The following is a 72,089-nucleotide window of genomic DNA, read 5'->3' as shown; positions in this document are numbered from 1 at the left end:
ACATATCAGAAAAACTCCTACAAGTGCTACATCTCCACCATCTCTCAAACCTGCACATCAAAAGCTCCTTATTAAATTACGTGGTGAATCACTCAATTCTTTGACCTAGATCGCCATTTTACTGACATAATGATTCGGTTTTCTGATAGAAGCGAGTAATTTCTACTGAGTCAGACAAGCACCTGAATTCGTTAAAGAATCACATCAATTTCTTATAGGATTAAATCCGAATACGCTATTCTTGGTTCATATTCGCAATTTTTAAAACCTTAGCTTTAAATGAAGGATGAAGGAGATAGGTGTTAATCATGTTTAGGGTAAGTGGGCTGGTGGTGAGTAAAAATTACAGAGGGAGATCACATGAACACGCAAAATATTAAGACAACATGGTCCCAATGGCACAAATTAGATCTCAAAAAAATGAATGGCTAGTATTGCATGTTAGAACCTTTTAATTGAAAAAAAGTAGGATATCGATAGATCCAAAATTTAAAACTGTATGCTTCATCTTGGTGCTCCAAATGAGAGTAAAGAATAATATTTGCCAACAATTTGGGTCAAAATGTGTTTGCTACTTTCACTCATGAGCTCTTTACATGGCCCTTTGCCCTTCACTCTCGTTTATGTTCCACTTCTCTCAAAAATCACTTTCAACATGATGGGTAGGGGTGACTATGGGTCATCCCAGACCAGTATAGCCCCGTTGGCTCGACCCTATGTAACCCAAGCCTAGGCCCTTACGTTTTGCTCAAGAGTTTGGCCCCGACCTTAAACCAGGCCTGGCCCATGCCAAGAGTCAATGACATGGCTAAGCTTGGCCCGGCCCTCCCCGCCTTGTAGATTGCATCGTCTTTATTTTTTAAAATCTATATGGGATTATGGCTACCGTTTGTAATTAAACCATTTGATATGAAATTTGATAATTTAGGTGTATCGAAAAGTCCGAAAAAAATACCGCTTTTAAAGCGCTTTCCCAATGTGAGTAAATGTAGTAAAGAGACAGTGGGTGAGTGAGAGAGGGGAGTGGTGAGGCCGTACAGTAGCATACGGGCATTAAAGTTCAGGGTATGGTCTTGTATATTTTTTGGGATGGGCGTCATATTTAGTTTTCTTATTCCTTATTGTATAATAAAAATAAACTTTTATAAAGAAGTAGAAGTACCACTCTGCTAAATACTTCCAAACAGCCAGCGGTTTATCCCCCAAGTTTTATTGTTTCCTTCCTGGTTTTTGTCCATTTTCTTATGCTGAAAATTACCAAGTTACTCCAACCTTTCATTTATATAACAAAAATTATCTTGGTTATGCAACTCCTATTCTTGTGAAATTGACAGGATAACACTATTATTTCTTTGTCTTTAAGTTTTTGCCCTTCTCATTTATTGGAATAGCTAGAATTCCCATTTGTTTTGTACCAAAATGACTGTATTATATTTCGGGATTGTTTGTAAAGAAAGACAATTTATTTTTATTACAAAGAGGTCACAATTATTCTCATTCATTAGATGTCGAATTGAATGGCTTGGGATAAGTCACCAATTATGAGAGTTTTTTTTTTTTGGAACTTTGTGTTTATTGGACGACCCTCTTACAATGATACATTTTGAAATTTAGAGGACAAAAATGATTAATACCTTTTTGTACAAAAAGTAGCTGGTCTCTTTGTACACAATCCTTTATATTTCTTATTATTTCCCATGAATTTGTTAATGAAAATGACCTGAGGTTATTGTTGGAATGAAGAAATTACAATCATTCTTAGCCATCAAATGGAAATTCGGCAATTAGAGATATGCCGCTAAGTAACAACGGTTAGTGTCCAACAAAAATTTTGATAAATTTTGCGTTAAGAAATGACGCACATCTAATTATCCCCTGATATACTTGATGGCTAAAGGTGATTGATTCCTATTTGTGGCAGAAGTGAAAGGTCATATGACAAAAAAATGCCTCTTGTTTTCTTATTTTGGGCAATGACCTCAATGCTATTTCTTATGTTGCAGTCACCATGACCACGGTGCCCCATCTCTAACACTTTCAACCAAATGGCCAGAGTGCCCTTCTATTTTGATCGCCTTAATATTTGAAACTTTATATAAGACGACAACATTATACCATAGAAGTAAGATGCACCTCAAACACCTACCAAACCATATTGTCTTACCACCGTAAAATCATCCAAATCATCTGGACATCCAGTTGCTTTGTGCCGGGTTCGAGTTAGTTGATAGGGCCTGTCAATTAGGACCTTGTGGGCTCGAAATGATTTAGTGTTGAGTATGGGGCCTAACTTGACCTAAAAATTATTAAATATAATTTCAAATATTATATTACCTCTAATTTTATATTTTTACAGGTTTGGCCTAGCTTGACTCGATTTTTTTTGATAGGGCTGAGCTTGTGCCCCAAATGTTATGAATTCAACACATGCCAGACCTTCCATACTCTCATTTGGCCCAGCTCAGGCTCAGGCCAGAACTAGCATGACCGGAGCCTAGCCCATTGGAGAAAAGCAAAAAATTTGTCAAAAAAAAGAAAAAGAAAGTATGTAGGGACATGTGGAGGGTATTTTGGTCATTCCGGGGTGTTAATGAGGAAAATGAAAAGAGTGGGTCACATGAGTCATGGGCCACTTGCCCTAGGATCGCAAGGGAGGTGCTATTTTGGCGCCGGGATATTTGTAGGGCAGCAAGTGGAAGGGGTAAGCGTTCAATATTTATTCATGTTGAAGGGGTGTTTATGCAATATAAAATAAATAAATATTGAAATAAAAATGGATTATCTCATCTTATTATTCTCTTTATCATACAATGTAAACAAGTACTGCCTCATCCCCACGGAGATGGGGTTTTGGAGTTTTGTGTTTGTTGAAGGGAACGATGTTACTCCATTGACAACGACGAGAGAGAAAGGTCCCATTCCCTCTTCCATGCAGAGAGAGATAAATGGTGCTTGATTGCTTGTTATGTCCCATTGCCGCTTTTATGTAGAGAGAGAGAGAGAGGTGATGCTTAATTGCATGTTGCCTCTTTAGAGAGAGAGAGAGAGAGAGAGGAGACAGCAAGAGAGAGGTGATGCTTACATGTTACCTCTTTAGAGAGAGAGAGAGAGAGAGGAGAGAGAAAGAGACGAGAGAGGAGAAAGAGAGAGAGATGATGCTTAGTTGCATGTTTCTTTTTTTTAGAGAGAGAGAGAGGAGAAAGAGAGAGAGAGAGATGATGCTTAGTTGCATGTTTCTTTTTTTTAGAGAGAGAGAGAGGAGAGAGAAAGAGAAAGGTGATGCTTAACTGCATGTTGCCTCCTTTGTGTTCTTTCAATGCGTGTTTTGGCTGGAAAAGTTTGGTCACTTGAAATTGAATGTGCTGTGCACCCTCGTGTGGGTCGATAGGTGTACTTAGAGGTGGAGACTTAGAGAGAGACAGATTCACATTGTACTCTTCAAAGAGTTGGGAATTCAGAGTTAGAGAGAGAGAGACAGATCCACATTTTATTGTTCCTATTCACATTTTACTGTTCGTCCTGTGGTGGTAATTTAGATTATCCCATGGTGACTTTTGTTAATAAGGCGAGGCATGGGGAATGCTAGAAGGTGTTAAATTACTTTCAAGAATGAAGGGCCATAAAATTGTCGAGGAAAATTGAAGGAAAACTTGTGCCTCCCTGGAGATTATAAACAATCTTAGACAAGATTAAAGTTTTGTTATCATCTTTTTTAGCTTATATTTGTCATTGTTTCGAGATAAATCAATATGATGGCAGATTCATTTGCCAAAAAGGATGTTAACCAACTTTCTAGGTGGCTATTTCCTTTAGTTATAAAGCCTCTTTTTTCTTTGTATTATTCGATGTACTTTTTATTTTAAATGAAGGTTCATGGTTAAAGTTTCAAAAAAAAGAAAAGAAAAAAGGCATTGTTCAAAGAGAGAGAGAAAACGCTATACAATAGTGTTCAAAACAGTATTCGATTGCATGAACAGGCCTTGGGACCAGCCCATGGGTTGTGTCCGACTAACTTGGAATCGGCTCTAACTGGGAAGGTCCCGATTGAGCTAAAAAGGGTTTACAAAAATCTCAAAAAATCCTAAAGAAATATGAAAAGTATAATGAAATAAAATACATCTATAATGAGATTTAAAAAGTAGCGAAAAGTGGATTTTGAAAAATCAATTTGTGCCCAAAGATATTTTATAAATAATAGAAAAAAGATGAGAATATGTAAAAATAATATTTATGACCAAAATACTTCTCAATCTTTTTCAAATAATAGGAAACATTAAAAAACTATTACAAACAAATTTCTTATTCTTTTAAATTTTTTATAATTTTTTTGAAACTTTTTCTAAGTTAAGATCATCAAACCGGCTGAGCACCTACAATCTCATTAAAGATGTGATTTTTAGTAGAGCAGAATGACATACCAAGATTCATGTAATTAACTTCAAATAGTTAAAAAAAAATTATGATAATGACGTTGATAATGACGATCAAGCTTGTTGACCACCTTAACGGGCTAAAAATAGATATGGGCAATGACCGATTCCAGTAACTTAGGCCAGTTCCGGTTCAACCCAACCAGGTTGTAAAACACTATTTCAAAATAATACATTCAAGGTAGAGAGACAATCCCACTGCCTCTTCCATGTAGAGAGAGAAAAGTGATGCTTGATTGCTTGGTTTGTCCCATTGCATCTTTCATGGAGAGAGAGAGAACTTAATTGCATGTTCCCTGGTTTATGTTTTCTCTATGCGTTTGGGAGAAAGCTTGGTCAATTGAATATGCTGTGCACCCTCGAGTGTGTGGATGTCCTTGAGGTGGATGGTTAGAGAGAGATGTATATTCAAGGTACTATTCAAAAAGAGATATATAGCATACTGTTCGAAACAGTGCATCCATGGTAGAGAGAGAGGGAGACCAACCAATAAAGATTTGGTTTGAGCGAGGTGACCGGGAAACACGTGACTGTCTGTGTCAGCACATTCATGAGTGAGAGTGAGAGTGAGAGTGAGAGTGAGAGAGAGAGAGAGATTTAATATTGGAGAGTCCTGAGTGAGTGAGAGAGAGAGAGAGAGAGAGAGAAATGCAGCGGTGAAATAAATCTGAAAAGAGAAAGATGCATGAGAACGCACCACGGGGACAGGGCGGGCAACGGGTCGGGTTAGGCTGGAACTGGACCTAGACTTGAATAGTATTTGGGTTTAAAATTTGGATCCATATCCGGACCCATCGGTCCTGGATATAGTTGGATCTATTGTCACCTTATAGCTATAAGCTTACTTTTTTGTTTTTTTTTTTGTCTTTTGTTTTGTTTTTTTTTTTTACCACCATATACCATATGACTTTGCGTTTTTTTTTTTTTTTTTTGCTAATAATATTGTAAATGTTGTGACAATATAAACACCTAGCGTATGTCTAAAGACACATGATTGTAATCATATGCCCTACGATTATGGGTACGGGACAGGTACAGCTGGATCCGGACCTGGACCGAGATACGAATAGTATTTAGGTCCAAAATTTGGACCTATACCCGACCTGTGGTCGAGTCTAATTGTTGGCCTAGATCTAATTGGGTCCATTGCCACCCCAATAAGGGGAGAGCGATAGGGTAAGAGCCCCTTTGCATTAACATTATCATCATCATCATAGCTTTTTTTTTTTAATTATTTGGGATCGACTACACAAATTTCAGTTCGTCATTCTATTCTATTAAAAGTCATTTCGTATCTTTTCTCACTACTTCCAACATTGTTGTTTTGGGCTTACCATCCTCTAGATAATACGAGGAAATGGATAAAATAAAATTAATTTACTATGAAAGAGGAATACCCATCCTATTCATGAAGACCCATACCCAGCTTATAGATGACCCAAGTCCCATGTCTAAATTGGATAATTAATTATATAAATTAGTGCAATTCCTTTAGCTATCTTAGTTACAATTATTTTCAAAAAAATCGATTTATCCCTACTTTATCCCGAAAAGTTTTGACGCCAATGATAACTCCAATAATGTCCTAATAAAATCAATTTATCGCGATAATTTAAAGTTTCTTGTTATTATCACGAAAAAAAGAAAATCCTCGATAACATGATGTAAATAATAAAAAAACAAAACTATCTATTTATATGATATACAAAAGGGAAAAGTTTATATAGAGTTGAGGCTCTAAACAGTCAAATTTGAGTGTACCTAAAAAATTTTACTAGAAGAGGTTGTTTTGATACCCAAATATCTTCAAATTGATCATCTCCACATCAAGATGCATGGACATGAGAAAAAAATGGATTTCAAGTTTTGGAAATAGTGTATTTTGTAATGCATTTTTAGACCATCAATTTTCAAGATTTTCAAGTTTTTATAGATCTATCGACACGATATTTGAAGCTTTAAATTTTATAAATGAATATGAAATATATTTTAAGGTTATCACATATTTCCAATATTGAACCACATTTCTCGACCCTATTTGAAGGTAGGTTCTAATTTGATTGTTTAGAGCATAGGCACTATAAAAGTTTATATAGAGTCGAGGCTCTAACCAATCAAATTTGAGCCTACCTCAAAAATTTCATTAGAAGAGGTTGTTTTGATGCTCAAATATCCTCAAATTGATCATCTCGACATCAAGATGCATAGACATGAAAAAAAATGGGTTTCAAGTTTTGGAAATAGGGTATTTTGTAATGCATTTTTGGACGGTCGATTTTAAAGATTTTCAACTTTTCATAGATCTATTGATCTACAATATTTTTGAAGCTTTAAACTTTATATATAACGATGAAAAAATATTTTAAGGCTATCACAAAGATTTCCAATATTGTGTCAGAAGTTCCTAAACTAGTGTAGATCAAGTAGATATAAAGTACTTCAAAATCTTGAAAATAGAATGTTCAGATAATATTTACAAAAAAAACCCCGGCCTATGTGCTTGTTGTGGATGCGATGAGGTTAAGGTTCACTGGGGAGGAGCTAGGGGTCGGGTTGTGGGTCTGTAGAGGACAGTGGTTAGCAGGGATTCTGGTTTGTTGGTAGTGTATGGTCATTGAGGGTTAGGATGATGTTACGATATTGGTTGGTTTTGTTTGAAAAAGATGATTATTTTTAGGACTTTAAATCTTTTTTGTTTTTCGTTTCATATTCATACATCTTGAGGTCAAGATGATTAATTTAGGGTTTTTCAGCATCGCAACAACCTTTTTCGGTGTGATTTTTAGGTGTATCTTAGCTCTACAGTATAAAGTCGACATATTATATAAATATTTTTGGAGTAATAATCCTATGAAATCCTCCCACACCCATGTGTGTAGGATTCAAAGGATCACCTTTAAATTTGGCACATATCTCTAGAAAAGTTATCACATGGGTGTGGGACTTGACTGTTGTAGAGATCTGTGCCAAATTTAATGGTGATCTTTTGGGGTCCTACGCACATGGGTGTGGGAGGGTCTCATAAGTGAATCTACACGAAATAAATTAACCAAAATACTCCTGAAAGGCTTCGGGGTTGGTCATTTTATTCTTTGCGAATCATTTTTTTTATATTTTTATTAGGTGCGCCTTGATGAGAAGAACACAAACTTAAAATTTCAAATAATTTGGATTTGTAGAAAAATAAATAAAATTCAAGCATTACCGGACATCCGTGATCGTCAGATCGGCCCAAATTCAATATGAGCCGTTGGGCCCATATGTTCATATGAGATCCCATCTTTTCCCTATATATATATATATATATATATATATATATATATATATATATATATATATATATATATATATATATATATATATTAATATTATTTTTAATTTTTTTCTATAAACTATTTTGACACCAAATTTTGGATATCCATTCCTCTATTAAACTCGCACTAGCAAAAAATATAAAAAAAATATTTTCAATAAAATAAAATGACGAAAATGTCCTAGAAAGTTTCAAGGGGTATTTTAATAATTATATTTTATCGAAGAATTATTTTAAATATTTTTATAGGTGCGCCCCAATGAGAAGATAACACATACCAAATTTTATATTCATACAATTTGTATAAAAAAATTAAAAATAAAATATTTGGAGGTGTCGGATCTAAGATCAAACGGTGAGTGGCTCTCTTGATCAAAATTGGACGGCCGGATGGTAGGAGGAGGATAGAACTTCTATGATATAGGAGAAGCATAGAAACCTTTCTCATATAATAATACCAACAACTTTGTCAAATTATTATTGTTTTTATTATTTTGACCTATGATCAAAATCTGAGCTTTGGACTTAAAAACCAATTGTGGACGACATATTTAAGAAACAAGCGAAAGCAATAAGCCTTTTTAACTTGGCTAAAAGATAGATTTAAATAAAATTCAACATGTTGGTGAATAATTGGTAAAGTATATGAGAAATCTTATGCAGGTAGCATGATGCAATGCCATATACAAAACTATTGAGATCAAGAAATCCAAGTGTCGGGTTTGATCACATTGATAGAGTATATGTAAAATCTCATGCAAGTAGCATGAAGCAATGCCATATATAAGGCTATTGAGGCCAAAAAATCTAAATGTGGTGTATGACCATATTGGTAAGGTATATGATAAATCCCATGTAGGTAGGCATGAGACAATGCCATATATAAAACCATTGAGGCCAAGAAATCCAAGTGTGGTGTTTTACCATATTGGCAGGGTATATGTGAAATCCCATGGAAATAGCATGAGGCCATGCCATATACAAGGTTATTGATGCCAGGAAATCTAAGTGTGATGTATGATGACATTGGTAAAGTATATGAGAAATCTCATGCAGGTAGCACGAGGCAATGCCATATATAAAACCATTGAGGCCAAGAAATCCAAGTGTGGTGTTTGACCACATTGGCAGGATGTATGTGAAATCACATGCAAGTAGCATGAGGCAATACCATATACAAAGTTATTAAGGTCATAAAATCTAAGTGTGGCTTATGACCATTTTGGTAAGGTATATGAGAAATCCCATGCAGGTAGCATGAGGCAATGTCATATATAAAACCATTGAGGCTAAGAAATTCAAGTGTGGTGTTTGACCACATTGGAAAGGTATACATAAAATCCCATGTGGAAAGCATGAGGCAATGTCATGTACAAGGTTGTTGAAGCCAATAAATCTGAGTGTGGTGTATGACCACATTAGTAGGGTACATATGAAATCATATGCAAGTGGCATGAGGCAATGCCATATATAAGGCTTTAAAGGCCAGGAAATCTAAAAGTGGTGTATGACTAAGCTGACTGAGCATATGAAAATCCCATGTGGAAAACATGAGACAATGTCATGTACAAGATGTTAAAGGGCTTTCAAGCCAAGTGGAGGTTGTTAGAATTGTGGCCTATCATCTCCATTTTCTCTCGAAAATTAATTGTTTCAATAATGATACAAAAGCCACTTTGAAGTATATGTGAAATCCTATGTGGTTAACATGAGGCAATGCAATATACATTGATCCAGTTTTTAGCTTTAATAGGATATAACACTTGAGGGAAAAACCCAATGTCACTGGAGGAAAAATCCAGTGGTGTGTTTGGATTCTTGTAAATTGTGGGAATGCTTGGATGACATTATGAGTCATTAGTGAGCTAATGATATGTTTAGCTCATTATATAGGATTAACAGTGGTGACAACTTGTTAATCTTAATTAGCTGCACTTAAAGGAATTAAGGTAGGAGTTACATTTGGATCTCAACTCCTATAGACCATGAATGTGAGAGTTACTAAATAAATGTATTCTCTATAAAAAGAGGTTAACTCCTCTAAAAAAAAGAGAAAGATAGAAAAGAGGTGAATGCGATTCAGAGGGCTCTCAAGGTTGTTTGTCACCTGATGATTTGGTATATATGATTTGGTATGGAACATAAGGTCCCTCGTATGATTTAAGGACAGATTCGAGTAAGTTGTTTATCGATTTCAATTTTATTTATTTATTATTATTTTTATTGGGACAAACAACAATTAGATGCCACCCAGTGTCTGTTTTATTGAAGGTATTAATAGGGTAGGTCAATAGGAATAAAAACCAGAATGTGATAACTAAAGTGTGGGGTTGCTCCACCATGACTCAACCCCTTTCTGAACCCATCACTTAAAATATTTAACTCATACTAGGTTCCAAACCTTGAACTAAATACTTGAACCTAGGAAATCACTCACTGAACCTAACCCCAAATCCAAATTCTAAAAACCAGCAAAAGCATAGAAATGTACTTTAGCCGTTACCCTTTTTAAAAGCCCATTAAAAGCTAGTGGAAAACACTGCTTGCGAATTTGGAGATAGGACTCACCCTAAATACTAGGAAATCATCTTTAGGATAGTTATTAGTTTACCGAAGAGTTATTCACGTATGGACCTTAAATAAGTTAGGAATATAGAAGTTGCTCCCTTTATACCCAACCGTTTTGTTTTTTTGTTTTTTTTTTAAATTTAAGTTGAAGTCTGAGGATGCCATCTTTGGATCAAATTTTTTTTTTTTTTTTTTTCAAAACTTAAGTTGCTGTCCAAAGATGGTATTCTCGGACAGATTTTTTTTTTCCTTTCAAAACTTAAGTTGCAGTTCGAGAATGCCATCTTTGGATCGCAACTTAGGTTTTGTAAAAAAAAAAAAAAAAAATGGCGGCCCAAAAATAGCATCCTCGGATTGAAGGGTAATTTTGTCAAAAACAAGTCGAAAACAAGTCGCGTTGACCAACATTGATTGTAATTTTCAAGTATAAAAGAAGCAACTCATAGTTTTTTAACTTATTTAAGATCCGTATGTAAATAACTCCCAATTTTATTCGTAAGTGATCTCTTGCAATAAAATATATATCATCTTTTATATTTTTATTTTTTGAAAATTTTTAAGTGCCTTTAATTGTACACACAACTCGGGGGTACATGCCGAGTAATTTAGCCTGAGTCCCGGTACATTGCGAATCGTGTCGGACCAAAACAAAAATTGGAAATTGATAGTTGGGCTCTCTTTCCTGGCCCTCCAAATTGGTGCTGCAAGTTATCATTTTTAAGTACATGCATGGTACTCCATGCACCAATGGCCAAAAGGACACCATCCTAGGCGTGGCAATGGACCTGGGATCGGGCAACCAGACCCCGACCCAGGACTGGGTATGGGCCTAAAAATTGGACCTGGCAGATTGGTATTTGGACACAAATACTATTGGGGTATGTGTTTATGTAGATCCAGCCCGGACTCAACCAAAATAGTATTAATATTTAAATAATATTTACTCTATAATATTTTAATATAATATTTAAATAAATATAACTATATATTTTTAGTTTTAATAGGATATTTAAATATATGTACTTTTTATTTTGGATCGGATCCAATCGGGCTTGGATTCCATAAAAGTTTTTGGGCTGGACCTGGACTTGACCTGACCCGTTGACACCCTACACCATCCAAGGCCAAGCATGGTATGATGTCCGTTATACACACACATATGTATGATGTCCGTTATACACATCCTATGTGTGTGTGTGCATCCACCATTTATTTTCAATGCCAAACCCTGGAGATGAATTGCAGTTTCCATGAGGAAGGTTTACCTAGAACTACTTATCTCCACCGTCTATCTTGCAATTGGTGGTGGTTGTTCTCCCAGTTCATGGTACACCATGATCTAACATAATCATAGACCTTCCTAACTTTGAAATTGAGAACATAAAGTGACTGAGATAGAAAATAGAAAGGTAACTTTGTGGAGAATTTGTTTTTGGTTTTTTGTTCTTAGAAAAGGATTATAGACTCCCTCGGGAACAAAATAATGTTCAGGGAATCTTGGAGCCCTTTCCGGTCATCTTTATTCATCGGGAAATTAATCAAAATAACAATATAGTAGGAACTATTTAACATGTTATCCATATTATTTTATTTAATTTAAAAATACCCATAATAAGACAGGTGGTCATGAGTTCAAATAGTTGCGAATGCGTAAAATGTTAAGAGTAGGGCCTAGTGGTCCTATAGGACACTGGCTTCAAAGGCCCGATTGAAACCCATAGTTAGCAGCTCCCCTGCACCTCTCTCTGTTGTTTTGTTGTCGAATGACAACAAAGGAGTTGATGGTGGGGAAGAACAAACAATATTTAGCTTTGGAGGATTCTCCCTGTAAATAATGATTATTATCAGTAATAAAAGAAAGAAGCAAAGCATCCATCTTGGCTAGAACTGATGGCTTACTACTCTGAGATTGGATTTGAAAATGTGAATCTTATGTGGTACTGTAAGTGACTAATTTGGTTCAGATTTTCTCTATCGTTTGCTGTTTTTAACATGAAAGTATGCCTAAGGAGCAAACTTTGAGAAGATAGTAACAGTTAAAAGCTTTCCGAATCAATTTGGATGTACAATAACTTCATCTCCATCGGAGAAAAATATATGGTACTTTTACTATAGGAGCTAAATTCTAAATGGGGTTCATGTGTTGTAGCTTTTATTTCATGTCCATATCCCCATACCTATATTCCAATCCGAGACTATTCTCAACATCTGCCTTCGGACTGGCTTAAATTGATTATAGAGCTCTTTAATGGAGTTCGTCTTGAGTTTGAACAAGCTAAATAATACTATCTTGGTCCCTTGTTCTTTTATGCTCTAAATCTGTTGCCCAAGAGCCTGGGGCCTATAATGAAATTAGTCGATCGCTGGATTCTCTGTTCTCCATAATATATTGGGTGTGAAAGGAAGCAGTTAGGCTTAGGCATGGAAGCTTTGGGAACAGAGGTATCAATTATAATGAGCTCCAGATCCCAGCTGGAGTTAAGAGTCGTGCCTTATGTGCAAAGATTTTCTTTAATTTATCAAAATCTGGATAATTGGTCACCTATTTGTTGAAATATGCCTGGCCATACTTTCATTTCTCATGTTTTGGGTCTTTTTTGCTTATGGTGTATCGAATTTCAGTGCCACCAAATCTGTTAGTTCTTAAAGAACCTATTCTACATAATAGTAAAGATGTAGCCAGTTAGGGTTTTGGATCCGTGGAAGTAAAGGTTCGGCCTGAACCACGTAAATATTCTCTCTCCCTTCTATATTTCCACAAATTCTAACATGGTATCAGAGCAAGGTTAAAAAGTAAGCGGTCATGCAGAGCAAGGTTAAAAAGTAAGCGGTCATGCAGAGCAAGGGAAGAGGAAACAACCGCAACAACTGTGGAGCAATTGAAGCAGACTGCGATGCTGTGGCTCGTTGGTTTCAAAGAGGCCTGTTGCTTTCACCGGCTCCTCTTCTTTCGTAGGTCAAGTACTTTGGTGGCCAAGACTGGCAAGTGTGTCGCTTTGAACGGATTGATTTTCTTAGGAAGCATATGGCTTGTTCTTTCGCTTGTAACACAAATACTATTGTGGATCTTGCCTTATCAATGGCAACATGATGATTTTGAAGCAGGAAAAGATATTTACAAATATTACTCTTTTCATTAGTCGTGGGTCATGACGATGCGGCCACAGGAGTAGCTTTGGATTTCCCCTGGTTTTTTCAATTTGGAGGACACAATTTCTCTTGAAATAGGTCTCTCAAAAGGATTTGAGAAGGAAACTATTATTGGATCGTGAGGCACCGATTTTGTCGTGAGGCATCGAATAGTCAGCGCGTCGCTAGCGTGAGATGTGAGGGTTTGAATAAGAGGATCGAAACTATGTAGAGAGAGACCTAAGATGATCGAATTATCGAAACTATGAAGAGAGAGATTCATTCTTTATGTCATGACTCATGAGCTTATCCGTTTTCGTTTGTGGTGGTTTTTAGAGAGACAAAGAGAGAGAGAGAGAGAGAGAGAGAGATTGATTCGGGAGTTTATACTTAAAAGAAAAAAAAAAAAAAATTTTGAAAAACTAGAGAAGAAAAAAAAAAAAAAGTAAAAATAAAAATGGGTGGTATTTTTTAAAGATGTGGGCTATTGTCTAGAAGCCCAATTTCATTGGTATTTTTTTTATATGATTGTACTCAAAAGAGAAAAAGAAAAAAACAAAGTGTATTTTGCAAGTGGGGTATTTCTTCGCAGCCACACCCAACTTGAGGGAGAGCGTATAGGAGAGTTGGAGATGAGATGAAGATGGAGATGAGATGAGTAGAGATGAAGTTAGCATCTCTAATATAACCGCTAAAGAAAATCCAGATTCTGGCTTAGTCCAACTACTATGCAAAGGGATGTTATGGTCATATTGATTTCAGAGTTCTAGTCTCCAGATGAAGAGATGAAGATGATCGAATTTCTCGATCGAAGTCGATGATCAAGAGTTCCGGCTCCAGATGAAGAGATAAAGATGATCGAATTTCTCGATTTTTGTTGATGATCAAGTTTTTCGTTTCTTGATCTTGTTTGAAGATGGAGTTTTTCGTTACTCCATCCTGTGTGATAACCGTCGAGTTTTTCGTTACTCGATCTCGGATGTTACGAAAAGAGAAAAAGAAAAATCATTTTCTTTTAGAGAGAAAAAGCCTCTAGAAAAAAGAGAAGCTTCTAAAGAGAGAGAAGCCTCTAAAGAGAGAGATCTTCAGATAAGAAAGTAGAGAGCCCAATAAATGTTGTTTCTTGGAAGACCCTAGAGACAAAAAGTCTCTAGAAAAAAGTAGAGAGCTCAAGAAAGGTTGTTTATAGGAAGACCCTGGTAACATGTGATTTTTTTTGGTAACTTAGTATTGTTCAAACTCGAGGTGCTTTGTATCAAATCATCTTGAATTTGAGTAGGAGTATTGAGATATAGATATCTTGGGTTCATATTGATATACATCATTACAGATGAATATGTATATATCTCTTGATAAAGTTAGATATTTAGAAGATAGAGACCAAGTTACTTCATCAAGTTATCATATTATAATTATCTATTCTAATTGTGTGATTTTCCTCTATATATAAACGTATTTTTTGATATAAAGATTCATCCAATATAATGAAGATATAACCGGTTTGGAAGTAAGGGTTCGGCTTGAACCATGTAAATATTTTATTTTCCTTCTATGTTCCCACAAATTCTAACATAAATTCTAACATTTGGGAGATTAAAAGTACCTAACGGAATGGTGCCCAAGTGTGTTGGGTTTGATCTAAATGGTTCAGTAAAGTTCACTTATTTGTTATCACCTAATATATGTTAAACTTCTCAGCAAGGATACTCTTATGGTGTTGTTGAGTCTATGCAGTCAGCCTGCATATTCTAGAAATACGGGTTTGGCATTAAATATATATTTTAAATATAATTTGATCTTTTTTTTTTTAAAGGATGATGAATATGATTTTTTTATTTTTGAAAATTACAAATAACAATTATATTAAAAAAACATTTAGACCGTTAGATATAATTGTTTTTAGATGAACGGACCAACTTTTTACATCCATATTTAAGATTAATATTTTATACATTTGGACCGCATATTGTAGAAATGCTGTCCCGCCCGCATGAAACAAATTTCCTCTATGGCTGCTAGACGACACACGAGGTATACAAACAACGTGACACATGCTGGTGACATGTGTTTCCGTATTACAGAGGGATATGTAACTCCAGGAGTCTCATTTCGAGAGAACCAAACGGACCCTTAATATCAGTCGAATCTCTATAGAGAGAGAAAATTGATTTAAAAAACAAATTTGACGGTCTTTACACCAAATAACGAGAATAATGCATGTATGGCCCTGGCCACACATGCCACATGCAAAGAAATTTTTCATATTCAACCTGTCACCCAACAGATGTTAGAGAGATAAGCACTAAAATACTATAAAAAGAAGTAATGTTGGAGAGATAAACACTAAAATACTAAAAAAGAAGTATTTTATAGCAGTTGGAACCTCGAAATCTTCAGGGAGAGAGAGAAAGACAGGGAGAGAGAGAGATTTCTAAGGATATATAAGTCAGCTAATATCATTCTCTCAGGAGAGAGAAGAAGAAGATGATAATAATCTTTTTAAAGAAAATAATCTTTTTTTTTAAGAAAATGATCTTTTTTAAAAAAAAAAAAAATTTCTTAAAAGAAAATAAAGAAAACATTATGTTATAAAACTTTATTTTTACTACTTAAGTAGATTCATATAAAATCTGTCGGTTAAAACTAACCAATAAGCCACTCTAATGGATCTGATAGGAAATTGCAGTAGTATTCTATTTAATGTTTAAATTATTGGGTGACCACCAAAACTTGCCAAAACCGGAACTGCTTTATACCTTATGATCGTATAATGTAGAAATGTAGTCCAGCTTGCATGAAACAATTTTCTTTTAAAAAATTGCAAAGTATTATCATAAGGACCTAGTTTCTATGCGGCCAAGCCCACATATGTAGAAATGCGGGCTTATTAATAAATCTATTTTTGAGATGGATTTTTGGACTTAATTTTTAAATACATGTAATCTCTAACATGAAGATCATGAATATGAAAAATAAGTAAATTTTAAAAACTAAAAATAATAATTTTATTAAGAAAACATTTGGACCGTTAATTTATATTGTTTTTAGATGGAACACCTACTTGCATCCATATTTAAGATGAATGCTTTACACTTTTTGGACCGCATATGTAGTCATGCAGTCCAGCTCGCATGATACAATTTTTCTTATCGTAAGGACCCGGTTTCTATACGGCCAAGCTTGCATATGTAGAAATGTGGACTTATTAATAAATCTATTTTTGAGATGGATTTTTGGACTTAATTTTTAAAGACAATTTAATCTCTAACACAGAGACCATGAATATGAAAAATAAGTAAATTTTAAAAACTAAAAATAATAATTCTAGTAAGAAAATATTTTGGAAGACATGACAACAAAATCATTAACAATATGATTAAAATAACACTAAAAGAATATATATAGTCATTTTCTAAAAATAATAATAATAATTGGGAGTCAGTAATTCGCTAGGGCAATCATTTCATTCAACCGTTGTATAGTAATATGATGCAACAATCTTAGAAAACCATCTTATGGTCATTTGTTTGATCCAAATTTTGAAAAATGCACTATTTTCATTCTAATGAACAATAAAAAAAAAAAGAAAAAATTGAAAACACAACTTAAAAAGTATTTTTTTAGCCCAATTAACATAGGCCGTTCATTTTGGTGAGATACTTAAATCTAGGCTTTAGAAGGAATTTTTTATTTCTAATTTTTTTGGATGGCTTTATTATCATTAGATGAACAATGTTAAGAAAGAAAAAAGTAAATTTTGAGTTTATAACCGCTAAGATCTTGAAATTCACAAAATGAATGGTCTACATTTGTTTTTGGAGGTGACTCATTTTGACCATATCTAGAGCCAAAATCGAATTTTTTGTTTTTTTTTTTGGATTGATTATTGAGATGAAGAGAGTATATGTGTAAAATTTAAAATTATATAAATACCACAAACATGATTTTTTACAAGTGTCGTTGCATTATACTATAATACAACCGTACCGTTTGAATCCTTGCTCAATTCAATAATTTTACAAAATAAAAAACCACGAGCGAACGACTTTTGGAATCTCTTTAGAGAGAGAAAGTTGGTTGATTGGTGGAAAGTGGAATCTTTTTAGAGAGAGAAAGATGAGTTTTAAAAACAAAATTGGCGTAGTGTTACTTACACCAAATGCGGACAACTTTACCCAAATCAAACAAGTCAGCCATTGAATTTAGTAGAGAGAGACACAAAAATACTATTAAATGAAGAGTTTTATAGTAGTATACTGACCTCTTCCAAGCTAGCCGCCTGGGAGGCTTGCCATCTTCAATGGAACACAGTTTTTCCTTTTAAATACAAGATATCATTAGTTGACCAGAAGATATCTGAATTTAAGAGAGAGAGAGACAGAGGGAGGTTTCTGAGGATATGTAATTTAGCTATCATATTTTCAGGAGAGAGAAGAAGAAGAAGAAAAATGAAGCAGAAGTTGGTATTTGCAGTGAATGGGGAGAAGAAAGAGCTCTCAAATGTAGACCCTTGTACGACTTTGTTAGATTTTCTGAGGACCCAAACACCATACAGAGCACCCAAACTGGGGTGTGGAGAAGGTACATCTTTTGCTTTAATTTTAATCACTCATGGCTTCTCTCTATCTCTCAACTTTGGCTTATGAATTTTAGTTTGGGAAATTAATGAATTGTCTGATGTTTTTATTCTGGAGAATTCAAGTAGTTGTTGTCTCTCTCTCTCCCCATTAACTTTTGCTTATGGATTTTAGTTGGGGAACTCAAAGAATTGTGAATGATGATTTTTAGTCTGGAGAATTGAAGTAGTTGACTTTCGATCATCGAACTACTATTCTCGTAGTTGATTTTGGATCATCGAACCACTCTCGTAGCTTTTGAGTTATATCCTCTAATCTTTTGCTTGAGTTTTTTTTTTTTTTATGGGATTTATGATGCCTTTCATCGAAGCAAGGTTATAAAAAACGGATTGACTTGGATCGTCCACCCCAAACCCGTGCCGTATCAAAACAATTCAGATCGAAGAATTGGGCAGATCGAAAAATTTTGCTCAAAAAAAATTTAAAAATCTGTAAAAATAGTTTTATTTTTTTTTTGTTTCTAAAAAAAATTGGGAGTGATGCATTATGTACTTTTATTATTTTTTAAAAATACGTGAATACTTAGATGTTTTTTTGTCTGAATTTCTATTAATCATTTATCCATATCATTGAAAAAAAACAACTTATAATAATTAATGATATAAATACAAAATCCAAAATGGAGTATACATCAACTAAAATATAATTTAATACCAAAATGAAAGGCATTGTTGTTCTTCCTCTTCAACATGTTGATGCATCTCATTGAATTCTCTTGACAATTTATTGAGCTTGGTGCCGACCTAACTATACCCATGTCCCCCACGGTTGGGGAACTGCTGCTCTCCTTGTTCGAAGTTCCCAAGGCTTGTCCATCCCTTGTGATGGCCCCCACTCTCTTGCTCACCTCCATACTCTTGATTGCGCCTTCCCTCTTGCTGCTGGATCTCGGACTGCATATATTCTGGTTGGGATACGGTTGCTTTAGAATAATAATATCTCTCATTTCCTCCCATACCCACTTCCCGCTTTCCTTCAACAGGTATAGCACCGTCTACATCTTCAATAACTTGCTCAATTGTCGGTGGGGAGCCCACTTCTGCTCCCCCTCCTCCTCCTTGCTCATGAACATCTTCTTCACATTCCTCACCGATTACCTTGAAGAATGCTGGAGCTCTGCATCCACCAACCACTGATTGGCTATATTTGTGATAAATATCGCATCTAATTCGATCGAGTTGTAATCATCAATGTTCCTATCTAGATATCGTTATCAGAGCTTCGAATTGTAATGAACGAAAACAAGCTTATAAAGCCTCTTGGAAGTCGGCCAATTTCGTCTAGGAGTGTGTATCCACTAGAAGGTACTCCAATTCTGCTCATAACTAGTAGCGAAACATGTTTGGGATAACACTTTAATTACCGTCATTTTTAAGTGAGGTGTGTCTCCATCATGACATTCCCACCATTCAGCTAAAATGAGATGTAAAGTACGTTGTAAGAAAGAGGTGAAATATTCCATAAGGAAAATTATATAAAAGAAGACATAATGACATACTAGATTACTCGGATCCATCATACTTTGAGAAGTCGTGACAAGTCTTGTTGCAAATGAGCATTCCACTTCCATACACATAGACATCTACGAAAGATATTATTCCTTAGTACTTTAATTATGTGTCAAGTGCATAAGTCAATGGAATTTTACTAGGCTACAACAACTGTTAAATGCTACTTCACTCAGTGCCGCTAATTGATGTCAACGGTTCCTCTCGAACATCTCAATAATATATTTCACCCCTTCCAAATCCTTATTAGGAACGATAGGTACCGAGTAGAAATAATTGGGGTTGAAGTAGAAACCTATACAATACAAAGATGAAGAAACCATTTAAATTGACATTGATAAAATATTTTAACTAATTTTTTTAAGCATATAAATAGACATTTTATCTGCATAGTAGATCTAGTGGCCTAGTTGATTTATCCACCTTATGTCTATAATATCTATCAATGTAGAAGAAAAACTGCACTACTCCTCAATAGATCTCTTCGCCTCCCTATCCGTTCATAGAGGATCCCCATGGTGGATTTCTTGTCACCATCAATCATTCTTAAATAGTGTGACTAAGTGAGTGCTTGTGAAATCGATGTGGGTACACCTAAACCAGAATCTTGTATTGGAGATCATGTCCTCAACATTTCTTCCCTCACGGAGCACTTTACAAGTTTTTCCTTTGTCCACTCCTCATTAACGAACATCTTCTTTAATGCAACTTTCAAATGTACAATAGAGTTCATAGCCAAGTGGTTTGTCGTGAAGCAGGTAATAGCGGGTCTAATTAACTCCTTGTCAGTATTTAGTCTCATCAAATAAAATGATCATGGAGTGGTTACAGATAAGTTATATGATCAGCCTTGCCGATGTGAGTGTCTTTCACATTTTTGAGCCCGTCAATCTTTTCCAATATGAGATCAATACAATGGGCAACACATGGAATCCAAATCAAATGTTCCTTTTTTTCTATCAACTTTGACCCTGTTGAAACACAAGTCCTGACATTTTCTATAACAACTTGGACCACATGCTTCTCTCCGACCTCCTTGACTATCTAATCCAATAATTATGCAATGGATTTTGCAATCCAATAATCATGCAATGGATTTTGCTTCCTTTTTCACTGCAGTGACCACTCTATTGGACAAGAAAATCATACCACGTAGACAATAAACAGAAAAGTTTAGGTAGCCTTTCTGATTGTCTTTGTCCCACTAACTGTCATTCATGATGGTGACACCCATTCTCGGCTAACTCTCTTTAAGTTCCCCAATCCATTTCTAAGTATCGTCTGCCTGTACATCCAAAATTGCCCCACTAAGCTCGTATGTTTAGGTGGCTTTACCCTAAACCTTGCTTTCTGAATTTCAGCTATCATAGAGGCATAATATGGGCTGTTGGCTACATTGAAGGCGATCATTTGATCATGCCACCATTTCCCTATGTGTCTTGCCATTAAATTTTTTGTACCTTTGATCATGCCTTTGAAGGTCATCTGTTGCGATTTAGGCTTTAAGGCGAATGGATCAATACAACCCTCAACCATTAGCCACACCGATCTACTAGATGCTCCTCTCATACTAGACAAGCTAGGAGTACTCTCCTCTACTTTTGAAGTGTGGGATGAAGTTGCCTAGACTACCCCTCTATAGCAGTTGAATTGGCATCAGGTGCCCGTCTGCTGGGCCCTCCATACATACTTGGGGCGAGCCTGCCATACATATTCAGGGTGGGCCCAATATACATGCTCAGGCTGAGGCCTCCATACATGCTTGGGCCGAGCCATTCATACATGCTTACGTCAAGCCCTCCATACATGTTTGGGTTGGGCCCTCCATACATGCCTATTCCGTAACCACTATGAGTAGCCATCCCGCTCTCCTGCCAGTGTACTTTCAAGTTGGCTCTTATTGCAAGCTTTGTGTCATGGTAGAATTACTAGTCTAGATCCACCCCACTTGATGACAAATATAGGCTGACGATCTCCTCATCAATCTTCTCTTTTGCTATCTTCTTAGCTTTATAAACTTTAAGGAGAGCCGTCATCTGTTTCCTAACATTAGCATGTACAATATTGCACATAGTGACCTTTCCCCTAATCTCTACCAAACACTACTTGAACCGCTTTATTCCATGAGTTGTGACTGTTTGAAAATAATTATAAACGATTATATCTTTCGTGTTTGGATCAACTCTGACCCTATGATGCCATGAAAGGTCACCCTTAGATTTGGATAAATTAATAACTATTGAGTATACAAATGGTCATAAAATCATACTCAATTTTCGACAATAATATTGATGTGCCCCCTTATAATAAAGCTTGCAACTAATAGGAATTTTAGAAAAAACACGCTACTAATGTAAGGAAATATATTGTCTACAATATACAAATATGCTTATTGTCTCTCCTAAAATGGAGTACACGCTTGCACATTAATGCATCTAAGCAAATGAAGTTCATTAAAAAAAAATGATCTAATATACTTTATGAAATTAAAAAAATTCATCACAACAAAAGTGCATAAAAAATCTTATAGAAAAAAGATAATAAAAAATACTACCGTGTTTTCCAATTTAAAGAAAAAAGAATAACTTGCATAAAAAATAAATATCCTTTAGAACAATAAAAAAAATTTCAAAATAAGTCAACACACATATTACATAAAAGCTTCAATTATCTTTCAAACACACCAAATTACAGTAAAAATGGTTCGATATCGAAGATTAAATCGATATATTGAAGCGTTGTCAATACTTTCATTATGTTGTAAAAATATATGAGTACTAAGATGTTGTTTTCATGTTAGGATGTCAGTTAATCATTCAATCACTAAAAAAAAAAGAGAGTTTACAATCATGAAGTGTGTGAACACAAAGCTCAAAATGGAGCATATAACAACCAAAATATATTTGAAGATGTTACAACCTTTGCTTTATACCCATTGGAAGAAATAGGCGAACATTTGAAGATGTTCTTATAATTTCCAAAGTAATTAATAAAGTGGATTTCATAATTAAATTCATAATTAAATAACAAAAGATTAGTAATAGAGAGCTAATTTATAATTGAATCCATCTTATTTGTAATAGAGAGCTAATTTATAGAACTATCATGCACATAAAAAAAAAAAAGGAAAAAAAACAAAAATTGTATCAAGGATTGAGAACAGATTATGGACAAGGGAATTCTTTTGCTTTTTTAATCAGAACAATGGCCAAATATTATCTAGTAATCCAAATGTCTTATTTGCATTATTCTAGAATTTTTTATTTTCATCTGAATCACCCATCAAAGAGATATTCTATTAGAAAAATAGGAGAAAAATTGAACTAAAGTTAAATAGAAAAAAATATAGAAAGATCAAATATAAACAGACCATCGCATTCATCATGAAACAAAAAAAAAGAAAAAGAACATGCTGAATTATTTAAAAGAAATGAAAATAACAGGCAAAAACTACACATGCATTCAAGTCTAAATGTTATAAAAAATAATAATTAAAAAAAAGATTAAAATAGAACAATATTAAAAAAAAATGTAACATTAAAAGAAAAAGAATAAAATTTAAAAACCAACATTTTCCCCCTGAAATTTATAAAGTTGAGATAAAATTGAAGATAATTAAAAAATAGAAAAAAAAATACTTTTTCCCACACCATGTGCATCAAGAGCTCATATTCATTGAATGACCTAATTTTATTAAGCAAAATAATTATTTTTTTAAAAAAAATTGATTTCTCAAAAGTCCCTAAAATCGAGAACCATTTTGAGCAAAAATCGATCAACAATCTTCTGATAATCGCACCAATCAATACACATACATTGTAAAGGCTTCAATTATCTTTCAAACGCACCAAATTGCAGCAAAAATGATATAGTTTTAAAGATCAAATTGAAAAAATGGTGGCTTTTTTAGAAACCCTATAAAATTTCATCACATGCAAGCAAGAAAAAATTCATAGAAAAAAATTATTAAATTATAAATAAATTTACGTAATTTATTTGAGAGATGAAACCTTAGTGATAAAAAATCACATCTCAATTTGGTCAAAAACAAGCTATAAATGGATCGAGATGTGCAATTTTGGATTAGAGTCATGTTGCTAGCAGCAACGTTTAGAGAAAAAATCGACCCACAACATTCTAATAGTCGAACAAATTAATATACATGCATTGTAAGAAATTTGATTCTCTTTCAAACACACCAAATTGCAGCAAAAATGATATGATATTGAAGACCAAATCGAAAAGATGAAACCGTGAAAAATGGCACGAAAAATTGATTGAAATTTTTTGTGATGAATGTTTGATTCGCAAAGACATAGTTTTATAGCCATATTACAATGATTTTGATCCTAACAAAACCAAAATATGATAGAAAAAAGCATTAAAAAGGCTAAAAAATGGGAAAACTCGTGACCTATTGCATATTATTGGAAGTGCGTTTCGAATCGGTTATTCTACTGTAGCAAACCACTAATTCACTACAGTAGAATGGCAAACTTGGGGGCATGGGTTGATTTTCGATATATATTGAAAGATCTTGTTCGTCTAGTGCCAAATCCGATCTAGATCGAATGATTCTGATTCAGATGGCTGAATTTTCAAACCTTGCATCAAAGTAATTTCAAAGTTGCAGACATGAAATTGCATCCCTAGTGTGAGGGTACATCCAAGTGGACCACACGTCATGTTTGACTTACGTTACTACATGAAGGGAGGTGGGGAGAGTTTTCATCTCTTCATGAGGAGTTTATCCTCCCATGAATAGTATGCACCATTCACCATAAGGGTGCCCTTTCATGTGGAGATTACTCCCACATGAGTGAGAGGGGTATTTTCTCTCATTATAAAAAAGGGAGGGGTGGAGGTCTCTACATACAATATAATACATAGGAGAAAGTGTGAGAGTTATACTCTTGAGAGATACAGAAAGAGTAAGAAAGAGAGAGAGACAGAGTACAATCCTTCTCCCATTTGAGGGGTGGAGGTCTCTACATACAGCATAACACACACGAGAAAGTGTGAGAGCTAAACTCTTGAGAGATAGAGAAAGAGTGAGAAAGAGAGAGAGATAGTACAATCCCTTTCCCATTTGAGATCTAAGAAGAGACCCGACCCTGAGAGCTACAGAGTTGTTAAAAGAATCGAGCTTGGACTGCTCCTATCGTATTTGTGAGAGTGTTCGTGAGCTTTCACCTCGCTCTGGATTTGCGGTGTGGATTTGATTTCGGCAGCTCTAGTAGTTGTCAAACGTGCATACGTGAGTTGATCATTCGTCTCTACATTCGTTCACCAAAATTGTTGTGTAAGCACTCAGGTATGATACTCGATTCCCAATTGATTATTTTGCTTCCGCTTTGGCCGTTGAATAGAATTTTCGCAATATTTGTATCAGAGCCATCGTGCAATAGGGTTCCCATTATCGTTCCCGCCTTACTTGTGAAGGCTTGGCTATGGTAGGTCTATGATGTTGCAAAATGCACATGATGGATATATTAAGACCATAGACATGTGCACTATATAACTTTATATACCGACCACATAGTCGTGTTGGCCTTATGCATGGGCTATGCAAGTTAAGGCATCTTAGACCATGAGCATCATGGCTACTAATCTTGATAGGCCTCATATGCTAAGTCGTGCATGGTGGGCCCTACTCATTTTTTTGGCATTTTAAGGCCTTAAAAAAGGGCTTTTTTTTTTGTGGGAGTACTTCTAGGAAGGTGCACCACTTGCAAATTGTGAGGTATATGATATGCTAGATCCAAGAAAGAAACTTAGTATTTATTACAAGCAAGAGTTCAATGTGCCCAGGCGAAATTTTCATATCAAGAAGCTTTTTTTTTTAAGTAGCAAGACAAGAAAGAAACTTGGTATTAATAAGGCATTTAAGGGTCAAAGTTTTTTTTTTTTTTTTCAAGTAGCTAGACAATTAACAAAGGTAAAAATAATAATCTAAGTGCAATCATGGATCAAACAAACCATGGAACATCCATATTAATTGGTGCAATTTTGTTGTTTTGACTTAGAATGACTTCTAAAAATGTGAGCGCGGATCTCACTAAAGGTGAAAATTTGGGTGGGAGCAATTTTTCTATATGGCATAGAAAAATGCAATACCTTCTAAATGAGCAAGGTACACTTGAATACCTAACTATTATTAAGAAAAAACCTTAACAAAGTGCTGTTGAAAAACTTCTCCGTGAGTATGAGGCATGGGACAATGCTAACTGTAGCACTCGTTTTACTTTGTTAAGTGCTTTGGTTGATGACCTCATTCGTGAATTTGATGGATTGACTATGGCGAAGGCCATGTGGGATGCGCTTCAGCAGAAGTATATTGACACTTCCAATACTCGGTTACGAGCCTTATCTATAGCTTTTGAGACATACAAAATGCCTGCAAATGTGTCAATGCCTTATCTAGTGCTTTGCTTAGGTCTCTTCCAGAATCTTGGGAAAACATAAAGTCATTGATGTTGCATAATGAAGTTGTAACAACTTTTTCCCAACTTTCTCATCACCTTGAGATATAGGTTGAGTTCTGCACATATTCTGGAGCTGGAACCGCTCTAGTTGCCCAATCAAGCCAGCCTTAAGGTCGTGAACCTCGAGGTAAGTTTAAAAATTGAGCACCTGAAAGGAATGAGCAACCTAAGCAAGAGGCTAAGGAAAGAAAAAGGCTAAGCATAGATGCAAGAGATGCACAAGGGACAAATCTGAAATAACTTGCTATACTTGTGAGAAGAATGGTCACTATACACGCGAATGTCCTGAACCTAAAAAGGTACAAACTGATTTCCCTAGCTATATAAATGTTTGCAGTCATGTGCTTGTTGCTTATTCACAATTTATTAGGTTGATTGTGGATTCAGGAGCGACAAGGCATATAGCAAGGAATCGAGAAAGCATTGAGCTCCAAACTTTGCTGGTTAGAAGTTAGAAGATCTTCATGGGGAATTGCGCATCAGATTGATGTGCTAGGGGTTGGAACTTACCAACTCTGATTCCAAAGTGGCTGGACCCTTCTTCTCCATGACGTCCTCTATGCTCTCGAAATGAAAAAGTTTACTTTTAGTTTTATGTCTAGTTAGAGACGGTTGCTTTATCAGTTTCATGCTTACTTATGTTGCCTTTATATTTCCAGATGGTTTTCACTGTTATGGCCAGATTAGAAATGACCTGTTTATTTTGGATAATAATGATATTAATTTTTCAGTTCCTTCTACCTATATGACATCATCATCATTTTCCACCTCTTGTATTACACAACTCTATAATATGGCATGCTAAGCTTGCTCATATAGGAAAAGATGTGATGATCCGATTAGCCAAAGAATGATTGTTGTCTTTTATCCAAAATAGACATACCTATCTGTGAACCATGTATAATTGAAAAATCAACTAGAAAGCCATTTCCTAAAGTAAAAAGAGCAATTGGTCGTTTAGATATAATACATTCTGATATTCGTGGTCCATTTAATGAGATGGCTCGTAACGGTTCTCATTATTTTATCACATTTATCGATGATTATTCTCGCTATGGGTATGTATACCTAATCTCGCATAACTCGCAAGCATTAGATTGCTTTTGTCGTTTTATGCTAGAGGTTGAAAATCAGTTGGGCATAAGAATTAAGGTTCTTCGCACTGATCGAAGGCGATAATACTTATCTGATCAAAATTTAAGAATTTTTGTGAGAATGACAAGAGACGATGTCCTACACTCCGCAACAAAATAGTGTTGCAGAAAGAAGGAATCGTACTCTGTTGGATATGGTGAGGTCAATGATGGCTCATGTCAACCTCTCAATATCATTTTAGGGATATGCACTATTTACTGTAATGTATATCCTAAACAGAGTGCCATCAAAATTCGTTCTCAAAACCCTTTATGAGTTATGGACAGGTAAAAAATGAGATCTTTCTCATTTACGTCCTCGAGTCAGCTACACACATTCACATCCTTTCTCAATTGATAGGGAAACTAGACAGATGGTCTATCGAGTGCATTTTTGTCAGATATTCTGATATTCTGGGCACTCGAAGGGATATGTGTTTTGTCAAGAACGTGTTGGTAATAGGATTAAGGAAATAGAATCTCACAATGTTGAATTTATAAAGATGAAATTCTCTAATATGAAGCAGTCTCGTATATCTGAAGAGCTCTATGAAGAGCTTGAATCTCAAACAAGCAGTAGATAGTTCCTTCATTTGAGCGTAATAATAAGAGTTTTCCCATGATTGTCAATGATAGTGAGAGTGAGCTACTGGCTGAGAATAAGCATATGACCCATATTGAGTCACCGACCATGCTAGAGACATCTATTGAGAATGAAGCATAGGTCGAACTTGAAAGAGTCAGCATTGGAAAGTTCCTCATAGACACTGAAGTAGAGCGTCTCACATGCATTTTATTTGATTTTGATGAGCCTAGCTTATTCCAAGAGGCCTTGAATTCTCCTGTTATGGACCAATGGATGTCTGCTATGAAAGACGAGCTTAGTTCTATGGAGCAGAATCAAGTCTAGGAACTTGTGGATCTGCCACCTAATAGAAGATCAATTAGAAACAAATGGGTCTTGAAAATCAAGAGGAAGGTAGATGGAACTATAGAAACGTATAAAGCCCGCTTAGTGGCTAAAGGGTTCACCCAAATTGAGGGAGTGGACTACGATGACATAGTCTCATCGGTTGTGGGAATGACCTTGATTCGCCTAATCCTAGCAATCGTCACACATGGACCTAGAACTCTTCCAAATGGATATGAAGACTGTTTTTCTAAATGCTGACTTAATGGAAGAGATCTATATGGAGCAACCTAAAAGTTTTGCAGCCTCTGGCCTTGAGCGCAAAGTGTGCAAGCTCAAGAAATCCATTTATGGTCTCAAACAGTCATCAAGACAGTGGTATATCAAATTCCATAGCGCTATAATGACTTATGGTTTTGAAATTCTTAAAGAAAGTCATTGTGTATACATTAAAAAGTATAAGAAAAGCATCCAGATACTATCTTTGTATGTTGACGATATTTTATTACTTGAGAATGATCTAGAGCAACTTGTTGCCATGAAAGAGTCGTTGTCCTCCAAATTTGAGATGAAGGGCAAGGGGTGAGGCGAGTTACGTACTCGGTATTAAGATACATCAAAATCTCTCTCAAAGGTTTCTTACCATGTCACAAGATACATATATGCAACAGATTCTTGAGCGATTCCGTATGCAAGACTCGAAACCCATATATACTCCAGTTTAGAAAGGGCATACTAAAAGTCTTGACATGTGTCCGCAGACAGAAGCTAAATAGTTTGATGTACGCGATGCTCTGCACGTATCCAGATATTACCTATGCAGTGGGTCTCGTGGGCCGATACCAAAGTAATCTAGGACAAAGTCATTAAAAAGCAGTGAAAAGGATTTTTCGATGCCTTCGGGGAACCTCAAGTCAAATGTTATGTTTCCAAGGAACCGATTTGCTGTTACGGGGATATAGTTATGTTGATTACACAGCAGACTTAGATGGGCGCAAATCTACTTCAGGTTATATTTCTGTTAGGAGGTGGTGCAGTCTCTTATTGTAGCACGAAGCAGTCGTGTCGCTCTGTCCACTATGGAGTCTGAATACATTGCTTGTAGTGGAGCAGTACAAGAAGCCGTATAGTCGAGAAGATTCATAAGGAACTTCGGTGTTGTCGCAATTAGAAATGAGCATGTCACTGTATTTTGTGATAATGCAGCGGCACTTGCTTTTACAAAAGACCCAAAGTACCATAGAAAGTCAAAACTTATTGATGTTAGATATTATTATATTCGAGATATTATTGCACATGGACATGTGGTGTTAACTCATATTCCTACAACTAAAATGATGGTGGATCCATTGATTAAGGCAATTGTCAGAGCCGCACATCAAACTCATGTAAGAACTATGGGCCTCAAGACCCTATGAGTTTATTCCACAATAGGATCTTGGTACCCTGTTATAATTGAATATGGATGTTATTTTATGGATGTTTTGTGCAATTTAATACACACAGGCCCACAATAGTGTGAGATTATCATTTGATTAGTTGGCAGGCCAAAGCTCACTACTCACACGAGTTACCCTTAATATCTGGGATATTGGAGGATGAGATGTACACATGGTATATTTATCGCCTCAACCAAGGTTCGAGATGAGATTCTATCAGGGAATTGACATGATCAATTCAAATTGACGTCCCAAAGATTATGTAGCCTGTAAGTAGCCAAGGATGAACATCAACGATGTTCGAGTTAACACATGGATGTGACTGTGGGGCGTTAGGTGGCAACCGGTTGCATGGCTACGAAAAGACTATAACCTGCATGGTGTGGATTATGACGCTCATTTGATGTGATCCACCATGACGTGTGATTCATACCACACGTGTTATACTAGTGACCAAAATACCTACTCGTGTCGAAAAAGATGATGATGTTCTTTTTTGCCACTTTGCGAGGCTAATAAGTAGGTGACCCATGATGCCCTCATAGACCTTAGACTGCATTAGAAAACTTTACTTCGATCATGCACTTTGGCATGTATTCCTTAAGGTCAAGTATGAGACTCATCTGGGATATTGCTGAGACAATAGTCGGGGTCAAAGTAGAATAATATATGTTGTAAGGGAAGACCATTTGATATCACACTCTGTTTTGGTACCACAAGAAAATACTACACATTACGCGTGCATTAAAAATAATTGTGTATGGATGGGCTAAGTAATCTTTTGAGCTGGGCTCATTTGGGATTAGCTGAGAACTTAGTCCAGTGTGGTCAAATTGGGTCTAGGGTAGTTGGAGCATTTTTTGTTTTGCAGGTATTAGAGAGATGAGGTTGGAAACTTGGTATGGTTCTCTAACAGAGTGTTTGCTCAAGTAGGTCGCATACCGTATTTTTCTTTTGTATGAAATAATACTCGTGATGAGATAACGAACGACAACTCTTATTTGGGTATGTAGCCCCTTCCATATACGATATGAGTAAGAGATGTAAACATGAGGTGCAGCTCTAGTATGAGGGTACACCCAAGTGGACCACACCCCTTCATGTTTGACTTACGTTACTACATAAAGGGAGGTGGGGAGAGTTTTTATCTTTTTATGAAGGGGTTACCCTCCCATGAATAGTAGGCACCATGCATCATAAGGGTGCCCATTCATGAAGAGGCTACTCCCACATGATTGAGAGGGCTCCTTTCTCGCATTATAAAAGGGGGAGGGGTGTACAACACAACACACACGAGAAAGTGTGAGAGCTAAACTCTTGAGAGATAGAGAAAGAGTGAGAAAGAGAGAGAAAGTACAATCTCTTTCCTATTTGAGATCTAAAGAGAGACCCGATCCTGAGAGATATAGAGTTGTGAAAAGAGTCGAGTTTGGACTGCTCCTATCGCATTTGTGAGAGTGTTCGTGAGCTTCCACAACGCTCGAGATTTGCAGTGTGGAATTGATTTCAGCAGCTCTAGTAGTTGTCAAACGTGCCTATGTGAGTTCATCATGCCTCTCCACATCCATTCACCAAAATTTTTGTGTGAGCACTCAGGTATAATACTTGGTTCCCAGTTGATTATTTTACTTCCACTTTTGGCCGTTGGACTGTATTTTCCCAACAAAAGTAATTAGTTTAGGAGATGTATCGGTTTTTTCATTATTCTCTCTCTGGTACACGGTGTTTGTTTCTAATGGAGAATATTTTTGAGAGATTTAATTTGGTTTGTGGGCTCTGTTTTCTGTATTATGTAGTTAGTTTGGAGCACATGGAAAATTTTAAGAATTTATAACATGCTAAAAAAGTAAAGCATTTATTGTTGGATTCATCTCTCTCTTACTCTTCTCTTCAAACTGAACTTCTTTGGACCGTTTCAAGCCTTAAACAGAGAAACGTGTTTTGGAGAAGTCGGGCATTGATAGGTGAATTAAGCTTTCTCTCTCTAGCATCTCACTCTATCTCTTGTTACAGGTGGTTGTGGAGCTTGTCTTGTGCTCATTTCAAAGTATAACCCAGAAACGAGAGATTTAGAAGAACATTCCGTGAGCTCTTGCCTCACTCTTTTGTGCAGCCTGCACAATTGTTCAGTCACAACAAGTGAAGGTCTCGGGAACCAGAGAGATGGCTTCCATTCAATTCACCAGAGAATTGCAGGTTTCCATGCCTCCCAGTGTGGCTTTTGCACCCCTGGAATGTGTATCTCTCTCTACTCTTCTCTCTCTGAAGCTGACAAAAGCTCTAGGCCTGAACCCCCACCTGGGTTTTCTAAGCTCACAGTTTCTGAAGCTGAGAGAGCCGTAGCGGGAAACTTATGCAGGTGCACGGGTTACAGGCCCATTATTGATGCTTGTAAAAGCTTTTGCGCAGATGTAGACATGGAGGATCTTGGCCTGAATTCCTTTTGCAAAAAGGGGGAAACTCTAGACATAAGCAAATTACCTCCTTATGCTCCAAAGAGTGTGTGCACCTTCCCTGAATCTCTCAAGAATGAATCAGAACCAATTGATGAATTTAAAGAGAGAAAATTGAATCTAGTGTATAAGAGTGAATTGGGAGAACCAGAAGATGGGTGTTGGATCACACCAACCAACCTTGAAGAACTCATGGAGATACTGAGATCAGAAGAGAATGGAAATAGAGTGAAGCTTGTGGCCGGAAATACCAGCACCGGTTATTATAAAAACCAAGGGAATTATCAGAAATACATTGATATAAGACATATACCTGAGCTCTCGATGATTAAGAGAGAGAAAGAGGGGATAGATATAGGTGCAGGTGTTACCCTCTCAAAGGTTATAGAAGTTTTGGATGAAGAGATCTCATCAAGGAATGAACCGCACTTGGTATTCAAGAAAGTTGTGAATCACCTGAACATGGTGGCTTCGAAATTTGTTCGAAATATGGCGAGTTTAGGAGGTAATTTGGTTATGGCGCAGAGGAACGAATTCCCATCTGATATAGCCACCATTCTACTTGGTGCCTGTTCGTCAGTCATAATTCGGACCCCAACAGGAACTCTCTCTCTAAGCTTGGAGGAATTCCTTGGGCAACCACCATGTGACCCTCAGACTTTGCTAGTAAGTGTTCGAATACCGAGCTGGAGTGGAGTCCCTCTCTCTAAGACTGAAGGTGGAAATGAATTGTACTCTCTCTCTCTGAATAATGGAACTGGTGAGGTAGAGGGAGAATCTGAACTGCTGTTTGAGACTTACAGAGCTGCTCCTTATCCTCTTGGTGGTGCACTGGCCTATGTCAACGCTGCTTTTATGGCTGAGGTCTTGGCTAATGAATCAACAGGAGAACTAGTTTTGGGTCATCTTAGTTTAGCCTTTGGAGCTTATGGGACTAAACATGCTATCAGAGCAAGGAAGGTAGAAGAGTATTTGAAAGGAAAATCAATTACTCACTCTGTATTATTGGAGGCCATCCAAATTCTTAAAATGACCGTGGTTCCTAGAGAAGGAACCTCAAAGCCTGATTACAGGTCCAGTTTGGTTGTCGGGTTTCTTTTTGACTTTTTCTCCCCACTCATTACTAGTTCAGGAAAACTCAACAAAAGCACCATCAATGACCTTGTTTCTGCTGCTTCTAATCCTGAATCTAATATTGACAAGATCTCTAATGCTTGCAATGGCGAAAGTAGAAAATCAACTTCGGGCATAAGTTCAAAGCAAGTCGTGGAGATACATAACGACTATCATCCTGTCGGTTATCCTACTAAGAAAGTTTCAGCTGAGCTTCAGGCTTCAGGTAATTCTTTGTTGTTAGATAACAAGGAGAGAGAGAGAGAGAGAGAGAGGCCATCATGCTTATTTCACCAATAAAGCCCATACCGGTATTCAGATACCATTAAAGCTAAACCTAAAAGTTGAGGTGTTTTTCATGTTTTTCAAAACTAGACATAACCGGTTATTTCAAGATTCTTGAATCTTAAAAAAGTCTATATGTTAGAAAAAAGGTGTTCGATCTCTTGCCTCAGTGGTATGGTGTCGGAACCACAGATTATGATTTGAGGTTCGAACCCCACCTTACCCACACCAAGAAAAAAGAGAAATTTGGTGGGAAACATGCTCTACTTGTCTAGAAAGTACCCATGAATTCTTTTTTTTTCTTTAAAAAAACATTTTCATGAGAGGGAGATCTCAATTGATTGAATACTTAGAAACACCAGAGAGAGAATGAAAATGAAAGTGCATTGGTCCAATTATGCTTACATAAGACTGAGAGAATCCTTTAGAGTTAACGTAGTGTGATGGTTGAGAGATTTTCTCCTAAATATTTCGACCAAAATAGCCGAATTATGGCCAAGAAAAGCCTATTACGGAAATGCGAATGCTTTGTGCTCAGCTTAAAGCATTGATTTTGTACCATGTAAATGTGTGCAGGTGAAGCTGTGTACACTGATGATATCCCTTCCCCAAAGGACTGCCTTTATGGGGCATTTGTGTATAGCAGAAAACCGTTTGCCCACATAAAACATATTGAAGTTGAATCTGCTTTAGCTTCTCCAGGAGTGGTTTCCTTTGTTTCAGCCAAGGATATACCAAACGGAGGACAAAATGTAGGACTTAAAGCAATTTTTGGAGAGGAACCTATGTTTGCTGATGATCTTACCGAATTTGCTGGCCAACCCCTCGGAGTCATGGTAATCCCTTTTTCTTTCATCCTATTTATTTATAGGTGAAACATACTGTACTGTTCTCATAATCTATTGCTTTCGAAACAATACAACAAAATACTGATAAGTAATGGGGAGAGATTGGGATCCACTACAAATAGGATGTGATCCAACTATTAGTTCCAACTGTCTATCATTGTCCATTATTTCGTTTAATGGTGAGGACCCCAACTTGGACGTTATATGGCTCCCCATGGTTCATTGGGTTATAGTATAATTCCCCCGCTTTATGAATAGTACAAACATTCTGATGGAATGGTATGATGGGCATTTGTTTTCATCTTCTACATATTGGTTTTTTACCATTTTAGTTCACTTACCTTTTGTTTAGGTAGCAGAGACTCGGAGGCTGGCAAAAGCAGCTGCTGATCAAGTGAAGGTGTCCTATGATACACAAGGTCTAGAGCCACCTATTTTATCAGTAGAAGAGGCTATTAAAAGATCTAGCTTTTTTGAGATACCTCTCCCACCACCTTTTATTCCACAACAAGTTGGTGATTTTTCGAAAGGGATGGCTGAAGCAGATCACAAGATTCTTTCTTTCAAGGTACCTCTTTTGATCATTTGAAGCATGCATTTTCTATGTACAGACAAACGAAAAATATAATGATTCAATAGACTATGGAAGATGATGGTCAGCTGGGGTCATCACTGTCACATGAAAAATTGCATGTTGATGGATATGGAGTGGTACCCCCGGATGAGTCCCATTTTCTCCAGATAACTGTCCATCAGATGATCATACAGTGATGATGCCTTTGGGGACGGCCTTCCATTCTCCACAAGATCTCATGTATGTATGTATGTATGTGGGGGGAGAAAGAGAGAGAGATTTGCGCTTGTTTACTGACATTTTCTGGTAATATACAGGTCGAAACTGGATCACAATACCATTTCTATATGGAAACACAGACAGCAATGGCCGTCCCTGATGAAGATAATTGCTTAACTGTTTACACGTCATGTCAAATGGCCGAGAGTACCCAGGTCACGATCGCCAAATGCCTTGGGATTCCAGAGCATAATGTGCGTATCATTACAAGAAGAGTAGGAGGAGGGTTTGGCGGAAAGGCCACAAGGGCAATTCCAGTGAGTACAAATCATGGAACTCGAACTGCAAATAAATTGGTGGTGTCCTATTCATGTAAAAAAAACTACCTATAATTTGGTAAACTTTTTCACTGGGATTTAGTACTTTTACTAGAAAGCCTTCGTTAAGATATAACGCTCAAATTATTGAAGTGGCTACATTCTACATGATGACTAAATGCGTCTCTTATGTGGCAGCCTTTCTATTCTTTTTCTTTTGGGTTTTCTCATGGCATTAGAATTCTAAACTCTTGATCCTTTTCCATTGTTTCTTTTCAACACTAGTAATCAATTTATTTCACAAATCTCACATAATTCCAAAAAAATTCCTAAATTCCATAAATCATTTTGAAACTGGACATGCTCCATAAAATCATTGAAAAAAAACTCGTACCCTTGTAAAAATGATTTTCTCTCAACTATAAGTTTTTCCTGTCTCTGATCAATTTTGGCTGTTCATGCCATTGGATTGTTTCTTACATCTGAATTGTTTTGTGGGTTACCCTTATCAAGGAGATTTACAGAAAAAAAAAAATTCCTAAATTTATTTAATGAATAAAATTATTTTATCATTCAGGTTGCAGTGGCATGCGCAGTATCAGCATTCAAATTACGTCGCCCAGTTCGCATGTATCTCGATCGACAAACAGATATGATAATGATTGGGGGCCGGCACCCAATGAAGATGTTCTACACTGTAGGATTCAAAGCGGATGGGAAAATCACAGCCGTGCATGTGGACTGTTTCCTCGATGCTGGATATTCAGTTGATTTAAGCCCCATCATCCCTTACACCATGACCTCAGCACTGAAAAAATACAATTATGGGGCCCTTTCTTTCAACTTTAAGGCTTGCAAAACCAATTTCCCTAGCAAATCAGCCATGAGAGCACCTGGAGATGTACAGGGTGCCTTCTTAGCTGAAACCATCATTGAACATGTGGCATCTACTCTCTCTATGGATGCTAACTCCATTCGAGAAAAGAATCTCCACAACTTTGAAAGTCTCAAGTTGTTCTATGGCACTTACGCAGGTGACAAACTTGGTTACACTTTGCCTCTGACTTTGGAGAAGGTGATTATATTGTCGAATTTTAACCAAAGAACCAAAGAAATTCGTGAGTTTAATTGCACAAATAGATGGCGAAAGAGGGGTATGTCAATTTTGCCCATTATTTATGCAGTCTCTGTGAGGCCAACTCCAGGTAAAGTGAGCATATTAAATGATGGCTCAATAGTTGTTGAGGTTGGAGGGATTGAATTAGGACAGGGGCTCTGGACCAAAGTGAAGCAAATGACCGCGTTTGCCCTTGGTCGGCTATGGAAGGATGGGAATGATGAGCTATATGAGAAGGTAAGGGTTGTCCAAGCCGATACAATAAGTATGGTCCAAGGAGGGATGACAGCAGGGAGCACCACATCTGAATCGAGCTGTGAAGCAGTTAGAGTTGCTTGTGATGTTTTGGGTGAAAGGCTTTCACCAATAAAAAAGACTTTGTTAGAGAAAGCACAAGAAGTTTCATGGGATGCTCTCGTTAAACAGGTGAGAAAAGAAAATGTTTGAGATATGTTCATAAATGGTTCAATGAACTGGGTTTCATGAAATGTCCTAATGAAAAATGAGAAATGAAATACTAAGTACATGTATCAGGGTAAAGAAGAACAAAAGAATTAGAAAAAAAAAACTAAAATGGACCAAAGAAATGCAGGAGAAATATGGCGTGTTTGGTTTCACATCATGGAATTTTGTTTTCTATTTGTCCGATTCAGTTCTCTGTTATGGATTCCTTTATTTCCTTATTTAATCATGCATCCTAGTAGAACATATTGTGATATCAAAATCAACCTGGTCATTTATTTATTAGTTCTTTTATTTTGTAGGCATATTTCCAATCAGTGAACATGTCTGCTAGCGCCTACTGGGTTCCTGATTCAAGCTCAAATGAATATCTAAATTATGGTGCTGCTGCAAGTGAGGTATATGTCTGTTCTAATTTTCCCTATGTGTGTTAGGACTTTCTGAATTTAGACACAATTAATAACTGATATGAAGCGTATATATTGCAGGTGGAAATAAATCTTCTTACAGGAGCTTCGACGATTTTACGAACTGATATGGTCTATGACTGTGGAAGGAGCTTGAACCCTGCTATGGATCTCGGACAGGTTGGTCAAACTACATAAGCTAATAGGATTTTGCTACAGTAAAGCCCTGATGCGGAAAGCTGGGGCCATTGACTGCATTCAAGTCCAAGAAAACTTAAGTGATTGACCTTCAAAGTCTCAAAATTATGTTCTCATTGATTTGCTCTCTCTCTCTCTCTCTCTCTCTCTCTCTCTTTCATGTGTGTGGAAGCACCTGCAGATGTCTTACCTATGTTGTCTTCGGAAGTTACTACCTGTTTCTAAAGATGGGTTCCATGGCTTTTTCTTCCTTTCTTGTTTCTTTTTAAAAACATAGATTGAAGGAGCTTTTGTCCAAGGAATTGGATTCTTTGTACTCGAAGAGCACGTTGTGGACTCTGATGGAATGGTGACATCTAATGGGACATGGACCTATAAGATCCCCAATCTTGATACCATACCCAAGCAATTCAATGTAGAGATGCTAAGCACTGGTCTTCATCAAGACAGAGTTCTCTCCTCCAAAGGTTAGGATCTCAAAATGATATATTTTTTTTGTATGGTTTTGTATTTCTTTTGTGATATTTTATGTTCCTTTTTTTTAGCCAGTTACTTTTCATAAAAGAGGAAAGGAATAGCTCTGTGCACCATGTACATTTGACTGTAAATTAGTACTCTCAACTGAAAGAGTAAAGATTACATCGGGCCATATAGTTGAGGTGTATTATCTTATGGATATTTTTCTCCAAGTGGGCCTATTATTTCCAAGAAATTTTCATGAACCACTTGCAAAATTACAAGAACTCAAAAATTACAAGAACTCAATAATGAGTCCATTTAGGGTGTTTCATATTTGAAATGTTAAGTGTGCATTTAATTTATTTTTATTTTTTTTCCTTTTCTTTTTCTTTTTCTTTTTCGTTTTTTAATTTTTTCTTCTGCAATGTTCTTTAATTGCAATCTCACATAGGATAAATCTCTAACTGGGTTCTGATAATAGTACTTATACAAATTGGTTTTGCAGCATCTGGAGAACCACCATTACTATTGGCTGGGACAGTTCACTGTGCTATTAGGGAGGCCATTAAAGAGGCCAGAAAAGATCTTCATTCATATAAAAGTAGCTCAAATGAAACTATTGGGGAAGAATGTTCAGCCACCTTTAGAATGGACACTCCTGCAACTATCGATGTGGTGAAGAGGCTATGTGGACTGGATAATGTTGAAAGATATTTACAAAGTTTGGTTCATCACCACTGAGATGCTCTCTCTCTCTCTGATATTGAATGTTTGACGATGTCTATATATGTGTGTGACACTAGCTTGTTCATTATGTCTTATCATGAATTAGAATAAAATTCGCATTTAATATTATAGAGATGTTTATGTAATTGTATATAATGAGATCACTACCTTTTGAACACTTAGGTTACTAACTCCCAAGGCCATCTAAGATAAATCTAGACTCTAAGGTGTCATATTTAGGCTAAGTTGTTTTTTTTTTTTTTTGAACTTTGAGCACAATAGGTTAATTTTGTTTGGACTTTGAGCGCATCAATGGTACAATTATCAAATTTACTCCTGAGTCATGAGTTCCGTAATTTTAGCACGAGGTTTTACCCCTTTACTTGTTCTTTTTCCAGTTTGGCCCCAATTTATTATTCAAACACCAAACCCGTTTTTTTCTTTCATCTCTTTATTTATTTCACTTTCATAGGCCATTCCAATGTGTAAACGGTTATAAACATAGGCTTTGACTTAGTTTATTTTTAATATTTAAAAGATCTGATCTATGTAATATCGGACCGCTTTTTAAATATTAAAACTTATCATTTTTCAAACATAAAAACACTTTAAGTATAGTGCTGTCCGACAAGCTTTCAATTATAAAGGCATTTTCAGTATAATGCAGTCAGATGTTTTTAAATATCACACCATCCCACAAACGTAACAAAAAATAAATAAATAAATATGAATATTTGAGTCATCGAACGAATGGGAGGCAAACTTATGGGATAAATAAAAAGAGAGAAAATCACATTGATATCCTTTATTTTCAACGATATTACAGTATCACCCAAAAAGTGTCGTTTGTATAAGATTGAGGCTCTAAATGATCAAAATAAGGCGTGACTTCAAATAGTATCAAAATATGTTGTTCCAATAATGTAAATCTTGGTGACATCCTCAAAATCCATTTTTATTTTTAATTATAAAAATTTGAAGCTTCAAAATTAACGTAGGTCGAACAGATGTATGAATACTTGGAAGTCTTGAAAATTGATGGTCTAAAAAGTAAAAAATGAATTACAAGATGCATTACTTCTAAGATTTGAAATCCATTTTTTCTCATGCTCATCCATCTTGAGATCGAGATGATCAATTTGAGGAATTTTGGGTATCGAAACAACCTCTTCTAATGAATTTTTGAGATGTGGCTTAATTTGGTCAATTAGGGCCTCACCTTTATAAAAACTTTTTCCTTATATCACTTGCTATACTCAAATTTCCGTGTATTACAAGTATACACATTCTTAGGAGCCCAAAATATTTTATAAAATTGGCCCATTTTTAGATTTTTTGGTGGTTTTGAAATTTTCCAAACTATAGATCTTCAAGATCTAAAAAAAAAGGATCCTTGAAGATCCGAAATTGCGAATTTTCGGATCTTGAAGGGTAGATTTTTTTTCCGTTACAAAAATATTTAGATTTTTCAATATCCAATTTTAATACAAATAATCATCCAGCTGAAAATGCACTTTTTGGATTTTCAAAATAGTAAATTTTAATTTCAAATAATTATAAAAATTCCAAATTTTTTATTTTGAAATAAAAAATTGCAATATTCAGATTTTGCAATTGTTGAATTTCCAAAACCTGAAAATTCCATTTTGAGAAATTTACGTAAGCATTAGGTTTTCTACCGTTATAACGGAATGGTCCGAAAATAAACCGTTATTACTTAGAAAGACGGATCTCCAAATTTTTTTATTTTTTTAACAAGCTTGTCTCAGTCGGATTTTTCAAACATCTAACGATTTTTATTTTTATTTTCAAACATGGCCGTGTAAGAATTGAACCGTCTTCAATTATGTTTTACACCATTGCTGCATGTAGTTCACATTATGTGTTATATCACCACCACCATCTCTCTACTTCCTATTTTCTCTCTCTTAACTGCGGTTTGTGCTGAACTGAGGGAAGAGATGGACAGGCGTATTCGGCATGGTTGCGAAAAGGAGAGCTATGTTCGGTCTCTCTTCAAAGGTTTACTCCTCCATTCCACTCTCAATCCTTCCCTCTGCGTATAACACTCTCATAAAGGCCCACCAATAGTGTGGCAGAAGCGTGGATTTATTCAAGGGTGCGGTTTGTATAGAGCCGAGGCTCAAACAATCAAAAATAAAACGCACCATCAAATTGTGTCGAAAAATGTGGTTTTAATACTGAAAATATTTGTGATGGCTTTAAAATATATTGGAAGACAGTCGGATTGATTAAACATTTGACTGCATTGTTAAGTTAAAAAAATTGAACAGAATGCGATCCAATGTTAGAACTATCAAACCGATTGGTTTAATAGAAAAATAGAACCGAAGGTAGTATGATGTTCAAACCATCAAGTGGTGTTTTCAAACCAAAAAAGTAAAGACGATCCAATTGTTACTCAGCCATGTTTGAAAGAAAAAAAAGAAGGGATTCGATGTTTGAAAAATCGGACCGCAGTAAAACTTGACAAAAAAAAATTCCGACATCCATTCGTCCAAAACAATAGCAGCCTATTTCAGGCCATTTCGTTATAACGGTAAAACCCCAGTCTATCCGTAAATTTTCCTTGTATTTTTTAGATGACACTAAGATGCAAATTGTGGATTCTTTGCAAATTTTGGATTTTGAAAATTCCAAAATTACAATATTCAAATATTGTGTACTTTTTTGATTTTACAAATCTAAAACTTACAATTTTGGAATTTTAAAAACCATAATTTCGGATTTTGGAACTCCAAAATTTTAATTTTCAAACAACTTTTAGATGTTTTGAACATCCAAAAAGTTTAAAGCAGACTTTGAAAATCCAGTAATTTAAAAATTTGCACAGTATTATTATAATAAGGAAGAAGTTTATATAAAGCCGAACCCACTTTAAAAAATTAACTAGAAGAGATTGTTTTGATGCCAAAATATCTTCAAATTAATAATCTCGACATCAAGATAAATAGAGATGAGAAAAAAAATAGAAATAATGCATCTTGTAATGCATTTTTTGACCAAGATTTTCAAATTTTTATAGATGTGCTTGATCTACATTATTTTTTAAGCTTTAAATTTTATAATTAAAAATAAAAAATATATTTTAAGCCCATAATAAAGATGTCCAGCACTGAAACTATATTTTTTAATATTATTTGAAGGTACGCTTTACTTTGATTGTTAAGAGCCTCGGCTCTTTAAAAACCGCACCCTTATAATAATACGTAGGAAACTGATACCGATGTAATAACAGAAAAAATTAATAATAATATTAAAATAAGGCTAAAAAAATAAATATAAGTTACTTTCTTAAAAAAATAATTGGAAGTCAGCAGTTCATTAATTTACGGATTAAAAAAACACAAGCAAACAACTTTTGACTTATTGGAATCTCTTTATAGAGTGAAATATGATTTTAAAAACAAATTTGGTGTGGTCTTTACACCAAAGGACGACAGTAATGGTTATGTACATGCAATAGATTTATGATAATCAAATCAACAATAGACGTCAACCAATGAATTTAGAGAGCGAAGTTAGAGAGAGAAACACTAAAATACTAAGAAATGAAGTATTTTATAGCAGTAGTGTTATTACTACTACCATGCTGGTGACCGGTGGCCTTGCCATCTTCAATGGAACTGAGTTTTTTATTCTTTTAAATGCAAGATATCCTTAGTTGAACTGAGGAGTTCTGAAACGAGTGATGTACATAAGGATCCTAAAATTTTGGATAAAATACAAAAACCTCTAAAATTTTGGATAAAACACAAAAACCTCCGTTTACATGCAGAAAATTTCATACTTAAATTCTTTTGTGCGGCTTCAATTTGATTAGGGGTCAAATTCCGAATCAGGACTTTACTTCATCCAAAATATTTAATGAATTTAGAAAGGAATTGTGAGCGTGGTTTGTATAAGGTTGCAACCTTAAACAATCAAATTAAGGCACACCTCCAAATTTTATGATAAATATAATTTTAATGTCAAAAAATTTTAAGATGGCTTGAGAATCTATTTTTATCTCTAAATATATAAAGTCTTAAACTCCAAAAATGTTCAAATTAAGCAGATCTACCAACACTTGAAAATGAACGATCTAGATAATTTGTTGCAAGATACATTTTTAAGATTCAAAATCTTTTTTTCTTCTCATATTCATACATCTCGATGTCGAGATAATCAATTAGAGGGTTTTCTAACATCAAACGACCTTCTATGATGGATTTTTGAGGTGCATCTTAATTCTACATTTTAAGGTTGCAACTTTATATTAAATTTTTTCTTTCAGGAAAAAATGATGGAATTTTATTGATCCATTTATTAGCAAGTGCGTTCAGGGATTTAAATTTGTGAGCTCTGGGCTTTCCTCGATCATATTCTACAAATTTGTCTGTGAAATGAAGCCTGGCTAACCTAAAATTTTCGAACTTATCTAAACAATTGAGATTGAAGGATGAATTTTGGTGCTGAAGTTGGCATGCCTCTTCAAATGTATTCTCTTACAAGACTCTACCTTAAATATGGATTTTAGATCTAAAATCTTAAAAGTTGATATTCTCAACGACCACAATGATGAATCCGATAAGAAATGGAATTTCAACTCGAAAACTAGACTACATTGATTGTGGGGAATAAGATTATTTACTCTTAATAAAAGGATGTTACAATCGACTTTAGTTTACACAATCCGATAGCTTGGAATTTGTCACAAAGTTCGAAATATTTTGATTTGAACTCTAAACCTAGTCAATGACAATATCCCCAGCTACCCGATTCCAAATCTAACAACCAATGATGATTGTGAACTTCTTATGTGGATGGTGATCTTTCATATACTTTTCCATTTAAATTTTAATGTTCAACTATCCATTACTACTAATTGTAGTTATTTGGATGGCACATTTGCACTATTTTTTGAATCACAAATCCAAGGATCCAAAGAAGGGATACATCTAGGGTGCCTAAACACGTGTTTCATGTCCAAAATTCATCTCTAACATAGATTTTTAGAATGAGTCTGCATTTCAATAGATCCTCATCCAAAAAAATTTAGAAGGGAAAAATCAAAGAAAGTTTATCCCTTGGAAACACGTGAGGAGCGATTGGAAAACTATTATAATACCAAAACTACTTTAAAATTATATTCATATTTTTTAATATATTTTAAAAATATTGTCAAACCAATTCGACTACCAATGAGACCAATTTTAATTAGACTAGATGTCACATCTACTCGGTGACCAATCCAATCCTAATAACAATGTTTTGGACTTATGTTTGGTCAGTGGCATACCTCCAGCTACCCCATTTCGAATCTAATGTATGATAGTGATTATGACTTCTTTATACCAAAATCAAATCATATTATTATAACAAAAAAATTATAATATTTAGGATCATCTAGTATATTATGTTGAAGCATTCTCCATCACGTAAGTGATGTACAATGGAAATGGGACCTTTATCCAGTTGAGTGAACCCGGCCACGGAGGCCAGGCGCTTGAGATCCTAGGATAGTAAACAAAATAACACACTAGAATTTCACTAAAAATTTGACCAAGAAATAAAAGAATAAAAGGTCTAATTTCTAATCCATTTGCTCATATATGTAGAAAGGAAAAAGTTTATATAAGGTTGCATCCTTAAAATGTAGAATTAAAGATGCACTTCAAAAATCCATCAAAAAATGTTGTTTTAATGTTGAAAAATCCTCTATTTGATCACCTCAACATCAAGATGTATGAATATTAAAACTCGCGCAAGTCAAACCAGGTCAGGGGCAGATTGAACGACCTCATAATTGTCCAACTCCCCTATTATTCAGTACATGTTGAATTTCTCTACTACAAGTATCTAGTTCGACTCGGACTCGTCCGAGCCAAATAAAATACGTTTTTGTGAGTCCCACCCCAAGTAATGACTTTTTAAACAGTAAATTGGAAAGACATCTTGAGGGAAAACCAAAACTAAAACATGTGTGCACGTCCCTCATTACCAAATATGTCATTTGTCGAGACAGGTGTGTTAGGCCCAAAAATTCAAAAGAGTTTTATAGACAAAGAGACTAGAAAACACATTTGGAAAGAAGAAAGAAGGATCCAGAATCCTAATTCTTTTGAAAAATTGGGACCCCAAAATCCTAATGAAAATGTCGGTTCTGTAATGCCTCTTTTGTCGTGGCCCCATCTTTATCTACACATATGTCGCACTCACAAAGCTCATTTTTCTTTGATAGTAACATCTCTCTCTCATCTTTTGGTCCCTCATTTTTCTTTGATAGTAACATTTCTCTCTCATCTTTTGGTTGGACAAGTGGTTTAAAAAATGGATCGGTATCTCGGAACGGGTACCTCAAAAATCCATCCAGATCGTTGAATCAACGATTCGGATCGAAAATAGGCTGAATCGGTTGGATTAAACTTTAAAAAAAATCTAAAAAATTATCAAAATTCATTATAAATGTTGTTTTTTAATAATCCAATAAAAAATAGGGTACTCCATTATTAACTTTCGTTTTTTCATCAATATGCGAATATTGAGATGTTCTTTCCATGTATGAACTTAGGTTAACTATTAAATTTACATCACACAAAAGAAAAATAATAGAATTATTATGGATGAAGTATATAATTATACTGAACTATAATTAAGAATGGATTAAATCGATGAAAAAATGGCTATCAAAATCTCGAATTGACGAAAAACCCTACTCCGCTAAAAAAAACCCAAATTATTACAACCTAACTATAGTATTACATACGGAAATTGAAATTGTTGGTTTATATTTTATAGTTTATTTTATTATACAAATAATAACAAATCCAAAATATCTTATAATATTATTTAATTTAAAATATATTATTAACAACTGAAAGAAAAAATAGTATATCACATAATTTATAATGTAAATAAATTAAAAAATAAAAAATTATAGATTTGGTTATCAATGTAGAAATAAATTATGAAGTGGTATGAGTTAATGTTATTTTTCTCTCTTAAAATATGTTCTAAACTAATATTTTTTAGTATTCAATAAACTAGAATTAGTATTACTTTTGTTCTTTAATATCCTATGAGCTACTACTAATTTTTAATCTCAGTTAACTACTTAATTAATTATTAATTATATAATGAAATAATCTCGTGATATAGTAGCCTAATAGAATTTTTATATTTTATTTGGGTAGGTAAATTTAGATTTTTTTTGGTTGAAGATAGGGGTGATGAGCACCCAATTACTATTATTAATAATTTTTTTATTTTTTATCATATAATGCAATTACCACCACCGAGTTGACTCGTTGTTTTTTAAATACCTAATTATAACTATTAAGTATAATATAGTATTATAATATTAAATCAAAATAATTTAAAAATATTAGTAAAAAACTTCCATATACTTTAAAAATAATTTAGTGTATATAAAAATAAATTAACATAATTATATTTAGGTTATTCACATAAACAAAAAACAATTTCATATAATTATATTAATTTTTGTAAATTATTATATAACATTTTATTTTTATAATTATATGTAATTAAATACTATATGTACTTTATATTTGTATATCATAATGAATAAATAAATATATATATATATATATATATAATTAATATTAAAAAAATTAAATCGTAAAAATAAAAAAAAAAAATTATAGACTATTTCATTTTGTCATAACTTCTATTTTTTTTATCAATTTAACATTTTTGTCAAAATAACTTTTATTTTTTTTGCTAAAGTAACTTTTATTTTTTGACAAAAATTATTTTTTGTTAAAATAATTTTTATTTGTTTGTCAATATAACTTTTTATTTTTTGTCATAATTTTTATTTTTTTTAAAGATAATTTTTTTTTATATATATAACTTCTTTTTTTTTGTCAATTTAAATTTTTTTTAAAAGAGCTACCCATCATACCACTGCAACATATTTGTCTATTTTCATATAACATATATATATTTATATTGCTTTAGCTTGTCAAGACCGCCTAGCTAAGCCTATGGAAAAGCCTTGTAGTTATAAATTGTTCATGGATAGTGTGTTACATTGCGTGCATGTGGAAGGCAAGCGCTCCATGGATGTTGCTGCCTGTATGTGCGCACGTGTATGTACGTGCACGTCCATGTGTCTATGCTGCCCATGTTAATGACATCACGAACCCAGTCCATGATGTGAAATCGTTCGACTCATCCGATTTGTTTCTAGACACGGACGTGTGCGGTTTTACACTAGAATTCACTCGTCCAATTTGTTTCTAGATACGGGCGTGTGCGGTTTTACACTCGTCCGATTTGTTTCTAAACACGGGCTTACACTATAATTCACTCGTCCGATTTGTTTTAGACACGGGCATGTGCGGTTTTACACTAAAATCGACACGGGTTCGGCGACACGGGTGATTCGGCGATTTTTAATCACTGGGTAGGACTCATCATTCATATTTTTTAACTTTAATGTGATTGATTAGTAAAGATGTGGACAAAATTACGTAGATACTAACACCGATTTGTTTTAAAAATATAGGGAATTTACACGAGGTCCATAGTTTGATGTTTATATTTATAACATCGGAGATGTCGTTTTTTAGAAGCACCACAAATCTCTTGATATGCTTTCCCTTTTTACCACAATTATTTGATATATAGGATTTATGCATCATGTTCTTCAATTATTCTCTTCATGGCGAAGTTTTACGTTAGTTGTTTATCTAATGCAACACACATCTTTTATCAGGCTTGAGACCAAGTTAAATGAAAGTTTAAGGTCATCACCATATATAAAGAGAGAAAGAAAGAATTTAATATTTGTTTTTTAAATACTAATATGGTGAAAGTAAAAGAAACCCAAAAGTTTATATCTAAGGTAAGTGTTTAGTGTGCTCCCATGAGTACGCTAGACAATGTATCACATATATCTGCAAGAAGCATATACTATCTGCTTTTTCAGTTACAACATAATGATGATAGTAACGATGTATAATTTCTCTTAAAATACAAAACCTATAAAATATGGGGATTATGGATTGGGTCCCCTCCCTTTGTTCATGAATATGTTCGTGGTGATCTTTTTTCAGATATTTTTCATTCATTGATATAGTTCAAGGGGTAATCCAGATTTTGATGTGGATTTTTTACATAATTTCGAGTTTAGATCTAGATCCGAATATTCAAGATCCAATTTGATACATACTACCCGGATCTTGATCTCAATCTAAATGGATCCCGACCCAATCCGACCCATTCTCACCCCGAAGAAACATATCCACTTCTTATTCATTTCTCTCCCTCTCTTTCCTCTTCCTCGGCTTCCAAATTTTTAAAAATGGATAATGCGAAACAAGAGGGTGATGAGGCTCGTGTAAGGGGCCCACCTCACGCTACCAAACAAGGCACACCTCAAAATTTTGCTAGATGTAGTTTTGGTGTCACAAACCTAACAACATATTGAAACTTCATTTTCAAACCTAATTATAGAATTTAAAATTTCAAGAACGGTGCAAATCAAGTTTCTATAAACACTTGAAAGTCTTGAAAATGTATGGTCTGCACAACTTGTTATAAGATGTATAGTTTTTAGGACTCGAAATTCTTTTTTGTTCTTGATATCCATACATCTTGAGGTTGAGATATTCAATTGGACGGTTTTCAAATTTCAGAGCACTCTTTTCTATTGGATTTTTAAAATGCATCTTATTTTTATAATATACGGTTGTAACCTTAAAAAGTTAAAAGTTTATAAAGAGACTATTTATTTTGGTATAAAAAAGTCACAATCATTCTTGCTCTTCAGATTTCAAATCAGGTGGTTGTAAGAGTGCCATTGATTCAAAAAAAAAAATTGAACTTTATGACGCATCCTAAATTATCGAATTGGACATCTAAAAGTTATGAATAATTGTCACCTCCTTGAAACATAGACATACAGTTTGCTCATATAAAATCCTTTAAATAAATAAGTTTTAGAAATGGACACGGTTTTTTATGAGTTCATGTAGAAATGAGTCACCTCTTAAAAATATATTTTTGAGACGGATTTCTTACTTAATTTTTAAGGACATGTAATCTCTAATATAGAGATCACGAAAAAAAAAAAAATTAAAAATAATATTTCTATTAAAAAAATATTTGGACCATTTTGAATTATTTATAGATGGACCACTTATTTGCATCCATCTTCAAGATGGATGCTTTGTACCTCGGGGACGGCAAATGTAGAGGTGTGGTCCCTGCCGCATTAAACGAATGTCCTTTAAAAGTACTTTTTTTATTTGTTTTTTTTTGGAAGTTTCAATTGATCCTTTTTTCTGGGGTCCATATCAAAGGACTGAGGCATAAATATAATGGAAAGAGAAACGCAAAGGCCACTTCAATCCAGATAGAGACTTTGCGTATCCTTCCTTCCTTCCATAGAAAGAGAACTTCATAATTCACGCTGAGATCACAACTGATTAATATTAGAGAGAGAGAGAGGGAGCAAATATTCAGAAGAGAGAGAGAGAGAGAGAGAGAGAGAGAGTTTGTGACGTGATTCATGAGGGAGAGCTAGACTCTGTAGAGAGAGAGAGAGGGACCGTTATTTCATTTGAAAGAGAGAGAGAGAGAGAGTTTGTTGATGGAAAGCTAGAGAGAGAGAGACTGTTATTTCATTTGAAAGAGAGAGAGAGAGAGAGAGTTTGTTAATGGAAAGCTAGACTTTGTGAAGTGATTCATGAGGGAGAGCTAGAGTTTTTGTAGAGAGAGAAAGAGAGAGGGGCTGTTATTTCATTTGAGAGAGAGAACGAGAGAGGGAGTGTTATTTCAATTAAGAAAGCTTCATAATCTCCCATGGTTTGTCAGAGAGAAAAAGGAAGGCACATGACCCCATTCCCATGGTTTTTCTTAGAGAGAGAAAAGGAGGCCCATGACATGACCTCATTCGCAGGGCAGGGCAAGGTTTTTCTTATTCTTAGAGAGAGAAAAAGAGGAGAGAGAGAGAAAGAGAAAGAGGGGGAGGGGGACACGACGAGCAAACTCGCATTTCACCAAGAGGCAAGACTCGGCCTTCCACGTGGCGCATTACTCGACCAATTGTCAACGCTCCTACATCTAATCTTGCATTTTCCTCGTCCACGTCATCAGCCGAGCTGCCACGCCGCAGATTATTCCTGGAATATCCCATTTTAAAGGAAGGCATAACCCTTTGGAATATTCTCTCACAAATCATTTATTCCAATTTTATCGTAAAAGTAAAAGGGCGGCAAAGGAGGGCAATATTTAAAAGGAAAAAGTTTATATAGAGCCGAGGCTCTAAATAATCAAATTAGAGCCCACTTAAAAAATTTCTTTAGAACAACTTCTTTTGATGCGAAAATATTTTTAAATTGATCATGACATCAAGATGCATAGACATTAGAAACAAATAAATTTCAAATTTAAAAAATAGTGCATCTTGTAATGGATTTTTGGACCATCAATTTTTAAAATTTTTAAATTTTTATAGATCTGCTTGATCTACACTATTTTTGAAGCTTTAAATTTTATAATAAAATAGAAAAATATATTTGAAGGTTATCATAAATATTTCAAATATTAAAACCATATTTCTCAATACTATTTGAAAGTGCGCCTTATTTTGATTGGTTAGAGCCTCGGCTCTATACAACCACACCCATACTAAAAGTAATTTATTTTTCTTTTATTTAATCGAGACTGATAATTTTAAGGGACGTTACCCCTTTAAAAAGCAGTTGAAATCGGATGGCTCTGTCCTGAAAGTCTCGAGGGAGAGAGAGTTGCCGTTTCGAACTCTCATGGATATTGAGGTATGCTTGTTGAATTTTGTATTTTGCGAATTAATTTGAGCGTTTTTGCGATTGGAAGGTGCCTTAATTTGGAGAAAAAAGGGTTGTTTGTTGATTTTCCTGGTGATTGATGGTGAATAATGGCTGACTTCGTGTAATAAATTTGAAGATGAGTGGTGGGTTCAGTTCAAAGTCTCTGATTTCTTCAGTTTTTCTTGTTTGTGATGAGAATTCAGATGATTATCCTGGATTGTTGTTGGGTTTTTTGGATTTCTGAGAAGAAATGGCTTTTTCCATTTGTTTGATTCTTTTTGCTTGAAAATTTGCGAAAATAACGGTTTTTAAATCGTTTTCTGAAATTTGTGTGAAGGATTTCTTCTCCCTTTTTTTTTTATAGAAATTTCCTATCTGCTGGAATATATTTGTCCTTTTAATTTTCCATCTTTTGGAATCCTCTCTGGATTATTTGGGTTGAGAAAGGATGCTATTAAAATGTTTGGTTTTTTTTTATTGTGATTTTTTTTTTCTGAATTACTTTTTTTCTTTTTTTGGAGCCTATGTGTAAAGTAAATACTCATTTATCATGAATTTAGTGCTCATTTATCAGGAACTTAGTTGCCCAAACTTGTGGTTGAAGACTGTTTCTGTTAAAAAATGGTCTCTTGCTTTTTTATTTTCGCTTTGTATTTTGTGCTGGAAAACGCATTTCCATTTAGCCCTTTTCCTGGATTTTTTTTTTTTTTTTTACAGTGAATTTTTTAGAAGAAAGTTTGTTTTTCTTCAGTTGGGTATGTAGAGAAAACTGACTTCACTTTGTTCTGCTGGATTCTCTGGCAAAAACAGTTTTCTTTTTTTTTTTCATTTTTTAGAATCTTTAAAAAATTTCTTTCATCCTCAAGGTCTCCATCTCTGTTTCTGTTTTTTATTGCTATTATATTTTGGGTAAGTTTTTTTTCTTCCAATTTTCTTAGTTTTAAATTCTTTTTATGAAGAATTTCAGTCTATAAATTTGGGTATTTTTTAAAAATTTCCTATCTATGAGAGATTAGGGTTTGGTACACTTAGATGGAGGAAGGAGACCACATTGAGGAACCCGGGTACAATAGGGGCATTTTGGTCATTTCAGAAATTTCTGTCTACTTGAACAGAGCCCGGCCATGGACTCTTACCAGCTTCGTTAAGAAATGGCAGGGGTATTTTGGTTATTTCCAGAAAGTCATGGATGCCTTTTTTTAAGGGGCACTTTAGTCCTTTTTAGCCAATTTGGCTCACACTTGTCATTTTGAAGATTGCCAAGGGTACATTGGTCATATAGAATCCACATTCATTGGCCATGTGCTGTGAGACCAAAGTCGGTGTATTTTGGTCATTTGAGGAAGAAGCGGATTGAGGAACGCTAGGGGAAATTATTTTTACCATTTGTTGAAGTTAAAATATTAGTTTTTACTGTTCTTGATTGATTTAAGTGTGAGCATTATATGAAAAACTACAATAATTGCCTATACAAAAACTTTCCTTACCAATTACCACATCATTTGCTTTTCTGAATTTGTGTGAGTCTGCAATGGGCCTGGCGGCCCGGCCCAAAACTTAGGGTTTGCTTTTCTTCTTTTTTTTCCTATAGCACGGACCGGCAGTGATAGGACTAAGGCCATACTTGCACCACCAGGACCTCTATGGCCCTGTGCCCAGCCGGGGCCGGACTTGGGGCATAGCCCTATAGGGATTGGGGCCAATACTGTCCCTGCCCAGGCCTGGGCCATTGCCAGCCCTAGGAGGAAAGTAGTCTAAATGTACAAGTTGTTAACTCCACAAAAGAATCAAACCAAGAATTGAATACTAAATTAATTATAAATGGTTCACTGATCACATGGAGATTGCGTCTTCACAACACAAGTTAACCTTTCAACAAGATAGCTCCTTAAGAATTAAGGATCCTATACCATAGGACTATTTATTTTTTAGTACAATGAAGTCACAATTATTCCTAATCATCAAGATGTGAAATCTGGCGGTTTGAGGGGTGCTACAAAGTTAAAAAATAATTTTGGGAATTTGAACCCCCATCAATGATACACTTCTAACTACCCAATTTCACACTAAAGATAAAAGAGTAATTGTGACCTCTTGCCAAAAAGTAAATAGTTTTATTATTCCTAATTTTTGGAATTTGCCATTCCGACTAGGTCACCTTTTTTAGAAAATGATGCTTAGGAGGACCTTTGTTCCATCTCTTGGTTATAAGAACAACCATTTTTAGATTAGGATTTCACAAATGCTTCAAACTCTATCTCACCCATATCAATCCTACAAATCTAGGATTCATTCACACCTCTTTCTCCATTGCCAATCCAATTAGAAAATCCTAGTCCGAGTCCTTCCATCCACAAGGGTCGGAGTTCTTAATTTCTTATTACGTGGTTATCCCCTGCCTGTTTATCTTCTAATTCTTTTTTATTTTTTGTGACATTCCCTCAATATAGATTCATTGTACTGTTTATCTATGGCATTGTTGGCCTAGTTTCTGTCAAATTTGCTCTCTCTCTCTCTCTCTCTCTCCAATAAAACAGTATTGACAAGTGTCATATATTAGCACAAGGGCAAGCTTTCTATGTTTCCCCTACAATATAAAACTTATATATTTCCCCTTATCCAACCCGCCTTTCTGAATGGAGGGCTAAGATTGACCCAATCATAATGTCACAATAGTGAAACATCTCTCTCTCTCTCTCCAATAAAACAGTATTGACAAGTGTCATATATTAGCACAAGGGCAAGCTTTCTATGTTTCCCCTACAATATAAAACTTATATATTTCCCCTTATCCAACCCGCCTTTCTGAATGGAGGGCTAAGATTGCCCCAATCATAATGTCACAATAGTGAAACATGTGATCTTTAGATGAAGTTCTAGATTCAGGTCTTGGATTTGATTTTTCTTTTGGGGTTTCCTAGGTGTAATTTGTTAGTGTAGTTTACAAGCAATAAAGTCTTTTTTCTTTCTTCCGCTTCAGATTGTTGCTCTCAAATTCTTATTATCTATCAGTCCCACCGGCATTGTAATTTCATCTTGTCCCTGTTTCATTTCTATTTATGATTGCTTGTCCTCCTTTGTTTTTGAGTTCTTCATATTCAACTTCCATTGATTTTCATGCAATTATATAAGAAGCTAACCTACCTTCTTCTCTTTTGGCAGGTATGCCTCTGATTCAAATCTGAAACCGAAGAGTTGAGGCGACGCTCAAGCTTCAATTTGACCTCCATGATCATGAAAGAGCTATAAATTTGGGTTTCTAGGATTTTCAACCATAGTCTTGAGAATGGGTTCACTAAACCATGAGAGTGGAAAACCCCCTGCAATCAAACTCGTAGAATCAATCAAGAAGTCCACTCTCAGCAAAAGAACTTACCAAGCAACAGTCTTAATTGTGACATTTTTAGCCTATGCAAGCTATCATGCATCGAGAAAAACGACAAGCATAGTCAAGAGTGCTCTTGACCCCGGATCATCAGAATTGAGTCACTCTCACGTCTCATGGCCTGGAAATAAATTTCTGAAGATGACCAACAATGCACTTGGTTCGAGGCTTACAAGTGGCTGGGCCCCCTTCAATGGTGATAACGGTACTGCCCTTTTAGGAGAGCTTGACCTTGCCTTCTTGTCTTTCTATGCAATGGGTATGTACTTTGCGGGTCATTTAGGCGATCGATTAGACCTCCGAATCTTTCTTTCTTTAGGTATGATAGGAACAGGGTTTTTTACAGCTTTATTTGGACTCGGTTATTGGTTAAACATCCATAGCTTCATTTTTTTTCTAGTTGTTCAAATGTTGGCCGGTCTATTTCAGTCCACTGGTTGGCCTTCTGTTATGGCTGTAATGGGAAAATGGTTTGGGAAGAAGAAAAGAGGATTGATAATGGGGATTTGGAATGCCCACACATCAGTTGGAAACATATCGGGCTCTCTTATGGCTTCAGCAATGTTGAATTATGGGTGGGGTTGGTCTTTCGTGGTGCCTGGTTTAGTTATCAGTTTTGTTGGTTTGTTGGTGTTTCTCTTTCTATCTGTTAGTCCTGAAGTGGTGGATGTTGGAGTGGAGGATAGAAAAAGTGATGGGTCTGTTGACGTGCTGAAAAAGGGGCAGGTTTCAGAGCCATTATTGGGAGAAGTTGCAGGTCAAGAGAGAAGTAATGGAAGAGCAGTGGGGTTTATCGAGGCGTGGAAGATACCTGGAGTTGCACCTTTTGCTTTGTGCCTGTTCTTCTCCAAGCTTGTGGCCTATACATTCCTTTACTGGTTGCCATTCTATATCAGTAGAACAGGTAAGCTCTCTAGTCATGCATTTTCTTACACATCAGTAGTGTCTCATGCTTGGTGGTCACAAAGTTGGGCTTAGGCCATATTTGGGCTTAAGGCCAAATTTTCATAGATTGTTCGCAAAAGGAGTCTCTCTCTTTGTATATAAAAACAGACATTCCACCTTGCAGAGATTGGCGGCCAGTACCTCTCTGACGAGACCGCCGGGAACCTCTCGACCATCTTTGATGTGGGTGGTGTTGTCGGGGGCATCCTTGCTGGCCACATATCCGACCGCCTCAATGCCCGTGCGATCACCGCCGCTACCTTCACATACTGCGCAATCCCAGCTCTGTTCTTTTATAGAGTATATGGAGATATTTCTCTGTATCTCAATGCCATCCTTATGTTCATTGCTGGGGCCTTTGTTAATGGTCCCTATGCTCTTATAACAACTGCCGTTTCGGCTGATTTAGGCACTGTCGGCGGGGGCCCACGTGCTTTGGCAACAGTGACAGCTATAATCGACGGGACAGGTTCGGTGGGCGCAGCATTGGGGCCTTTGCTCACTGGGTACATATCGGCAAAGAGTTGGAATGGTGTTTTTATGATGCTTATGGTGGCAGCCTTAGTGGCGGGACTTTTGTTGACGAGGTTGGTGATGGCGGAGGTGTCGGCCAAGATTGAGAGGGCGCAGCAATCACAGCCAGTAGAGACGGCATGGGTCTAGAAGCTTTTCCTTTTTTTTCATTTTCTTTTGATTTGGTGAGAAAGATGGGGGTCGGTTCTGGGTTTTAGCCATTTTGGTTACGGGGGCTTTTATATCATTCCTTTTTTTTTTCTCTCTTTTTTTTTCTTGTATTTTTTATTTTGGTGGTGTAATTGAGATGGGTGGTGAAGGTGGGTTGAAGAGGCATAGAAGGGAGGGTGAATAGAACTAAAGACGTGATGTTGTGGTATATTGTCACCCTGATCACCAATGCCTTGAGATCGTTGTTAGAGGGGTGGTATTCTTAATTGTACATAGTATGGGTTTCTTGTGTGTCAGTTTTGTTAGTACCTGGGATTTGAAGTCATGGTGTTGGGACCCCTTGTGGCAGTTACAAATCCCATTGAAATATATATATGTTCCATTTCTCCTCCTCCTGAATTTGTATCACATGGAGGCCTGTAACTCATGGGCCGATGGAAAGACTTTTGTATTGTACTAAACCCGTTATCAGAAACAATTGGGGTGGCAGCTTAATCCCCTTCTTAAACTTCTTTCTTTGGAAATTTAAACTTATTTCTGTAAACTTTTTCAATAGAAATTAGATTCTTTAAAATTTAAACTTCTTTCTTTCGGAGTAGTATAACTTAAAGTTGTTCTATCCAATATGCCAATGTACTATATATCTTTGTTTAAGATGCATATATCTTTGTTTAAGATGCCTAACAAGGTTGTAAACAGATTAGAAGGTTTGAGGCGAAGATTTTTTTGGGGTGGATCTGATGAAAAAAAGAAACACAATTTGGTCAAATGGTCAAAAGCATGTACTCTATCAAGTGATGGGGGTATGGGGATAAAAAGTTTGAAACTCATGAATAGTATATTACTTATCAAGTGGTGGTGGAGATGAATACCGGAAAAAAATCAATTGTGGAGGAAAATTTTTGGTGAAAAATATGGATAAGATACTAGTTTGGAATTGGTTGATTAAGGGCCAGCACAAAGGGTATTTTGTATATTTGGAAAGGTATCTTGGCACATAGGATATGTTTCTTAGCAATTCGAGAAATATTGTAGGGAAGGGTGTCACTATAAAGTTTTGCATCCAAAATGGATTGGGGAATATGATTTAAAATCCTAGGTTCCCAACTTGTTTGCTAAAACAAATACAAAGACTTGTTTGATCAGTGAGATGGTGGATGGAAAAGGTTTTTCCTTGGAATGTTTCCTGCTTATATAGAAGGGTTAATGAAGTTCTAATGGATACATGGAGTGTTTAAATGTTTTGAAAGATGTTTTTTATTGTCCAAATAAACAAGACAAAGTTGTTTGGGAACCAAGTAGAACTGGAGCTTTTTCTGTAAGCTCAGCTTACAAGTTATTGTTTGAAGATAGAGTAAGATGGTCTGGCAAAGATGCAGGTAAAGATCTGTGCTTGGTTGTGGTTAGTTAAATTGTGAAGGATCCTTTCATCCTTACCATAAAGATGGTCGGATAAAGATGCAGGTAAATTATGGAATTGGTGTGTTCCTTTGAAGATTTGTGCTTGGTTGTGGTTAGTTAAATTGCGAAGTATCCTTACCATTGATATGTTGACGAAAAAAGGGTATATTCTTGTAAATATGTGCATTGTGTGTAAAAAGGATGTTGAATCCATTGAGCATATGTTTTTGCAGTGTGCTTATACTAAAGCTATATGGTGTTGGGTAGTAGCATGGATGGGCTTAAATGATACACACCCTGTTGGAATTGGTAGTCTTTTGGGGGATTGGTCAATAACAGGGATAAGTAAGAAAAGCAAAATTATTTGAAAAATTGTAAAAACGATGGTGATGTGGGAGAATTGGAAAGCAACGAATAGGATAAGCTTTGATAATAAGAGTTTATCTCAATGTGAATTGATAGAAAAGATTTGTGTAACTGTAGCAGAGATCGTAAGCATTAACATGGTGGGGTGTTTCAAGATTGGATATAATGTATAATCTTTAATTTGTTAATGAATGAGAAGTCTGATAAAAAAATCAGGATAGGATTATGGAAATGTCTTAAGAATGGGTGGGTTAAACTTAATTTCAATAGATGTTCTTTGGGAAATCCTGGTCAGGGAGGTATTGCTAGGGATTGGGAAGGCAAAGTGTCGCTGAAATTTCATGGTTCAGTAGGTGCGGTGACTGCAAATGAAGCAGAGCTTCGTGGGGTATTACAAGGAGTTAAATTGGTAAAAGATAGGAACAAAACCTGTGGAAATAGAATGAGATTCGATGAATATTGTGAAATTCTTAAACAAAGAAGCAGAATATCTATAGAAATTCCATAGCCTGATTGCTAGAGTGAATGCTTACTATTTGGAATTTGAATATACTATTAAGCATGTTTATAGGGAAAGTAATATGGAGGCCTATGGTCTTGCTAAGATGGGAGTTTATAGGGAAAGTAATATGGAGGCAGATTGTCTTGCAAAGATGGGGGTGACAATAAACAATTTGGTTGTTGAGAAGTTTGTTTAGGCTTTGTTTCTTTGCTGTAAGTTTTTTTGTTATGTTTTGAGTAGTTTGTTTTTGACAGAAATAGTGTAATTGTTTGACTGTTTTTCTTGAATATATAAAACAGGTGACTTTTCTCCCCAAAAAAAAAAAAACCATGGTGTTTGATTGATTATTGCAAAGAATTTTTTTCACGATAAGTTGCAGGAAACTGAGCTTTTGGGGGTATACTTTCCTCTGGTTAAATGAAAGTGATGGGGGCTTGCCCTTAATTAGTCTTGTGATTATTGCTCTTGTTGGAGTACCAATTTTTGTCATTTGAGTCTCGGGGGCGTAGTTGAGTCTCAGGGGCTCAACTACGCCCACAAGGCTAATCATTTGGAATTTCTTGGTGAGATAAGACTTCTTTTTTTCTTTTTTTGTACAGAAAAGAGCAGGGGGGGCTGCAAAATTGGGGCCTTATATAAAAAAAGATTTCTTTCTGTTGGAGAATTCTTCGAAAGCCGAAAGATCCATGCTTCTTCTCCCTTGGACAAAAAGCAAATCTAAGATCAATTTTAGGAATATAACATGTTCAAAACATAGGCTTTGATAAAAGAGAATCCCCTTATCGCACCCTATGCACTTGAAAAAAATGACTGTCTAATTCTTAGAGGGGGATTGAACAAAGTCTGTCCAATTCTTAGAAGGAGATTGAACAAAGACGGTCCAATACTTAGAGGGTGAAATCTAAATGTTTTTAAAAACTAAAATTCAATTATTTTTTTAAAATAATCATTCAATGATTCGCCAAATTCCAGATTAGCAATGGTCTCCTAACCAAGGGGAAAATATCCAACAGGAATACAACATGCGCACTCTTTTTGAAATTTAGAACCATAATGGGAAAAGTTTAGGAAAGCTCCACCCTATTGAGAAGAAGAAAACGATGGACTTCAGTCGGAACTGGTCAAGTTTGTACGGAGGAACTGTCAACCAATCTATCAAGAGTACAGACTTGCGGTGTCGCACCAATTTACTCATCTCAAATTTCCCAACGGATTAATTTTACAAATTTGTGACTAATTAGAGTTAAACGAAGTAGCGATGTGCTTCTATAGTCTTAGATAAGTGTTGCATTCCAACAAAATTGAAGTGAAAATTCTATCAGAAAACTGTTAGATCAATCATACCTTATAAAACGGAATTTTGGACAATTAAAAAATAACATATCCATAAAATGAACATAGTTGAGATGAAAATGTTGAGATTAATTAATGACAAAACTGCATTAAGACTCATAATGACATTTTTCCATAAAACTTAAAAGGTAAGCTTTAATAGGCAATAAAATAAAAAATTTAAAGGTACAGCATCAATTTATAACAATACCAATTATAAATAGTGATTTAATTTAAGTAAAAAGCTCCAAAAAAACAACCGTGACTAAAAAGTAGTTCCCATGACATGATTGAAGGTACAATCCTTAGTAACTTAGTAACTAACATAACATAGATGGAAGTAGTTAAAAAAATATGGTTCCCTATGATGGTACAATCCTTGGTAGAGCGGAATGTCTAAACAGAATAGATCCAAAATAACTTAGATGAAAAAAGGTGGGTGATGATGATAATGATGACTACCCCATACAGGAATGGAAACATTAAAAGTTGAAATAACTCATTTGCTTGATTTGTACCTTTCCACATGGTTATCTACATGTACAAAAAAAACAAAACAAATAAAAAAGAAAGAAACAAAAAAGGGGAAAATAAAGATTGCCAAGAACCCTAACTCTTCTTGTTAGAAGACTGAGGAAACATGACAAACGAAAATAGAAAGTATATATATATATATCGAGAGAGAGAGAGAGAGAGAGAGAGAGATTCTGTTATCTCCAAGGAAAAAAGACTTAAAAACAATTCCAAAAGTTAAACAATAAACTGAGGACAGTCCTCAACAAGCAATAAATGCACACAAACATCATGCCAACTTCTTCAATAATACATAAAACCCATCATTTGATGAAAAATACCAGATACTCATTCTTGGCACAATCATCAATCCTGGCCTGGCCTGCAAAGACTGCCGACACCAATACATAACATTAACAATAACACATTCCTCTTAATCTCATCTCCGCATCAGAAATCCAAGAAGGATGCCGAATAGCGCAACCACAAAGGCATACAAGTATGGGAAGCCGCCACGCCTTTTGCTCGCCTCTCTCCTCAATAACTCCTGGGTAACAGGACAAATAACATGACAATGGCATCCCTTGCCGGATTCAAATAAGAGTGACACAAACACCTCCCTCCCTCTCTCTCTCTCTCTCTCTCTGCTCAGTTCCACATAAAAATACACAAAAAAAGTACAAGAACATTCCACAGAAAAACAGTACAAAAATATACAGATTTTGCAAGAAAACAAATACGAATGTGAATGTATGTAGATGCAAGATGCATATCTGACACACTTCATGCAAACCACATGAAGCATAAGTGCATTTTCGATGCAAGTCTCACATGTCTCTAATGTGCACGTGTGTGTGTGCACGCGTCAGGTATACCAATATGAACATTTACCATTCTGAATATATATTTCATGGCCACAAAAAGTACGATACCAGGCACATTCATGAATGGAATTAACTGATTATATGGTAAAGCCAAATGTACAATATTTAAATAGGATGGTCCCCCTAAGGTAAAGAATATAATAGTGTCTTCATATCCCATCTCCACCATCTGTTCAGTGGAGATTGGTGACTAAAACTTTAAATAAAAAAAGGGATTAAAATGACTACACAATCCCCAAAAGGAAGCAAGGCAACAGTGTTATTCCACAGATCGACTGGCGGGAAACAAAGGTGTTTTCATCCCTTGACTGGCGGGAAAACTGCAGATCTCAAGCTCTGACCAAAATGGCTGGAAAATGAGAGGAGGATTCCATCATGGTTCTCCAACAGGAGGAACAAGAACTCTCCCCAAAAACGCTGGTGGCTGATGACCTATGGTTTTCTGTAGTCCATTGGATAGAAGTATAATTTCCATAAAATTGTTCTGGTTCATCCACAATTGATGCAATTTGCTCATATTTTGGGGGTAAGTAAGACTAGCCAATGGTATCCTTATCCAGTTCTTGAGAAGAAATGGCATCAAAGGAGGAGAAAGATTTTGACCGAAATGAAGCCAATAATGGATGTCTCAATAACCCAAAAAAGCAAGGTTATAATGCAAATAACCTTCGATTATTCCATTGCATTCATTCTAAGGACCTCAAGAGGGTTTTCAAGAGTCTACCATTAAAGATGAACTCCAGGAAAAGGACTTCAAGGGAATATTATAATCACTATGCTACCTAAAAACTGATATCACATCACCAGTAAGAAACAAATGAAAAACCAAAAACTTCAAGAAATGGCAGCAAGAAATACTGCTATTTGTAATAAAATCTCAAGAACATAACAGGCTTCACTTGAAGATATGGTGGGTCTACATAGCTCCACTGTATATAAAATAAAACCCTAATGAGTATAATGAGGACTAAGACATGGGTCCATGAGACAAGTAGTCAGCGACTATACATGGACCCAGCGACTATGTTAATCAAAAACCATCCACCATAGAATTCATAAGATATATATATATATATATATAGTACTAAATGTTCAAATGTGCAACAAGGCAGAAACATAGGGCAACAACAGGCATATATGCACTGGTTGCAAAGCCAATGAGGCCACCCACATAGATATACATACATACATATGTACATACATATATATAGAGAGAGGGACAGAGAGAGAAGAGAGAGAAGAGAGAGGGGTTGATTCCAATTAATATTCCCAAAAGAAAAAACACGTCGAATATAATGAATGATATTAAGAAACATACCAGTTCTTGACGTAACAAGCTATTCTGTTGAATCGCTGAATTCTTCTCTTCAGTCAGCTTCGATATCACAGATGATGACTGCGGCAGTATACAGTCTTAGCCAGTAGATAAATAATATTATAAGCAATAAAATCATGTTAGAAAATATGGGCAAAGAATTCTACAGTCCAATGGACTATGGAAAGCCAAAGTCCACAAGGGTCATCACCATCCAATAAAATGATAGAAAGTGCAGGTGAGGGGTACAACATAGGGAAAAGTACTCTGGGGGTGGGTCCCAATCTCTCCTCAATGCTGCCCATCATTTCATTGTATCGCAGATGAACCTAATGTATTATGGTTCTGCATAGTCCATTGGACTATATTATACTTTCCAAAGTACATGCATTACTTGGTGAATCATTCAAATGAACCATAATAGCTTTTACCACAAAATGCTACCAAGCACACACCATATCCCATTTCCAGAATCTCAGATGTGTTCAATAAGTAAAAACAAAAGTATATAATCTGATAGCTAAGGAAAAACCATAAACCATTGGGTCATCACTGTCACTTGAGCTGAGGGAACAGTAATAGGATCCATCTCTAAGTCATATCTTTTGGTGAGTCCCACTATCTTTTCTTTTCTTTTTCCTTTTTTTTTTTTGAATACGAGTCCCACTATCTTTTCATCCACACTAAGCGTTTAAATGGGGATGGATATGAGCCTATGGGCTATGGCTTTCCATAGTCCATTGGATAATTGATTACTCTCCTTAAAAAGATTTTCTTACAGTCCTTAAAAACATGACTAAATACATTACAATTCCAAACATCCAGGCAAAAACACAAAACTCATCAACTCATTATGAACAGAAGCACATGTTCTCTTTTAGAAGAAAAATGTCGAAGCACGTTTACAGTATATAACAAGCACCAATATAACATCAAACAATTTCTTTGATGTTACTCAAACATCCATGCTACATTTTTCATTCTCATGAAAGCATTTGGAATGCTCGGTATACCTTTAATAAGGTAAGTACAAAGATTGTTCATTCCACTCATCAACAAAACATGTAGATAAAAATCATCACCTGTAACTTGGACATCTACGTCCTCGAGGCATACAATTCAACCATTGTTTAGCAGTAACTTACAAGTCCCATTACCTAGCGCATGAACTTAATTTGATATGCTAGACTTTGGCGAGTGTTCCCATGAGGCTTATTGTTAGTACAACTTTGTGCTTCGGAATGCATGTTCATTTCTCATTTTAATACTTGTATAATGGGGAAAAGGAGGGTAATATTTTCATAAATAGTGAATGGTTTTTCCTGGAAAGTACATAATAACATCCATTGGACATATACAAAACGTTAATGATGCAAACCTGTCACATTAAGGTGCACTACAGCTAGTGGTCTTTCAATCCGATAAAATTTACTTTTAAGTGCATGTCCTTATCAAAGGGATATATTGGACAGCCATCTCAGAAATTCATCTTGGAAATAATGAAAAGAGATATGGTCACTTATAGTCTAACAAAGGGCAAGGCCCTTGATAGAGCGGGATAGCAAAATAGGATTCATGTAGCCGACCCCAAATAGGTGGTATAATGCTCAGATGATGATGATGATAATGATTAGCATCTCGCAAATTCATCTCACCTCATCATCTTTCCTAATGAATATAAAAGTATGATATCAATGAATATTGGAAAGAAATATGCATGAATCTGCTTATGGATGTGCCAAGATTAAATGTAAATTTTAATGAGGAAAAATTTAGAACCTAGGGTTTCTATTTATCAACAAAACATACAGTAAGTTCATCTAGTCTCCGAGGCCTCTGTTATTTATATAAGGAAAAAGTTTATATAAGGATGCAACCTTATAATGGAACTACGGATGCACCTAAAAAATCCATCGGAAAAGGTAGTTTTAATGTTGAAAAACCCTTTCATTGATCATCTCGACATCGAGATGCATGACCATGAAAAATAAAAAGATTTTAAGTCTCAGAAATGGTGCATTTTACAACATATTATCTAAACCGTCCATTTTCAAGATTTTCTTATGTTTATAGATCTACTTGATTTTAACCATTGTTTATATTTAAAATTTTATAATTAGATATAAAAATAGATTTTGAGATAATTCTAAGAACATTTTACATCAAAATTATATACCATGATAAATTTTGATGGTGCACCTTACCTCTACACCTACGGATGCATCCGTATGCCAACTGCCCCCGTTATATAATACAAGAGGAAGAAGTAAAGTAACCCCACAACTAAACCATACAGTACAAACTGACTCAAGTTATTGGTAGTTCTCCTTATGTCTCAGCTCCAATCTCTATTTTTCTTATCCTTGATACCTAATATTAATGGGGAGATACATGTACCATCCAAAGGAAGAGATATTCTAAATGCACTTGTAGAAGCACTCAAGTAGCCAAAATGTAAAACACTTAAGAGGCCTCTTGTGTGATATTCTTTTGAGGAATGAAGAGAAAGAAAATGCCACAACATTTTCTATTAAGTAAAAAAAAAAATCAGTTTGACAGCCTTCAAGTTCTGGATGATGTGGCGAGGCAAACAATAGTTTCGAATCACAATGAAAAACTAACAAAAGCACTCTCAACATAAAATGGTATCACTAGATTAAACAAAAGACAAAAAACAAACACAAAGATCCCCCAAGGACAAATGAGAGGGGAAGAAACACACACAAAGTTTTAACTCTGTAGATACTACTGAATAAACATTTGTTTAAGATCAAGGAAGTCAATCAACACAAAAAACCAATTGCTGAAAGCATCACTATTTTAGACAAACGTAAGGTAGATGAATTGCACAAACTACCTAATGCTCAACTCTGACCATGATTTTGGGGGACCCCAAGTTCATTTGGGGTGGGTAGCTCAATTAAAGATGGCATGAGGGCATGAGCATACTTCGATTGTACAAAAAGATAAACAGGGTTTGGCATTGAGTCTCAAGTTTTCTTCTGCTCTTTCTCATGTCAGTAAAGATATAGACTAGCTAAAAAGATTCCATAATATACAGTGTTTCAAAAAATGTTGGGCGGCGCCTAGGCAGCCAAGGGTATCCGGCCCAATAGATCTAATGTCAAAATCTTGTAAAAAACCCTCTATAGACTTACAAAACCTCCAAAACTAAATCTCTCAATGGGTGATGTTTAGATCAATATCTCGTAGCTTTGATAAACCTTTCGATCCTATGAAAATCACAAAAATCTAGTTTTTTGAGGTTTTTCTCTCTCTAAAATGGGCTCTAATAGGGTTTAGATTGAAATAAACCTAAAACCCATCTTTTTTTCCCCTCTTAATTTTCTAAACGAACCTAAAAATGCCTCTCAAAGAGGGGCATTTCCGCCCCTGGGCGGGATGCATGACTTGGGTGGCCACCCAAGGCTAGGCGCTTGTCACCCGCCTAGGTGGATACCCACCACGGCCGCCTATTTTGGCTGCCGCCCTGGCCCTTTAGACTGCCTAAGGCGGCAGCCTAAGCACTAGGCAGTCCGCATTTTGGAACAATGCTAATCTCACATATGAGATATTTAAAATGAAAGAGGTGGAGCCAAGCTATTTGTATGTGCTAGGTGAAGCTAACAATGAGGTGGCCGCTTTCTCTGAAGCCCCTAAACCAAAGCTGCTCCCATGATTAAGATAATATTGACCTGTCCTAAACTTTTGTCCTTTCCTTCTTCTGGTCTTTTCGTTCACTTGCATTACTTTCTTTCCCCAACAGTCATTTTCTCCATATAAGGGCTACCCTTCAACTCTATTAACTACCTGAAACTAAAAAAAGAAAGTCCACCTCCACGATTAAGTTTGTGCATTAACCATGTCAGAAGTTTCTAATAACAAAAGCTTCAGATGGTCTGCAATATACTAATTTCGTTATATGGCCTTTCTAGGGCCCACAATGACATAGTTCAAATCACAGGGTCATGATTTCTGTAGCTCATTTGTGAATCCCTCCAAGATTGGACCCATTAAATGGTTATTCAGTCAAATATTGAATGAATTAACGCCCCTCTAAAATGAAATATATACAAGCAAGGTCGCACTATTCCTACTTGAGAATTCAAATAAATATACAAACGAACTGGGCTCAAAAAGACGAGGAAAAAATCAACTCGCTTTTATGCATTGGAAAGCCTCCAACTAAGTTTGGCATTTTTTATCTTTGAAAGCCTGTCAATAAAAATGTGCTTCAAGACCAATAGGAGAACCAATCACCCATACTGATGAGGAAGCATTCAATATTTCATATGATATCACAGGGCAAGTTGATCACTGCAAGTTTAATACCAATAGTAGCCCTTTCTTGAGTGCCTAAGAATTACAGATTTACATTGCATGCCGCAAGATGCAGAAAATTCCTCCCATTTACTGAACTAATTATCACAAATGAGTCTGTTTTTTTAATGTTTATTATTATAACAGCAATCCTTTCTAAATCAACAGAGAAATAACCACATCAAAAAAAATTTGTGATCCAATGAATAATTTTCAGAAAGAATGCAGTTCACAATGTACATCATAACAGGAAAAATAATAAGAAAGAAAAAAACCATATATTTTGCCCACAAAATCATCATAAGCTGGGATATATAAACAACATATCTATAAAGAGAAAGAGACAAAAGAAGGAAATTCCACATTATTGAACATTCTTGTCAATCGATCATGCAGTTAACCTAAATTTATCCATGGATAACATCATTCATAAACTTTACAGCAATGCATTATATGTCTTCAATCACCAAAAGATTGAACATCCAGGAGTTTTTGATATTCACGGAGTTTTTTCAACACATCGAAAGTTTTCAATGGCACATCAAATAAATCTCTAGTATGAATACATGAATGAAAGTGATGGTTAAAACCAATTTATGAAAAAAAAATTCATTAAACTGTTCAGACACAAGAGCATACTGCAAACAAGAATCACTGATTCGCAGATAGATAATCAAAAAAGTGAACTGTTAAATATAACCGGAATTGAACTTACGTCAGAATGTGTGTCCTTAAGTTCTGCATGGTGTCTTAGCACCTGCTGTAATAGTACAATAATAACGTAAGTGAATGCTGCAATTTCAAAGAAATTAATAGATGGCAAAACATTTATGAAGTGACTGTATTGCGCGTGTACAGGTGGCATACAAACACTATGTTAAATGCAGAGTCAACTGACCAGTGTCAACAGCAGTTTGTCAAGATGAAACATTCCTCCACTCAAATCCATACAACATCCGAGTAAAGGTTCATCTCAACCATCCATTAGTGACATCAGATTGGTCAGGACTACAAGTAGCACTGTTTGTTTGCTACACAAAGCATATCACACTTTTTCTTCAAAAGATACATGTTAATAAAGGCAATATGTAACACAGACATTTCGGTCATGACCATCCAATGAAATGATGGACACGAAGAAGAGAGTGGGATCCACTACTGCAAATTCAAGTCGGTCCTACAGTCCTACTAGCTCTCCATCAATATCCTCCAATTCACCTAATGAGCATAAATGACTATGGTTCTTCATACATTTATGCCTCTTCATAATCAATTTCCTACTACTTTCCCATATTAAAATTCAATTAATAAAGCATAGACCATTTCAAGTGGAAGTACCATGAACCAAATTTTATAAACTTACCGTTTCAAAAGCTGACCTCTGATGATTATTATCGGATAAAGAGGCTGTGGGTGAAGAGCCCTCTTCGGATCCTTCATGCACTGGAGATGGTGGCTTAGGTGGTGAGACATATAGAACCTTCAATTTGCATTCCTCCACAAGATTCCCGCTTTCTTTGTTGAACTGAAATTTTCGCAAACTCACATTAGAAATATCAAAATACAAAAAGAAGAAAAAGTTAAAAACCCCAGAATTTGCACCAGGAATGGATGATGGATCCACCTCCCTCCCTCCAGGAATGGATGATGGATCCACCTACCTCCCTCCCCTCCCCCACTCACTCCCTCCCTCAGGCGCGTGTTAAATCTCCATTTGTAGCATTAAAAACTTATTATTCATTAGCTAGCAACAAACAGCTAGAAAAAGGGAATCCATTTAACTTGAAAAGAAAACTGAAACCATCCTAGCTTACCATTTCAGGATTGACATCCTTTGTTGTAGCACCAGGACTTGCAATAACACTCTGAATGAGAAACTTGTCTTTGCATAACATATCAGGAGGAGCCTCACGCTGGGCTTGCATTGTCACTAAAAAATTTTATGACCCATAAAAAAACAAAAGTATAAGTCTAGGCCAAAATTTGTTAGAGAAAATTACAAGGGCAGGTAAGATTTTGTTTATAAACCACAATAAACAGCAAAAGACATGCCTACAACATCGCAGGTGCTCCTAGGCAAGACAATGCCAGTGTTGGGGCGCACACAGTACTTCTTTGGGTTTGTTGTTTTCACCTGCAAAACACATGAACCCAGATAACTACTAAACAAGAGAGAGAGAGAGAGACAAAGAGAGAGATAGAGAGAGTTCAAAACATGAAACCTGAACATGATTAAAGAGGGAACGAGAATGAGAATAATCTAACTTTTTTTTTTTTAATAAAGGTTAACTGAGAATAATCAACTATGTACATTCAGACAATGAGAAAGGCGAGGGAGAGGGAGGGAGTGAGGGAGAGATTTTGGAGGGGGGAGTGTGTGTGAGAAAGAGAAAGAAAGATAGCAATCTGACAAACCCATCGACAAAATTCTCCAAATAGCATTAAATGCCCAAAGGAAACACAAGCATGCAAGGAACAACTGGCAACAACATCAGAACAGTTTCTTGATTGATACAATTACATTAGAAACAGAAGACCAACAATAAAAGAAAAAATAACATAAACTTATAAAGGAGTTACCTTAAAAGCTACATGGTGTTCAGTCTTATTCAACAATTGAAGAGAACATGAGATCTGCTTCTTCAGTTCAACTGTTCCAGAAAAACAAATTCAACAGAGAAATGAGATTACTTCGAAAAGTACAAACCACGGAAACAAAAGAGCCGAAAAAGCTAAAACCATCCAAAAAAAAAGAAAAACACAAGGAATGAGAAAAACAGAAAGAAAAGGGGATGATCTCCAAGAAACCCATTGTTGAAGCTGTCAAGAACGACAAACAAATAACAAATAACTCTAGATGAGTAACTCAGAAAGAAGATGATGGCCACCCATAAAACTGTGAGTTAACATATCAGAATTAATTCAATCGCCAAAAATGGTAAGCTTTTTATAAAAGAAAAAAAACCTAAACAAGAAACGCAGAGATGGAAAATTTAAGCCTCATCAAAGGAAACTAGGGAACAGCATTTCCAATAAGACCAAAATGCTTTAAAAAAACCCATAAAAAGAACTTCAAAAGAATGAAAAAAAAAAAAAAAAACAGACCATAAATGAACCTATCAAAGCACCAAACTAGAAACAACCACAGTATACCCTAGATCAGAAAATCAGAAGACAATGGGTACACCGAGAACTGTAAATTAACAAGATCACAGTGAATTCAATTGTAAAATATTGGAAACAATTCATGAGAGAGAAATAAACTAAACAAGAAACATTTATTATGGAAACTCCAGCTCATAGGAGAAAACCAGGTAATACCGTAACCATTAAAACCAAAGAAAGCCCATTAAAATAACCCATAAATATTTAGGTCCCATAAATATTTGGGTGGGTTTGAAAAAAAAAAAAAAAACCGACATCAAATCCCTCAATAAGCTGCCTATAAAAAAAACCCTCGATCAGAAACTCATAAATAACGTAAGTTCCCATAAAACTGTCAATTAACAAGATCACAACAACTTCAAACTCAAAAATTGAAAGAAATCAATGAAAAAGAAAAACACCGAACAAGAAAACCTACAAGGAAACTTAAGCTCGTCAGGTTGAATGTTGAGAAGGTCCCCAGTACTCATCTCTGTCTTCTTCAAAATCCTTCAAAATAAAAAAACTGAGATAATGGGTCTTCTTTCTCGACGAAAAGATTGAATTGGACAAAAACTCTGGTATGATTTCTGGTCTATTTCTTCTGCAAAAAAAGCTTAGCTCTAGAGAGAGAGAGAGCGATCTGGAGAAAAACGCAGTACACGAATTTAGATACGTGCTCTCTCTCTCTAGGTTTTGTCAATGATAAGTTGCCCTAATCTTACCCAAAATGACGAGAAGAAACTTATCCCTTCCTTCTACTATATGACCAAAAAGCCTGTTTTTTTTTAATTTGACCCTTTTGCGTCTAATTTATAAAATTGGAAAAAAAAAAAAAAAATCTACGGTGATTCATATGAACATAGCACTTGTATGGTCATGAGGTTTATCACCATCCAATAATTTGGTCGGTGGTGATAAAGGAAGAGTGCGATCTAGGTTAGGAGTTGTGATATGTTAAAGAATTCAAACATGACAACGGTATAATAATTCGATAGGATGACAATGCAATCGTTGTTATTGATCAAGAGAGAAATCCAGACAAAACTCATATATTGGGTACATTAACTCCGAAAATATTATGTTGATGGTGGGTTGTGGATGGCCCTTCAATGACTATGACCATGATCACATGAGGGATTCAGAAATTAGGACCTCAACTCAAGATGATTTTTCTTTCTTTTTTAGAAATATATGTTCTGGCATAAAACCCATGGGTCTTTCTCTCACATATATATATGCACACACCATGAATTACACCATTAATCTTTATATGTTTGTTACAAAGCTACAGTTCATCTCCACCATCCACATGGAGATGGATGGTGGATGGTGGATGCTCATTTGCGTGTGATTTACACATTATATGGTCACTGAGCTTAAAATTTAATTTAATTCATTCTTTTATAAACATTATATTCCTTCTAAATTTCATTGATAATGTGGTTAAACTCTTAGTGACACTTATCGGTATCGGAAATTAGCAGTGGAAAGTTTTATCGGGATATTATCATTTTTGTTTTTTATCAATAATTTACTTTAATAATAGTAAAAATGAATTCAAATTATACACAATTAAAAACATAAATGCGTAAAATATTTATAAGTGGTAAGGTTGACAAAAATTTATGATGTATAACAAAATTACAATACAAAAAATGATTACCCTTATTAAGGTTTTTAACTTACATACCAATTACATGAAAGATTTCTTCTATCTAGACAACCACCAAAAAACCTAAAATATCGCGATAAGTTGATTTTACCAAAATATTACTAAGAGTTGTTTTCAAAATTGTTGTCAACATTAAGAGTTTTTCATGATAAAAATAAAATAAAATAAATTTATTACATATAATTCTCACTATAGTTACTGCCAAATGGTAATTAATTGTAGTAAGTGTAGCCCAGGGGAGATGAATTGAGTGATTCCATGATCCATTAAAACATTGCTAAATCAATTAGGTTTATTTCAATCCACCAAAAAAAGTATAGTAAGTGTTTTCCAGGGAAGGTGAATTGAGTGATTCCATAATCCATTAAAACATTGCTAAATCAGTTAGGTTTATTTCAATGCACCGAAAAAACTATAGTAAGTGTAGCCCAGGGGTGATGAAATGAGTGATTCCATAATCCATTCAAACATTGCTAAATTAGTTAGGTTTGTTTCAATCTACCATCATCACTATTTCATCATCATTTTGACCTTTTTTCAATTAATTGGGGTTGGCTATTTCAATCTACCAAAAAAAACCTAAATAGGGCAGTAAATTGATTTTGCCAAAATATAATTAAAATTGTTATCAAATTAATATTTTTTCGTGATAAAATAAAAATAAAATAAATTTATCAGAGATAATTATCGATATAATTAATGTCAAACGGAAATCCATGGCAGTAAGTGTAACCTAGGGGAGGCGAACTAACTGATTTCGTAATCCACTAAAACATTGCTAAATCAGTTAGGTTCATTTCAATCTACCAAATAAACATAAAATATCGCGATAATTTGATTTTACCAAAATATTTATCAATATGAAGAGTTTTTCCATGATAAAAATAAATAAAACAAATTTATCAGAGATAATTATCACTATAATTAATGCCAAATAGCAATCCTTTGCAGTGATTGTAGCCTGGGGGGGATGAACTGACTCATTCCATAATCCATTATAACATTGCTAAATCAGTTAGCAGTTGGCAAATGCCGGACCACCAGGATACCATGACAAAAAAAAAAGGT

The 72,089-nt window shown here is 35.4% G+C and overlaps 3 protein-coding genes across 5 annotated transcripts; 2 read left to right on the top strand and 1 right to left on the bottom strand.

Moving 5' to 3' along the window:
- Positions 1-17,597: 17,597 nt before the first annotated feature.
- LOC18428775 (indole-3-acetaldehyde oxidase) lies at positions 17,598-38,859 on the top strand. Its single transcript, XM_011623044.3, has 10 exons — positions 17,598-18,021; positions 31,566-33,344; positions 33,980-34,239; positions 34,604-34,819; positions 35,143-35,361; positions 35,939-36,904; positions 37,243-37,338; positions 37,429-37,527; positions 37,823-38,012; positions 38,510-38,859. The coding sequence occupies exons 1-10, from the start codon at positions 17,889-17,891 to the stop codon at positions 38,743-38,745; spliced, it is 4,194 nt and encodes a 1,397-aa protein (XP_011621346.1). The 5' UTR covers positions 17,598-17,888; the 3' UTR covers positions 38,746-38,859.
- An 11,643-nt stretch (positions 38,860-50,502) lies between these two features.
- G3PP1 (putative glycerol-3-phosphate transporter 1) lies at positions 50,503-56,077 on the top strand. 2 transcript variants are annotated; one of them, XM_011623051.3, is made up of 3 exons: positions 50,503-50,543; positions 53,718-54,844; positions 55,010-56,077. In XM_011623051.3, exons 2-3 carry the CDS (start codon positions 53,842-53,844, stop codon positions 55,546-55,548), a joined length of 1,542 nt encoding a protein of 513 aa, XP_011621353.1. In that variant the 5' UTR covers positions 50,503-50,543; positions 53,718-53,841; the 3' UTR covers positions 55,549-56,077. The 2 variants fall into 2 exon arrangements, with proteins under 2 accessions (XP_011621353.1, XP_088712576.1); XM_088856450.1 differs by having other exon boundaries at positions 50,503-50,698.
- Positions 56,078-59,880: 3,803 nt separating this feature from the next.
- On the bottom strand, positions 59,881-69,990 carry LOC18428777 (vesicle-associated protein 1-1). 2 transcript variants are annotated; one of them, XM_011623053.3, is made up of 8 exons: positions 69,786-69,990; positions 68,783-68,853; positions 68,255-68,336; positions 68,017-68,132; positions 67,566-67,727; positions 66,918-66,962; positions 61,886-61,963; positions 59,881-60,230 (listed from the first exon to the last, which is right to left on the bottom strand). In XM_011623053.3, the coding sequence occupies exons 1-8, from the start codon at positions 69,835-69,837 to the stop codon at positions 60,123-60,125; spliced, it is 714 nt and encodes a 237-aa protein (XP_011621355.1). In that variant the 5' UTR covers positions 69,838-69,990; the 3' UTR covers positions 59,881-60,122. The 2 variants fall into 2 exon arrangements, with proteins under 2 accessions (XP_011621355.1, XP_011621356.1); XM_011623054.3 differs by having other exon boundaries at positions 66,918-66,959.
- Between the last annotated feature and the right edge of the window lie 2,099 nt (positions 69,991-72,089).

The sequence above is a fragment of the Amborella trichopoda genome, chromosome 13 (genome assembly GCF_054954075.1).
Source record: "Amborella trichopoda isolate Santa Cruz 75 chromosome 13, AtrichopodaSantaCruz75HAP2 v2.0, whole genome shotgun sequence".
In the NCBI taxonomy this organism is placed as follows: domain Eukaryota; kingdom Viridiplantae; phylum Streptophyta; class Magnoliopsida; order Amborellales; family Amborellaceae; genus Amborella; species Amborella trichopoda.
The sequence above is the reverse complement of the archived record's forward strand: the minus strand, read 5'-3'. Positions and strand labels throughout refer to the sequence as shown.

What these genes read in the sequence shown, in the direction of transcription:
- LOC18428777 (XM_011623053.3), bottom strand. Translation starts at nt 69,837, where the DNA reads ATGAGTACTGGGGACCTTCTCAACATTCAACCTGACGAGCTTAAGTTT. An exon ending in AACACCATGTAGCTTTTAAG is followed by an intron (nt 68,337 to 68,782) that starts GTAACTCCTTTA and finishes TGTGTTTTGCAG; the next exon opens with GTGAAAACAACAAACCCAAA. An exon ending in GAGCACCTGCGATGTTGTAG is followed by an intron (nt 68,133 to 68,254) that starts GCATGTCTTTTG and finishes AAAATTTTTTAG; the next exon opens with TGACAATGCAAGCCCAGCGT.
- LOC18428775 (XM_011623044.3), top strand. Translation starts at nt 17,889, where the DNA reads ATGAAGCAGAAGTTGGTATTTGCAGTGAATGGGGAGAAGAAAGAGCTC. An exon ending in AGCTGAGCTTCAGGCTTCAG is followed by an intron (nt 33,345 to 33,979) that starts GTAATTCTTTGT and finishes AAATGTGTGCAG; the next exon opens with GTGAAGCTGTGTACACTGAT. An exon ending in GCCAACCCCTCGGAGTCATG is followed by an intron (nt 34,240 to 34,603) that starts GTAATCCCTTTT and finishes CCTTTTGTTTAG; the next exon opens with GTAGCAGAGACTCGGAGGCT.
- G3PP1 (XM_011623051.3), top strand. Translation starts at nt 53,842, where the DNA reads ATGGGTTCACTAAACCATGAGAGTGGAAAACCCCCTGCAATCAAACTC. An exon ending in ATTCTATATCAGTAGAACAG is followed by an intron (nt 54,845 to 55,009) that starts GTAAGCTCTCTA and finishes TCCACCTTGCAG; the next exon opens with AGATTGGCGGCCAGTACCTC.